Source organism: Macaca mulatta, chromosome 1 (genome assembly GCF_049350105.2).
Source record: "Macaca mulatta isolate MMU2019108-1 chromosome 1, T2T-MMU8v2.0, whole genome shotgun sequence".
Lineage (NCBI taxonomy): Eukaryota > Metazoa > Chordata > Mammalia > Primates > Cercopithecidae > Macaca > Macaca mulatta.
In genome coordinates this window covers 118,652,518-118,724,606 of record NC_133406.1, presented here as the reverse complement: position 1 = coordinate 118,724,606, position 72,089 = coordinate 118,652,518, and the positions used below count along the sequence as shown (strand labels likewise).

The following is a 72,089-nucleotide window of genomic DNA, read 5'->3' as shown; positions in this document are numbered from 1 at the left end:
AAAAACCAAAAAGTAACAAATGCTGGTGAGGCTGTGGAGAAAAGAGAACGCTTATACACTGTTGGTGGGAATGTAAATTAGTTCATCCTCTGTGAAAAGCAGTTTGAAGATTTCTCAAAAAACTTAAAAAAACAAAAATTACCACTTAACCCAGCAGTCCCATTACTGGGTATATACCCAAAAGAAAATAAATCATTCTACAAAAAAAAGACACATGCACTCAGATGTTCGTCATATCACTTTATGATAGCAAAGGCATGGAATCAACCTAGGTACCCATCAATGGAGGATTGGATAAAGAAAATATGGTACATACACACCACGGAATACTACACAGCCATAAAAAAGAATGAAATCCTGTCCTTAGCAGCAACATGGATGAAGTTGTAGGTCATCATGCTAAGCAAATTAACACTGACACAGAAGACCAAATACTGCATGTTCTCACTTACAAGTGAGCACTAAACATTGGGATACATGGACATAAAGATGGGAATAATAGACACTGGAGACTACTATAGTGGGGAGGTAAGAAGGGAGGCAAGAGTTGAAAAACTAACTATTGGATACCATGGTCACTACCTGAGTGATGAGCACAATCACACACCAAACCTCAGCATCATGGAATATGCCCATGTAACAAACCTGCACATGTACCCCTTGAATCTACATTAAATGCTGAAATCTTTTAAAAAATAAAAATAAATAAACCCTTTAAATTCGTTATTGCTTTGTGGCCCAGTATGTGATTATCCTGGAGAATATTCCACATGTGCTTGAAAAGAATGTGTATTCTACTGTTGGATGGAGTATTTGATAGAGGTCTGTTATATCTAGTTAATAGTGTCTTGAAGTCTTTTCTATCCTTGCTGGTTTTCTGTCTATATTCTTATCCATTACTGACAGTGGAGTATTGAAACATCCAATTATTATTGTATTATCTATTTCACTTTTCAATTTTGTCAGTTTTTGTTTCATATCTTTGGATCTCTGCTCTTAAATGCGTATGTGTTTGTAATAATTAAAGCCTCCTTCTGAATTGACCTTTATGCCATTGCAAAATCTCCCTCTTTGTCTGAAGTAAGCTTGTTTGTCTCAAAGTCTATTTTTTCTGATATTAATATGGTCATTCCAGCTCCTTTACAGCTTGCACAGTGTATATTTTCCATCCTTTTACTTTCAATGTATTTGTATTTTTGAATTGAAAGTATATATCTTGAAGAAACACATATCATATAATTGGATCCTGCCTTTTTTTTTTTTTTTTTTTTTTTGAGGTGAAGTCTCACTCTGTTACCCAGGCTGGAGTGCAGTGGCATGATCTTGGCTCACTGCAGCCTCAGCCTCCTGGGTTCAACTGATTTCTCCTGCCTCAGCCTTCCAAGTAGCTGAGATTACAGCACCCATTACCATGCCCGGCTAATTTTTGTATTTTTGGTAGAGATGGGGTTTCACCATGTTGGCCAGGCTGGTCTCAAACTCCTCACCTTAGGTGATCTGCCCGCCTTGGCCTCCCAAAGTGCTGGGATTATAGGTGTGAGCCACTGTGCCTGGCCTGGATCCTGCTTTTTAATCCAATCTGAATCCCTGCCTTTTATTTGTAGTGTTTAATCCACCTACATTTAACGTAGTTATTGAAATAATAGGAGTTACATCTGCTGTTTTGCAATTTGTTTTCTATATATTTTATGTATTTTTGTTCCTCTACTACTGCTACCTTTTGTGTTTATAGAGATTTTCAAATGTAGCATTTAAACTCCTTTGTTAGTTTTTTATTGTTTTGGTGACTAAACATAGACTTTCAGCTAGCTGTGGTGGCTCACGCCTGTAATCCCAGCACTTTGGGAGGCCGAGGCAGGCAGATCTCTTGAGGCCAGGAGTTTGAGACCAGCTTGGCCAACATGGTGAAATTCTGTCTCTACTAAAAATATAAAAGTTAGCCAGGTACGGTGGCACATGCCTGTAATGCCAACTGCTCAGGAAGCTGAGGAAGGAGAATCACTTGAACCGGGGAAGCAGAGATTGCAGTGAGCCGAGATCATGCCACTGCACTCCAGCCTGGGTGACAGAATGAGACTCCATCTTGAAATAAATAAATAGGCCAGGCGTGGTGGCTCACGCCTGTAATCCCAGCACTTTGGGAGGCCGAGGCGGGCGGATCACAAGGTCAGGAGATCAAGACCACGGTGAAACCCCATCTCTACTAAAAATACAAAAAATTAGCTGAGCGTGGTGGCGGGCGCCTGTAGTTCCAGCTACTCAGGAGGCTGAGGCAGGAGAATGGCGTGAACCTGGGAGGCGGAGCTTGCAGTGAGCCGAGATCACGCCACTGCACTCCAGCCTGGGCAACAGAGCAAGATTCTGTCTCAAAAAAATAATAATAATAAAAATAAATAAATAAATAAATAAATAAATAAATAAAAATAGACTTTATTTTTTAGAGCATTTTTAGGTTTACAGCAAAATCGTGCAGAAGGTACAGAGATTTCCCATATACTGAAGTTTTTTTTACTATATATTTTAAAAGTTTTTTAAGTGTTTGCTATGAGTATTGCATGAAATCTGTGTCTTAATCTAAACCTAAAAAGTTATGATTAATATTAACTTAAGTCCAGTAGTTTATAAAAACTTTGCTTCTATATAACTCCCGTCCCATTATAAGCTCATTAACACAAATTTGTAAGTATTATTTTATTTAAAAAAAATTTTTTATTTGATGTATTTATTTATTTATTTTTTTGGGCAGTGGGGGTGGAGGCTTACTTTGTCACCCAGGCTAGAGTGCAGTGACACAATCTCTGCTCACTGCAACCTCCACCTCCTGGGTTCAAGTGATTCTTCCACCTCAGCCTCCCAAGTAGGTGGGATTACAGGCGCACGCCCTTGTGCCTGGCTAATTTTTGTATTTTTAGTACAGACAGGGTTTCACCATGTTGGCCAGGCTGGTCTTGAACTCCTGACCTCAGGTGATCCATCTGCCTTGGCCTCCCAAAGTGCTGGGATTACAGATGTGAGCCACCATGCCCAGCCATAAGTATTATTTAAACAGTAGTCTTTAAAATCAGTTAAGAGAAGAAAAAATTTTAAATATAAGTTTATAATGACTTTTATATTTACTCCACTTAATTACTTTTACTGGTGTTCTTTAATGTTTCGTGAACATTTGGATTACTCTCTAGTGTTCTTTCTTTCTTTTTTTTTTTTTTCTGAGACGGAGTCTCACTCTGTCCCCCAGGCTGGAGGGCAGTGGCTGGATCTCAGCTCACTGCAAGCTCCGCCTCCCGGGTTCACGCCATTCTCCTGCCGCAGCCTCCCGAGTAGCTGGGACTACAGAGGCCCGCCACCTCGCCCGGCTAGTTTTTTGTATTTTTTAGTAGAGACGGGGTTTCACCGTGTTAGCCAGGATGGTCTTGATCTCCTGACCTCGTGATCTGCCCGTCTCGGCCTCCCAAAGTGCTGGGATTACAGGCTTGAGCCACCGCGCCCGGCCTGTTCTTTCCTTCAAGCCTGAGGTAACACCCTTTAGTATTTCTTATAGGGCAGGACTGCTGGTAGTTCATTATTTGTTATTGCTGAGTAGTATTCCATGATGGAAGTACCACAGTTTGTTTAACTATTCATTAACTAGAGGACATACTGAATGTTTCCAGTTTGGGGCTATACAATGAAATGTTATATATATATAGTTATATAAATATAGCTTATACACCACTATACAATTTATTATATATAAAAATGCTCATCTGAACAATCATGTACAAGCTTTAGTATGGACGTCAACATTCATTTCTCAGGGATAAATGGCCTGGTGAAAAGCTGATGGACTGTATAGCAAATGCACATTTAGTTTGTAAAGAAACTATCAAACTATTTCCCAGAGTGCTTGTATTATTTTATATTCCCATTAGCATTGTGAGAGAGATCCAGTTTCTCCATGTCCTTGCCAATATTTGGTACTATTTTTTTATTTGAGCTATTCTAATGGGTATGCTGTAACTCTTCATGGTCTTCTGTTGCTTTTCCCTAATGGCTGGTGACATTGAATATCATTGTTATCTACATAACTTATTTTATGAAATGCCTCCTTGTGTATTTTGCCAATTTTCTAATTTGATTTTTTATTGTGAAGTTTGAGACTTCTTTATAATTCTAGATGAGCCCTCTGTCAGATATATAGTTTGAAAATATTTTCTCCAGATCTGTAGCTTTTTTTTTGTCCTCTGATCTTCCAGAGAGAAAAAATTTTAAATTTTGATGATGTCAATTTACCATTTTTTTTCTTTTATGGATCAAGCCTTTGGTATTATGTCTAAAATGTGTTCACCAAATCATTGGTCCACAAAATTTTCTCCTATGCTTTTCCCTAAAAGTTTTATAGTTTTATGGTTTAAGTTTAAATATATGATGCATTTTGAGTTAATTTTAGTATAAAGTGTAAGGTTGAGGTTTAGTTTTTTTAAACATGGATATCTAAATGTTTCATCACCATTTACTTGAAAGACTGAATTGATTTTACACTTTCATCTTAAATCAGTTACCCATACCACATTAAGTCTGCTTCTAGGTTGTTTATTCTGTTCCATTGATCCATGTGTCTTATCCTTACACTAATACTACACAGCCTTGTTGTAAGGTACAGTACTTTTTCCCATTTAATTCTTTTTAAAACATAATTGCTTTAGCTATTCTAGTTCCTTTACCTTTTCATTTAAATTTTGGAATAATTTTGTCTATATCTGTTAAAAATCTCACTGGGATTTTGATGGAAAATGTATTAAACCTGTAAATACCAATTTGGAGAGAATTGACATGACTATATTGATCAATCCATGAACACATATGCTCTTCCACTTATTTTTAGATCTTCTTTGATTTCTTTCATGAGCATTTGGTTGTTTTCAGCATACAGGTTGTGTGTATGTTTCATTACATTTATGCCTAAGCATTTTTTTTTAACAATTGTAAATGGTATTGTATTTAAAATTTTTGGTTTCCACATCATGCAAGACAGCTGAGCCCCACAACTGGGGCTTAGCCTGGGAGGGTTCTTAATCTAACCCTGGAAATAATCCAAGGGTAAGTTGGTGGTGTCAGGCAGCAATTTTTATTGAAGCGGCAGTGTACAGCAGCAGTGGAGGTACTACTCCTTGCAGAGCAGGGCTGCCCAACAGGCAGTGAGCCCAGAGTAGTAGCTCAGGGCAGTTCTGCCATCGTATTTATATCCACTTTTAATTATATGCAAATTAAGAGACAGATTACGAAAAATTTTAAGAAAAATGGTGGTAACTTCCAGGTCTTGCCATGCCACTGGTAAACAGGTGGCACACTGGTGGGCATGTCTTAGGGGAAGGTGCTCCCACCCCATCCCTGTTTTAGCTAGTGCTCAATTTGGTCTGGTATCTGAGCCCCACTTCCAGAGTTGAGTCCCACCTCCGAAGTCAAGTCCTGTCTCCTACTTCACACATTCTCATTAATAGAATATAGATGTACAGTTGATATTTTGTTTGCTAATCTGTGACCTTGCTGTACTCATTTATTGGTTCTAGGATTTTTTTGTAGGTATCTTAGGATTTTCCACATAGACCATTATATCATCTGCAAATAAGAACAGTTTTATTTCTTTTTTCCTGATCTACCTGCCTTTAAAAAAATTTTTTGCCTTATTGCACTGCCTAGAACTTCCAGCACTACAGTGAATTGAGAGTAGTCAGAGCAGACATCCTTGTCTTGTTCCTGATCTTTGACCACTAACTGCAATGTTAGATGTGGGTTTTTCTTGTATATTCCCTTTATCAACTTGAGAACAACCCCCTCTATTCCTATTTTTCGGAGAGTTTTTGCCAAGGTTGTGTATTAGATTTTGTCAAATGCTTTTTCTGCACTGATAATACCATTTGGATGTTTGGTCCCTCCAAATCTTATGGTGAAATGTAATCCCCAGTGTTGGAGGTGGGCCCTGCTGGGAGGTGTTTGGGTCATGGGGGCATATCCATCATGAATGGCTTGGGCTGTCCTCATGATAGTGAGTGAGTTCACAAGAGATCTGGTTGTTTAAAAGTGTGTGGCACCACCCTCTCTCTCTTTTGCTCCCACTCTCATCACGTGATGTGCTGGCTCCCCCTTTTTCTTTCACTGTGACTGAAAGCTTCCTGAAGCCCTCACCAGAAGCAGATGCCAGCACTATGCTTCAGGTAGAGCCTACAGAGATATGAGCCAATTAAACCTCTTTTCTTTATAAATTACCCAGCCTCAGGCATTTATTTACATTAACACAAAAAATGATGTAATACAATTAATATTATCATGTGACTTTTCTTCTTTAGCCTATTAATATGCTGAATCACGTTGATTAGTTTTTAATATTGAACCAGTCTTGCATTCCTGGAATAAATCCCATGTGGTAATGGTGTATAATTCTTATTACATATTGCTGAATTCTATATGCTGGTAGGTTAAGAATTTTTGTACCTATATTTATGAAGAATATTGATCTATAGTTTTCCTTCCTTTTGATGTCTTTGTCTAATTTTAGAATTGGAGTAATATTCACTTCATAAAATGATTTGGGAAGTTTTCCTTTTTCTTGTGTTTTTTGGAAGAGATTACGTAAAATTGATGTTAATCCTTTAAAAGTTTGGTGGAATTCTCCAGTGGACCCATCTGGGCTTGGAAGTTTCTTATACTGTATTTTTAAAATGAAAAAGTTAATTTTTTTTAATAGTTATGGATAGGGCTATTCAAATTATCTATTTTATATTAAGTAAGTTGTGACAGTTTGTGCTTTTCAAGAAATTGGTCCATTTCATCTAACTTGTCAAGTTTATATGTGTAGAATTATTTATCATATTTTCTTACTATTCATTTGATATTGGCAGGGTCTCTGATGATATCCCCTGTTTTGTTCTGTTATCAGTATTTGTGTCATCTCTCTTTCTCAGTCTTACTAGATGTCTATCAATCTTACTGATATTTTCAAAGAACGAGATTTTTTCATAAATTTTCTCTATTATTTCCTGTTTTCAATTTCATTGATTTCTGCATCATTTCCTTCCTCTCTCCTTGCTTATTTTTCTCTCTTTTTTCCGTGTGTGTGTGTGTGTGTGTGTGTGTGTGTGTGTGTGTGGTGAGAGTTTAGACTAAGAATTCTAAACTTTTCCTCTTTTCTAATGTAATTATTTAGTGCTTTAAATTTTCCTTTCAGCACTGGGTTAGCTATATTCCAAAATTTTTGATATGCTGTATTTTTATTTTCATCCCATTCAAAGTATTTATCAATTTCCCTTAAGGCTCTTTCTTTTACTCATGGACTATTTAAAAGTTGTTTGGTTTCCAAGTGTTTGGAGACTTAACTGTTACATTCCTGTTACTGATTTCTAGTGTGATTCTATTATAATCAGATAATATACTCTGATAATTTTAATTATTATATAATTTTTGATTTGTCAAGTTCTCCTTTTAGCTCTCTCAACTTTTATTTAACATGTTTCAAAGCTCTGTTTTTTGGTGTATATACATTTAGAATTACCTGGTCTTCTTGGTGGATTGACTCTTACGATATAAAGTTCCCCTTAATCCTTTGTTTTGAAATATGATATTAATGTACCCACTGCTGCTGTATTTTTTATCCAGCCTTTTACTTTCAGTATATCTTTATTGTTTTATTTAATATAAGTTTCTTGTAGAGATATATAGTTAGTGGGCCATTTTGTGGTTTTTGGTGGTGCTGGTGGAGGTTTGTTTTTTAAAATCTACCAATCTCTGTCTTCTACCTGACATGCTTAGACCATTTAAACGTAATATACTTATTGATATATTAGGGTTTAAGTCTGCTGTTTTATTTTTGTTGTCTATTTGCTCTTTCTGTTGTTCACTTCTCTGTAGTATTTTTTCCCTACCTTCCTGGGGGTTATCTGAACACTAAATAAATTCTACTTTGACTTATTTATAGTCTTTTGAGTTTATCTCTTAATGGAATATTTTTGGTGACTGTTCTAGGTATTATATATGTATAACTTAGGACAGTCTACCTGTATAAACATTTTTTCAATTCTAGAGATGTGTAGAAAATTTACCTCTTTTTACATCTTTTTACCCTCTCCCATTAAATCATTTATTAAATATTTGCTCTACATACACTGAGTAATACATGAGACAGTGTTATAATTTTGCTTCAATCATAAAACTTAGAAAACTTCATGGGAAAAGGGAAGTCTATTGTATTTACCCATATTTATACTCTTTTCATTGCTCTTTCTTACTTCCTGATGTTTCAACATTTCTTCTTTCATCATTTCCTTTCTCTTCAGAGAAGTTTCATTTTAAAAGTTTTTTAATAGTAGATCTTCTGGTGACAGTCTTTTGGTGTTCCTTCATCTGAGAATATCTTAATTTTTTCTTCATTCCTAAAGGGTTATTTTTGCTGGATATATTCACTGGAGTTAGAATTACAGTTCTTTTCTTTCAGAACTTGAAAAATGTTGTACCACTTCCTTCTGGCCTCCATGGTTTCTGACGAGAAATCCACTATCAGTGGAGTTTGTTTCTTCCCTCTCATCAAGATGTCGTTTTCTTTCACTGCTTTCAAGACTTTTTTTCCCTTCAGTTTTCCGTAGTTTGTCTGTTGACTCTTCACATGGATTTCAATGAGCTTATTCTATTTTGGCTTTGCACATCTTGATTGGTAGGTTTATGTCTTTTGCCAGATTTGAGAGGTTTTCAGCTACTATTTCTTTGAACATTGTTAGCCCCACCCTCTCTCTCCTTTCCTGAGATTACAATATGAATGCTAGACCTTTTGTTATAATTCCACAGGTCCCTGAGGCTCTGTTCATTTGTTTTCAATCTGTTTTCTCTCTGGTGTTCAGATTGTTTAATTTCTATTGTTTTATTTGCATGTCCTCTGATTCTTTCCTCTGTACCATTTATTCAGCTTTTTAACTCATCCACTGATTTTTTTCATTTTGGTTATTATATTTTTTTAAATTTCCACTTTTTTTTAAAGTCTTCTCTTTCTCTGCTGAGACATTATTATTTTCTTTTCATTTGTTTTGAGCATTTTGTCATTGTTTGTTGAAGCAGTTACATGGTGGCTGCTTTAAAATCCTTGCCATAAAATTTTAGCATATATGTCATGTTGGTTTTGTTTTTTATTGACTGCCTTTTATCATTAAAATTGAAATCTTCCTATATTTTGGTATAAGTGAACTTTTTATTAAAATCTGCACATTTGAGTATTATGTTATAAACTCTAGATCTTTTTTAAACCTTCTGTTTCTACAAGCCTCCTCTTACACCACCCCTGCAAAGGATGGGGGATGGTGCTCCCTTATTACTGCAAAGTAGGGGTGGAAGTCCAGATTTTTCACTTGACGTCCACTAACACCTGGTTATGGAGAGGAGACTCTTCATTACTGTTGGTGGGAATGGAATATCTGGCTCCCTACTAGACTTCTGTTGATACCACCCTGGCTGGGAAAGGCAGGCATGCCCCAGAACTGCTCTTGACATGAACTTCCTGGCATGGTGGTGGGTGACCTTGTTACTGCTGGGTGACTGTGATAGTCCTGACTTGGCCTTCCCTAACACGACCCCAACAAGAATGGGAAAGTCTCCTCATTACCACTGAGTGGAGGTGGATGTCCAAGCTCCTCATGTGGTCTTCACTGAAACTGCAGGGAATATGGTGAGGAATAGTCTCACTTGGGGATATCTATTCTCCCCACTAGGTCTTTGTTAACAAGTGTGGGGGTGGAGCTTCAGTTTTTTTCTGTGGTGTTTGGCTAAAGTAGAGCAGTTTTTGTCTAAATTTTTTCTGTCTTGCTGTGCTGCCACCTTTCTGATCCTGTGACTGAAGACAGCAGGCTTTTCCCCACTTTGTCTGTACCCATTGGTATTTCTGGGTTGCCAGCATGTAGATATATAAGACAAAATTAAAACAGCTAACTCACTACCATGTTTTTCCATGCATCCAAAGTTCCAAGGTCCCTGACTAGTCTGCCTTCTTCACCACCTTTCAGAGTTTTCTCATGTTTTCCGATATAGCATGTCCAGAGTTTTGAGCTTTAGTTAGAGGAAGGCATAGAGAAAAGCACTCTACTCCATCTTTCAGAAGAAGAAATACCTCTCTCTTTCATTTAGAAGATGGAATTCTTATTGTTTTATATAGAATTCTTCATTGACATTCTTTTTCTTTCAGCACATTGACTATGTTATCCCACTGCCTTCTGACCTCCATAGTTTCTGATGAAAAGTCAACTGTAAATCTTTTTTATAAGACCTTGTATGTGATGAGTCATTTTCTCTTGCTGCTTTTATGATTTTCTCTTTGTCTTTGGCTTTTTACCAGAGTCTGACAATGACATATTGAGGTATGGATCTTTTAAATTTTCTTTTAATTGGGGTTTTTTGAGGTTTTTGGATATGTAGGTGTTAATTTCCTACTGCTGCCATAGTAAATTACTACAAATAGTGATTTAGAATAGCTCTGGAGGTCAGAAGTCTAACATGAGTTCACTGGGCTAAAATCAAGGTGTCAAAAGGGCCACATTCCTTCTAGAGGCTTTAGAAAAGAATTATTTTCTTGCCTTTTCAAGTTTTAAAAGATTGATTATATTTCTTGGCTTGTGGCCTCTTCCTACATTTTCAAGTCTATCAATTGCCTCTCAAGTCTTAATCACACAGCACTTCCCTGATACTCCTTCCTCTGTCTTATAAAGACCTTTGTGATTACACTGGGTTCATGCAGAGAATCTAGGATAACCTTCTCATCTCAACATCTCTAACAATTATATCTGCAGTTTCTTCTGGTAACATATTCACAAATTTTGATGATTAGAATATGAACATCTTTGAAGGGTCATTGTTCTGCCCACCACAGTATCAAATGTGTTTTAAAATCAGATTTGGGAAGTTTTAAAATATGTATTTGAAGGTGGAAAAATCAACTCAAGGCAGGTTAGTAAGAGAAAAAGCATATAACTCTATTAACATGTGCACAGAGAGAGCCACAGAATGTCTTCCCACCTCCAAGGGTGTGCAGAAGTTTATATACCATCTGGAGGTTACAGAAAGAATGGGGGCTCAGAGTATGGCCAAAATCAGGTTTTGGTGGTAAATCAGGTTATAGCAGCATCTGGTTATGGGAGGAAAAGAAGATACTTGGCTAGCAAAGATGATCTCATTATATAAGTGAAATCTCACAAGTAGCAGCCCTCAGAGAGACTAGATGGTAAATGTTACTTTCAGACCTTTAAAATGTGTCAGACTGTCAGTTAATCTTTTCTAGCTCCAGACAAGAGAAGGCCTGGCTGCGTCAATGCAGATTCTCTACAGATACAAATTTTCTCCACAAAAGACAGCTTTGCTGGACTACGTATGTTTGCTGGCTTTTTGACAGCCATCTCAGCCATCTCAAAATATGTTAAATAAATATATTTTGGGTTAAAATATTTTTATGTCTTTCAACGGGGTGGAGGGATAAGGAGAAGTTAGTTAAAGGGTACAAAAATAGTTATTATAGATGAAGGAACATGTTCTAATATTCGATAGTACAACAGGGAAATTATAGTTAACAATAACTGACTATATATTTCAAAATAGATAGAACAGAACAGTTGTAATGTTACCAATGCAAAGAAAAGGTGGTCAGAGATGATAGATACACCAGTTACCCTGATTTGATCATTACACATAGTATACAGGTATCAAATATCACATGTACTCAAAATATGTACAACTATTGTATATCAATAAAAATATTTTTATGTAGGCAAGTAATTTTTACATCCCTTTCTACATACTCTCTTTTTAGTACTCTCATTATGCAAATGTGTTATTTTGATAGTGTTCCACAGGTCTCTGAGGCTCTGTTCATTTTTTCTTATTCTTTATTCTTTCTATCCTCAGACTGCATAATATCTATTGGCCTAGTTTCAAGTTTCCTGAACATTCTTCTGAAATTATCTTTACAAAAATTGTTCACAGTGAGAGAAATCTAAGCTGACTCCATCTTGCTTCTAACCTCACAAGCTAATTGCCTCTGTTAACTTTTAAACAAAGATGTTAACAGTCCCTTCTTGAAACTAACCCCTTCCTTGCTAAGGGACAAAAACCACCTTTGTAAGACTAATGAAAGGCCACAAAATTAGGATTATAGGAGGAGCCTGAATTCTGCTAAAATATACACATAGTTAATGATAACAAGCCATTGTTCCCTACCTCACCTTTCTATAGTTGTTTACTGCTCTGGAGATCACAAGATTTGTAACTTCTCCAATTGCTCCTGTAGATAACATGACTATTGTCAAAACCTAAAATTGGTGTTTGAAATATTTTTCAGACTTGTGTATTCTGGTGACAAACTGATTCCACCCAGACCCATGACTTACAACAAGGAACTGGCTCAACCAGTCCTGTGAGCCCCCTGCCAGAAACTGATTCAGCATGTGAAGATAGTTTGTACACTCCTATGATTTCATCTGCAACCAATCAGCAGTACCCATTCCCTAGAACCCTGCCTGCCAAATTATCTTTAAAAACCCTAGCCTCTGAGCTTTTAGGGAGGCAGATTTAAGATTATCTCCTGTCTTCTCACTTGGCTGGTCCTGTGATAATTACATTTTTACTGCTGCAATACCACCGCTTCAGTGAGTTGGCTTTTCTGTTTAGCAGGCCAGAAGAACTCATTGGGCAGTTACACTTTTCTCTGCTAAAACTACCGGTTTAACTCATATAGAGAATTTTTCATTTCTGTTATTGTACTTTTCAACTCCAAAAATTCTATTTGTTGATTTTTACAACTTTTATCTCTTTATAGACACTCTCTATTTGGCGAGACATAGTTTTTATACTTTCCTTTAACTATTTTAACATAGTATTCTTTTTTAAACTTATTTTTAATAGCTGCTTTAAAGTCATTGTCTACTAAATCCAACAGCTTGTCCCTCTCAAGAATGTTTCCGATCAAATGCAGTTTTTTTCCTATGTGTGGGCCATACTTTCTCATTTCTTTGCATGTCTGATTTTTTGTTTTTGTTAAAACTGGACATTTTAGAGGAGAAGACATTGTAGCAATATTAGATTCAGATCCTCCTTCTATCCTCCAATTTTGTTATTGCTTTGGGGTTTTTAAATTGACAGATAAAGAGTATATATATTTATCATGTACAATATGATGTTTTGAAACATGTGTATGTCATGAAATGACTCAATCAAGCTAATTAAAAAAAAAAAATCCTGCTTGATACTTTTTTTTTTCCCCATGACTTTTCTAAACCAATTCTGTAGATTTTGTATTCCTGGCGTGTGCAGCCACTGAGTTTCCTGATTACTTTTTTAAAATTCTCATTTTTACTTTCAAGCCTGTCTTCTTAGGGGTCACCTCTAGGTCAACATAGGTTGGTAATTATCCAATGATTGGTTGGAAGATTTTCTTAATGCCTTGATCCAGTGTCTTCAATGTTTTGCCAAGGAGATTTGTATGCGAAGGCACATCTTCAAATCTAAAGTGGTTTATAAGTCAGCATTAACATTTACTTCTTGCTTGCACAGGGCTACAAGTTTGCCCAAATGTAAGTTACTGGATCCTTCTCTAGTTTTCCCTGACCATGCACTTGGCCCTGTGCAGCACGTGTAGCCTTCTGGATCTCCAGGAATATGTCAGAGCTTTACAAAGTCCTCTGTTATCATATGACTTGTTCTCCAAGTCACCCTTTTAGATTTTTGGCCAGGCTCTTTTTTGTTATGGGCTGAATTGTGTTCCCCTCAAAATGGTGAAGTCCTCACCCCACTGTCTTAAAACATGGCTGTTTTTGGAAACAGGGGTTTAAAAAAGGTAATTAAGTTAAAATGAAGTCATTACGGTGAATTCTAATCAATGTGACTGGTGTCCTCATAGGAAAAGGAAATTTGTACACAGATATGCGCACAGGGAGGACAATGTGAAGACAGGGAGAGAATGGCCACCTACAAGTCAAGGAGAAATGTTATAAAAATATTGACAGTGCTCTGAGGTTGGGGGTTTTTACAAAGCTTGAAACAGGTCAAACTTCTTCACTGGCTGCCAGCTCTTCACAGCTACCACCCCAGTACTAGGGATTGGGTATTACAGACATGAACCGATGTGCCCAATCTCTTATTTCATTTTGGATATTTTCTATTAGTATGCCTTCACATTCACTAGCCTTTTTCTATATTTAATTTGCTGTTAATCTCATCCTGTGTATATTTTATCTCAGATATATCTTTACTTTAGAAATAAAGTATTTTAATATCTTCCATGTCTCGTTATCATATACATAATTTCCCCTACCTTCTTGAACATATAAATGTATTTATAATAGCTATTTTAACATCATTGGTTTATAAGTCTATAATGTGTGTCATTACTAAGTCTTTTAAATTATGTTTTCTTTTTAATATAGGTTGAATTTCCTGCTTCTTTGTATGCCTGCTGGTTTTGGATTGATGCCAGACACTGTGAATTTTACATAGATAAATGAAGACGTTTTAGTATTCCTTTAAGTATTTTTGGACTTTGTTCTTGGACACAGTTAAATTACTCAGAAATAATTTGATCCTTTAAGACTAGCTTTTAAGTTTGTTAGGTGAGTTTAGAATAGCCTTTTGTCTACTGTCAATTTTGCCTGTCTACTGAGGTATCTAATGAGTCTACTTTGTGTGTGTTAGGATTTCTTTGCACACTGATTGGTGCAAAGACGAACTATTCCCAGCCCTGTATGAGCTCTCCAGATTATTCCAACTGATTCTCTCTAATCTTTTCCTTGGTTCTCATGTGCTGATTAGCATTCTGCTGAAGAGGGAACTCTGTGGATCTCTGAGACTCTCATTTTATGTGCATCTCCTCTCCAGGGCTCTGCCATGCAAATTCTAGGTACCTTGATCTCCCCCAAACTCTGAATTTTCTCTTATTAATAAAGGGAGACCACTGGGCTCCACTTACGTACCCCCTCCTTGTGCTGTGGCCTGGACATCCTCTCCACGCAGTGAGCTGATGCATTCACAGGGTTTACCTCCTTTGTTTCCCCTGTCTCAGTATTCTCTGTCCCATTCCACTCATTGTTTAATATCTGAAAACACATTTTCTTTTATTTTTTCCCCCAAGTTTTTAATTGTTAAGACAGAAGGGAAAATCTGGTTGCTTTCATTCCATTATGGCTGGAAGAAGTTCCAAAACCTGAGGGTTTTTTTTGTTTTTTTTTGTTTTGTTGTGTTTCGAGAAGGTATCTCACTCTGTCACCCAGGCAGGAGTGCAATGGTGTGATCTTGGCTCACTGTAACCTCTGCCTCCCAGGTTCAAGAAATTCTCTTGCCTCAGCCCCCTAAGTAGCTGGGATTACAGCCACATGCCACGACGCCCAGCTAATTTTTATATTTTTAGTAGAAATGGGGTTTCACCATGTTGGCTAGGCTGGCCTTGAACTCCTGGCCTCAAGTGATCTGCCTGCCTCAGCCTCCCAAAGTGCTGGAATTACAGGTGTGAGCCACTGCACCCGGCAAAAACCTAATTCTTAAAATGGACAGTTGAACACTTGGGATTGGCATTTAAGGGGCTTCAATTACAGGGAAGTAAAGAAGGGCCAGGAACATTGTTTGTAGCTCTTTATATCAAATGAGAATTTAAGATTCAGCCATCCATCCAGATATAATGTTCAGAAGTCTGAACAGCAGGGAATATAGATGGAACTCAAACATGTCTAATGTATGATAGAGACTAAATATGTCCTGAGTACACCAACTGAGAAACCATTAACAAATTATCACAAATTTAGCAGCTTTAAACACCACAAATTTTATTATCTCACAGTTCTCCAGGTCAGAAATCCAAGTACAGCATGGCTTGACTTATTCCTTGGCTTGGGTTTCTCAAAAGACTACAGTTAAGGTGTTAGCAGGGTTGTGTTTCCTTCTGAAGGTTCTAGGAGAGAATCTTTTTCTAAGCTCATTCAGGTTGTCAGCAGAATTTAGTTCTAGGTAGCAGAAGGATATAAGCCCTACTTGGTTTTCCGGCTGTCAATCATAGGTCATTCTCAGCTTCTAGAGGCTGCCAGTGTTCCCTAGCTCGTGGCTCCCTTCAAAGACAGCAATGGCACGTTGTGTCTTTCGTGTTTTGGATCTCTCTGACTCTGCTTCTTCTGCTTCATCTCTTTTGCTGTATGTCTTCTCACTCTAGTTGGGAAAACGTGTCACTTTTAAGTGCTCAAGTGATTAGATTTGGCTGACCCACATAACCCAGAATAATCTCCCTATATCAAGGTCCACAGTCTTGAGTACATTTGCAAAGTCCATTTAACATAACACATTCTCAGGATCCAGGCATTGGGGCATAGACCCCTCTCTGGGCATTGGAGGAAGTGGTGGTAGAATTATTTTGTCCACCACATCAGTGTACAGGCTAAAATCCCCATCTTATCCTTGACTTTTATATCCCATGAAGACAAATGAATAAACAACCACGGTATCCCTGGGAGACCTTTGACTTTGTTACCCTTGCTCGGTTATATGGTTTCATTTTGGAGGCTGGAAAATATGTAGATATCAAATATCATCCCAGAATATCAGAGGTGGAAGGAATGTTGTCAATCTTCTAGTCTAGCTCTGTTTTACAGATGAAGAAATTCATGTCCAGAGACAGAAAGGTTCTTTGACGAGTTAATAGAGCTGAACATTTATTCTGGATCTCCAAATCTTTGCCAATATATGGTTTTATTAATTATACAACTATGGGCATTTACCTACCCTCCCTAAACTTGTTTACTCATATACAATTACGAATAATAACAGTACTTCTTAAAGGTGTTTTAAGAATTAAAGGAAATAAATATATGTAAAGAAAGCACTGGCATTTAGTAAGTACTGAAAATACTAGCTATTATTATCGTTGTTATTATTATATTCTTATTCTAAAGGTCAAGGTTGCATCAACAGATAGGCTCCTCCTTTTGACTGAATTGATTGGTTAACTTAATAATTTAGTCACAGCAATTGTGAATTTGAGGTTTTATGTTATATCACCACCTTTTCCAACATGATGCTTTCTGCTTGACCGATCTGAACATTTAGATGGGTGAGAAAATCTATGCTACCATGACTGAACTTTTATTTTAAGGTGATAAAATACATATTATAATATTTATTTTCCATTTTAATAAATCTGGTAATTAATTCATTCATAAAATGTTTTATGAGTGTCAATTATTGGTCAGGCAGTAAACAGTCATGATTCTTGCTCACTCAGAGCTTATTCACCAGGGAGAAACTGGTAGTCAATGATAAACAAACACAAAAACAAATATTACTTTAAATTCTTTGAAGGTAAATAATAGGGTGCTACTTCTTTTAATTAAAGAGATTTAATTAAAAAGCACCTATACTAGATTAGTGGTCAGAAGGCTTCAAGATATAATATTCAAGCTGAGACACAAAGAATGAGAAGGAATAAGTCATGTAGAGAATGTTCATGTGTTTGGCGATGGAGAGGGAAATAAATACATACATTTGAAATATACTTGAGACAGAGAATCAACAGGATTCGCTGAAAAATTTGATATGGGCAGGGGATGAAGGAAGGAAGGACTTAAAGATGACTCCCGAGTTTCTGACCAGGAGTTAGGGAATATTGTGAGAAGGAAGTTTAGAGGCAGTAGTTAATTTTATCAACCACTTGTAGTGTTATTTGCATCCTCATGATATTCAGCTATTTTAATTTTTAGTTTCAGAGGAAATTTTATCTAAAAGTATGGATAAAATCTACTTCCTTAGAGAATTCCTGTAAAAATGTTTAAAAAATGTAATTATAAAACAAAAAAAAAAGCAGATACAACTGTAGGGATAGACCATAGTACTTATTTTATGAGAAATATGTGAATTTAATTATATACTAGTTGCTTAAAAGTGGATCTGGTAAAGTTGGTGAAAAAGAATCAGAGAAGGCAAGTCCATAAATAGAAAATAACGTCATATTCTTATCATAAATAGCATTTGAGTCAATCTGAAGAAATATGCAGGGGAAATAACATTTTTAAAGGGAAACTTGAAATGGGAGCAGTGGCATAATGGGGAGAATATATGTTGTAGATTAACCATGTTCACTGCTCTCTTGCATATTACTTATGTAATCCAAACAAAACCTCTGTAATCCAAACATTCCATATTACACATGGTCAAACTGAGGCATATAGAAGCTAAATGACTTGCTCCAGATCAAAGTTGACAAGTGACAAAGGCATGATTTAAACCTAGGTCTGTCAAACTCCCAAACCCAATTGCTTACACCAGGGGTTGGTAAACTTTTTCTGTAAAAGAACATAAAGTAAATACTTTAGGCTTTTGGGGGTCATATGTTCTCTTTATCAGCTACTCGATTTGGCCATTGTGGTATGAAAGCAGTTATAGACGATACATAAATGAAAGGGTGTGGCTGTGTTCCAATAAAACTTTGTTTATAAAAATAGGTGGAGTGCTGGATTTTACTGCTGACCACTGGTTTACACTAAGGAAAAAAGACAGCTTAGCGACCACTGGTTTACACTAAGGAAAAAAGACGGCTTAGCAGTTTCTAAAGAAAATTGGAAAGCCAAGATACACAAAGCTTCATTTAAGGACAATCCACCAAGAAAATAATTTCAGATGCAGTTGAATGAGCTCTCAAGATTCCTAGAATTTGGGATTGTTATGTCACAGTCTAGCACATGTTTGTTGTTTCTGGTAAAGAGGGGGAAGAGATGAGTTAAATTTTTAAAATAATCCAGAAATATCATTCTACTCAGTTCCAAATTTGTCTTTCTCCCAACCTCTACTGAGCTACTTACTGGGAAACTGAATAGTGTAAGCTTGATGTTTTCCTCTGTATTCTCTTTATTTGTTCTCTGAGAGAGAGAACTAGCCACTGGCAGCACAAAGGAAAAGAGAGCAAAGACGAAGAGACGGATGCTCAAAGATTTTAGAGTGTATAGGATGAAGTCACTTCTGATGCTTCTAGAGTGGTGTTCTGTCATAATTAACCCAAAAGATCAGAAGTTTCTTACACAAAATGGGATGCTCGGTGCATTTGTTTTCTATTGCTACCATAACCAATTACCACAAACTTAGCAGTTTAAACAACCATTAATTATCTCAACATTCTGTGGGTCAGAAGGTCAGGTGTGGCATGGCTCAGCTGGGTGCTCTGCTGAAAACAAGGTGTCAGCTGGGTAGGATAGAGGGAGACTTTGCAGAAGATTCTACTTCCAAGTTTATTCAAGTTCCTGACAAAATTTAGTTTCTTCTGACTATAGGGCCATGGTTACCTTTTCTTTAACAGTGGCCCCCTTCATCTTCAAGTCAACAATGACATGCCAAATCCTACTTGTGATTTGAATCTCTGACTTTATCTTCAGCCCAAGAGAGATTTCTGCTTTTAAGGGCTCATGTGATTATCCCTTAAAAGGGCCAGTCACGGAGTTCAAGACCAGCCTGGCCAACATGGTGAAACCTCGTCTCTACTAAAAATACAAAAATCAGCCAGCTCTGGTGGCACATGCCTGTAATCCCAGCTACTCGGTAGGCTGAGGCAGGAGAATTGCTTGAACCTGGGAGGCAGAGGTTGCAGTGAGCCTAGATTTTGCCATTGCACTCCAGCTTGGGCAACAGAGCGAGACTCCATCTCAAAAAAAAAAAGTCAGTGAAATAAGCCAAGATAATCTCTGTATTTTAAAGTCATGTGAGTAGTAACTTGAGTTACATCTGCAATTTCTTTCTGTCATGTAATGCCATTTATTTATTTGAATAACACGAGGGTAAAGATCATTGACGCTACCACACACTTGGTAAGGTAGAATTTTGTATTGTGACTTTTCTCACGGAAGAGAGAAGCTGGGAGAAAAAGTTTGGGGCTCTGGTATAATCCACCAACTGTTGTTTTTGCAACATGAGTGCTGACTAGATTTCCTTCCTTACATCGGAAAAAAAGTTTTCTAGAGAGCATATGGACTAAGGAGAGAGAAAAATTCCTTGGCTAAGAGACTTTATATACTGGTGGGGGTAAAGAGCGGGCAAACAAGCTAATAGACAATAGTGATATGCATGACAAGAAGACGGGGCAGAGAATCAAGGGAATGAGGGGGAATACAAAACCCTATTCTTAGAGTCAAGCTACACAGTCCAGAAGACATATCATCTAATCTGAGAACTAAAGGATGAGTAAAAAGTTAATCAGCTCTCCTGATGTCTGTCATCATATCACATTATTATTTTATTTATCTCCCAATATTCATTTCAATTGAGAAAGAATTCAAAGAAGTAAAAAATCAAATAGTTGTCACTGAATTCATCTTTTTAAATTTTTCCAAGCACCCTGCATTACAAAGGCTTTTCTTCTTGTTCTCCTTGGTCATTTAGCTGATATCTCTTCTGGGAAATGCAGTCAGGGTCAGTCCTGCCTTCTATATTCCAATGGGTTATTTTCTTAGCCACTTGAGCTTCCTGGATATCTGCTACATGTCTACCACTATCTTGGTCATGCTGGTGAACTTCTTCCAGGAGAATAAGACCATCTCCTATGAGGGCTGCTTTCCCAGATCTTCCTCCTTGCATCATGAGCCAGCACTGAGGGGGTTTTGCTGGCTGCCGTAGCTCATGACCACTGTGTGGCTATTTGCTACCCTCTTCAATATAAGCTCCTAATGAGTGGAAAGTTCTGTGTGTGTTTGGTGACTGGGTTTTGGATGCATGGGCTGGTCAATTCTGGGACACACACACAACACTGACAGCCACACTCACTGTGTGAACTAAACCCCATCAGCCACTTTCTCTGTGCCATCCCATTGCTCCTGAAGCTCTCCTGCTCAGACACCTCTGTCAGTGAGTCTGTGCTCCACGTGGCAAGGGCTGTCACTGACCTGAGCCCCCGCCTGTTTACTGCAATGTCCCTACGTACTCATCATCTCTACCATCATTAGGATTCCCTCTGCTCAGGGCAGGAGCAAGGCCTGCTCTACCTGTGCCTCCCACATCACCATGGTGGTGGTCTTCTTTGGAACAGACCACTTCAACTATGACAGGCCCAGAGAAGGGTGCTCCCTGGACAAAGACATCCTGGTCTTTGTGCTCTTTTGTGTTGTGACCCCAGCGTTGAACTCCAGCGCCTACAGCCTGAGAAACAAGGAGGTCAAGGGTGCAGTGAGGAGGTTGACAGGAAAACATGAATTCTCTAGTGAGGTCGGTGACTAGATAATGTTTCCCATTCTGGAAAATTTCTTAATTAGAGAAAAATATGAACATTCCAGTGACTATTATAAGAGGTTGCACTCCGTATAGCATCTTTTGACAATCTGATGCCCATCCCACCAGGACAAACAATAGCATCTGTGCTGAGAATTTCACACATTGCGATCTCATGTGCATTGTGTTCTCGCCAACGAACTGATATTTTAGAACATTTCATCATCCCCAAAAGAAGCCCCATACCCATTAGCAACCACTAATCATTTTCCCTAAAAACCTCCAACTTCAGGAGACTGTATTTCTTAAGAAGAGTCAAGTGAAGCAGTGGGAGTGGAGAAGGAACAGAGAAATCTCTAACTGGTTGTGATCAATTAGTTATAAACACCACTGCAATTGGAACAGCCATTAGGCAACTATTAATCTACATGTCTCATGGATTTGCCAGTTCTGAACATTTAACATAAATGGAAATATACAATGTGGTGTCTTTTTTAAGACTGGCTTGTTTCACTTAGCATAGTGTTTTCAAGTTTCACCCATGTGGCAGCATGTTATCAGTACTTCATTCCTTTTCATGCCAAATAGGATTTCATTGTATGAGTATACCAAATTTTATTTGTCTGTTCATCAGTTAATGGGCAAATAAAAACATGTACAATATGTTACCAAACAATTTTTTTTTTTTTGAGATAGAGTCTCGCTCTGTCGCCAGGCTGGAGTGCAGTGGTATGATCTTGGCTCACTGAAACCTCTGCCTCCAAGATTCAAGTGATTCTCCTGCCTCAGCCTCCCGAGTAGCTGGGACTACAGGCACACACCACCACACCTGGCTAATTTTTTGTATTTTTAGTAGAGACGGGTTTCACCATGTTGGCCAGGAAGGCCTCGAACTCCTGGCCTCAGGTGTTCCATCTACCTTGGCCTCCCAAAGTGCTGGAATGACAGCTATGAGCCACTGTGCCCGGCCATCTTATGCTTTTAAGGGGTAGATATATCCTGACACTGGGCACAGTTCTTCTCAATTGTGAGAAATAAATAAACTACTGGTAAATAAAGTTACCATACATTTATTTATGGTAAATAAATAAACTTCTTACCACGAAGTCTCACTGAAAGGCTTGGATTTCTGGTTTTGGGGGTGGGGCTTGTGCTCCCCACACTACTGTGGAAAGAATACTCTTTGGTACAACTGGCTGTTGACCTCCATGCATCATGAGGGGGACCTGCCATTCCAGGAGCTGCCTACAGCACAGTCATTGCCTAATGCAAAAATCACTCCACAATTCATTCTTTTAGGGCCATGTATAAACACTTGTGGACTGTCCTTTTGGGAGTTGGTGTTTCCACTTTTTGGATATTATGAATAATGTTGCTAAGAACAATTGTGTATAAGTTGTTAGTGAACTTATATTATCATTTCTTTGGGGTATGTACCTGGGAGTTGAATTGCTGGGTCATATGGCAACTTACAATTTTTTCACATCCTCATCAACATTTGGTATCTGTCTCTTTCATGATAGTTATCCTAGTGAGGAAAGTGGTATCTCGTTGGTTTGATTTGTATTTCCTGGATAGCTGATGATTCTAAGGCTTTCAATAGGCACCATCTTTGGGCTTCTTCACATCTGGAAAAACCCATGTTGCTAAAGGATTTTTGAGCTTTAGACACATAACTCTTAACATTGTGTAATGTTTTTAATTTTGGTGCAGGAAAATACTGCAAGATTTTCAGACTTACACTTTCTCCACATCTGGGCCCTACAGAGCTGTTTGATGGCTCTGCCTTTTTCCCCTTCAGAACTCCACAGCAAGCAGTGCCATCAGCAGGTCATGAGCAATGGAGGACCAGAAATCAGGGGCCACGAATGTCTAAGGGGTGCTGGTGGGAAAGAAGGGAAGCACTGCATGCAGGGGGCAGCCCTAACTAGGAACCACTTGGAGATGAGACAGCAGACATGTTGCAGTACTGTGGCTCCAGATACACGTTCCTCCGGTGGGGCATGTGGCATGAAGAGGCTAGGTCCAAGCAAAGCCCATGGCCATGGCCACCAGAACAAACAGAGAAAACTCCCTTATGTGTTGTAAAATCCAACCAAATAAACCCACATCCCTGCATACCCCTTCACTCACTAACAAGGAGGAAAACAAGGCTGTCCTTCAGGCTTTAACTTCCACAACTCCTGACAACAAATCCAGTGCCAAACTCCATTCACAAATGTCCCCAAAGAGACAGAAAGCTGATCTCCTCACTGTGTGCTGGGAAAAGATGATTGCCACGACCTTAATGAATCCAAGAGAAAACTAATTGCTCTTCATTTCTACACTTTCTAATCAAGCTGTTGCCCTTGAGTTGTGTTTGTACTTGGAGGAGTCCCAGAACATTTGCTTAGAGAGAGATTAGATGGATACTCCCCAAGGCCAGTCCACAGGCATTTATACATGGCCATCCTAGAATAAGGAATCATGGAGTGATCAGAGAGGATTTTTGGTTCCTGCGTTAGGCAATGACTATGCTGTACGCAGCTCCTGGAATGGCAGGTCCCTTCATGATGCATGGAGTTCAACAGCCAGCTGTATCAATTTTCTTTCTCATAGCAGTGTGGGGAGCACAAGCCCCACCCCCAAAGACAGAAATCAAAGCCTTTCAGTGAGGCTCAGTGGTAATAGTTTATTACCATAAATAAATGTATGGTAGCTTCATTTACCAATCATTTATTTATTTCTCACAATTGAGAAAAACGGTATCCAGTATCAGAATATAGCTACCCCTTAAATGCATAAGATATTGTATATATTTTTATTACCATTTTCATGACATTTATGCAATGACATAGGCTTAACATCATTTCTTGCATTATTCATGTCTGAAGTAGTAATAATAAAACCAGAGTTGAAATGACCTTAGAGATTATCTACTTGAAAGCCTGGTGGGTGCCTGAATTCCTAAAGCAATATGAATGGAAAATATGTTTATGGTTCATAATATGCAGTATAATATAAAGTATTACTCCTACTCTAATTTTGACAAGCAGGATAGTAGCAATAACTTTCAGGGAAAAAGCACAGGGTTACATTTCTCCTCTGATACACTGTAGTATGACAGCAGGGGCACACAAAAATTTGTTTTAAGAAAATGTAATTAGATTTTCCTAACACTTTTGTTTGGACACTTTTGTTCACTCTACTAGGAGTTCCTATCTTCATGTTGTAACACCCCAGTGCTTGCCAGGTGTGTTACAAGCCACTTTGCAATAATCAAGCTCTGAAGTTTGTGAATGATTTACTTCTCTCACAATTCCATAGATATATATAGATATATAAAGTATATATCTATATCTATATATATCTATATATACTTTAAGTTCTAGGGTATATCTCCTAATGCTATCCGTCCTCCCTCCCCCCACCCCATGACAGGCCCCGGTGTGTGATGTTCCCCAACCTGAGTCCGAGTGATCTCATTGTTCAATTCCCACCTATGAGTGAGAACATGCGGTGTTTGGTTTTCCATTCTTGTGATAGTTTGCTGAGAATGATGGTTTCCAGCTGCATCCATGTCCCTACAAAGGACATGAACTCATCCTTTTTATGGCTGCATAGTATTCCCTGGTGTATATGTCTCACAATCTATTTTAAAAGAAGCCTTGAGGTTATTCCTAAATAATTTTATTCCCAATCATTTGCCTTAGAGATTACTGATTGATTGGGAAAGAAGCAGGGTTGCTGCTCTCTGGTTGGGAACGGAGCAGAATGTGCCACGTGGTCTCCATCAGAACCATTGTTCTTACAGGGCCATGGTGCCACACATACGCCCCAACAGGCTCATCTTTTCCTCAGGTCTCTAAGATGTTTGCACCAGAACTGCTGAACAGAAATGCCTTCAGAGGTCAGCTGAGATGTTCCTTCTTAATCTTCTTTCTCTGTAGGTCTGACTAAAGTGGTGGATTATTTTATATCTTTCCTGTTCCCCTGACTTCCATCTGATTGTTCGTGAACAGTGTTTGTGCCTCAAACTTTGGGTCTCTATTCAGCTTCAGTAGACAGGGAGTTTGGATGCCATTAGGAGTATCAGGCTCTGTGATGCCAGGGTCAAGGCCCTGAGGCACCTCTCATAGGTAGGGCATTGGAGGCCAGTCCTTCTTCACTCTGACATACATGTTCATGAGAGGGGGCTCAGAATTTGACAGTGGCTCTATGCTGTCAAGGTCATAGGCTGGGGAAGAAGTGCAATTTTCTATGAGACCCCTATAGAGTTACCCTCTTCTCCAAGCTGAGACTAAGTACACAGGTTAAGAAATGCCAATCTATGTCATGGTTGAGGCAGAGGCAGATGTTGAGAAATCCGTGCCTGATAAACACTACATACTATGATGCTGGGGTTCCCTTGGGGTAGGGGCAATTGGTGGAAAAATAAAATAGCTGATCATTTAAATCATTTTTATAATTATAAATCCAAGAACTTGGTTTAACTGATCTTATGAGTAACTTCTTCTCATAGTTTGTGACTTTTTTGTTGCTGATTTGTTTAACTTTTACGAAATTAAAAAGTTGTAGATATTTCCCTGATTTGCTCCTCTTTTATTTCTTATTCCACAAAACATTTTTTGCAGGACAGTGAACTGGAAAAATTATGTTCTAAATGTCAGACGGACAGGATTAAATTCTCGCCTGTTGTAATTGTAGTTGTACAGCCTTAAGCATCAAATTCCTCACTTGCTAACCCTAATAAAATCTATAAGATTATGACAGATATATGAGATAATGTGTTCAAAGCAGCCAGCATAGTGTCTGGTATATCATATTACTCAATAAACAGTAGCTACCGTTATACTTGGGCTATTGTTATCATCAGTCACAGTGCTTTTGAAGAGGGCTATGAAAGGATGGAAAGAATGTTGGAAGTGATGGTGAAGCTGGCTTTTTTTATTTGCTTAGTCATAAATGCATGTAAACGAAGTACTGAATGGACATACACCAAACCGTGAATAGTGGTGCTGGGCAGATTTTGGTATGATGGTGAAGATGTTTCATTTTCATTTGATATGTCTTTGACTCTGATAAATTTTTCAGTGAGTATGTGCTATTTAAAAATGTTTAAACCCCACAATAATTTTCATTTTAAAAATATGAGGGAACTTCCCTATATATTTCTTTATGACTTTCTGTGAATCTATAAGTATTTCAAAATTAATTTTCTAAAATGTAAATGATAAATAAAATGTTGAATCTATCTATCTGTGACAGACCAAGTAGGCTTGTGTGTGTGTGTGTGTGTGTGTGTCAGAGTCTCACTTTGTCACCCTGGCATGATCTTGGCTCACTGCAGCTTCAGCCTCTCCAGTTCAAGAAATTCTCATGCCTCAGCCTCCTGAGTAGCTGGGATGACAGACGCCCAACACCATGCTCGGGTGATTTTTGTATTTTTAGTAGAGATGGTGTTTCACCATATTGACCAGGCTCGTCTTGAACTTCTGGCCTCAAGTAATCTGCCCACCTCGACCTCCCAAAGCCAAGTAGGCTTTTAGTCAAGTGAAATATTTACCATTCCAGAAGATGTTCATAGATACCAAAAGGGGATTTTCTCAAGTTGGATGAATACTAAGGAATGTATTTATATGTTAGGTTTGATCCAATCATGAAATTTTCATGATCTTAATAATGCCAAGTTTTTGCCTGTGTAATGACATGGATAGAACAATGGAATCTCAGGGCTGAAAAAAAAATGGTAAGAATTAACTCACTTGAGACTTGAGTCAGTCTTTTTTTATAGGTGATCTAGCTAACATTTGAACATCTGCAGTAATGGAATCCCATTACTCTCTCAATATTGTACAATGCTTGCTTATCTAGCTTACATTCAGTTAGTGAACCAGAAGTTTCAAGGCTAAAAAAGACAAAGGAAGAATAGATACCAGGCCAATTAAGCCCAAGGGAAATTTCAGTTCAAGTTGATTTTTGACAAATTGGCCAAGTGAATTTCCAAGAAATACTTGGAATGAAACAAGCATGTAGAGTGGTGAGCAGGTAACCTGATATTCATACATCAGGAAGGGGGAGGTGGTATTGCTCAGTGGTCAAAATCAAGGCTCTGAATTTAGGCTACCAGTGCATCCTCTTGAAGCCTCAGTTTTCTTAGGTCTAATAACAGTATTTACTCTATCAAGTTGCTTTGAGAATGAATGGGGCAATCCATGAAGAGTTCCTGGCACATACATCATTTTCAACAGGTATTAAATAGGAGGCACAGTGATGGCGTTAGCAACATGCGCAGGTGGACAGGAGAACACAGTGCCCTACTTTTAGGCAGCCTTGACTGTGTAATCACAAATTTTGTAGGAAGTTTTCCAAAGCTGAATGGGTGAGAACAAGGTAAACCTTAACATCATTACTATAGACTGTTTGAGATGAAAGGGACCTCCATCCATCTCACCTCATGGAAATGCTCTTGATTTGCACACACATCAATGTTTGAGAAATACACATCTATTTGATGACCTCTGAATATTTCATGTGGTCCCTCATGCCCATATGATGTGGAAGTGTACAAATAGTAACCTGGGGCAAAGTGAAAATAGCTTATATTCCATAGCCACAAGTTAACTTTGCCACAAACACCTCAAATCTTCTGGACTTGCTATTAGAAAAATTCTCCTGAATGCTATTATTAATTGTTGAGAGAGACAGAGAGAGAGAGAGAAAGTGTTTGTGTGTATGTGTGTCTGTGTGTGTGTGTCCATGTTTTAAGTGTATAGGCAATTTACTAGGCAACATGAAAATTAGATTTAAAAATTTTAATTATTGCTTTGTATTATTGAAATCAAATAAGAATAGGTATGCTGTTTTTCTTATGTGTTCCCAGGATTTTCATAATTACATCAACTACCCTGGTTTATTTTATGTCCATCCTGTTTCCTTTAAGAGAATAAATTACTAAGATTGGTCAACAAAACATTCCATAAGTGTTAGCTTTTATTATATAATGTGTATTTCTATTTATTATTTAGTTTGAAAAATCCTGATTGAATTGAGGTATGTAACAATGTTGTTTCTTTTTAAAGTAACTCATTGAGTTTTGTTTTATTTTTTGATTGGATGGGTTATAATAAACTTATCTTCATCTTTAAAGAAAAACACTTCCTTTAAACTAACTTCAGCAAGATTTCCTTCAAGCTAGACAATTTTGTGCATAGAATTAACCAAAGAAAACTTATTCTCCAATCTATTTTTTTCTATGAAATCTATCCTCACTTATCAGTGGGAAAAAAAGATCATTACTATAAAGCAGAGGGTTTGAGATTGAGGTTGCCTATTCATATACAGTATGTATAAATCCCAAGGGGCGAATATCTAGAGTATCACATAAGCTATTATGTATAAGTGGTGCTTGTTAATGATGGATTTTGATGATGATGATGATGGTGATAATTCACCATTGTTGTCCTATGCAAACAGTATAAGCATGAAAAATATGGAAAATAAAATAGACATTGCTCCTCACTTCATCCTTCTGGCCCACAAAAAGACTAGCCAATCAGAAGAAAAAAGTTTATTACAGTTCTGTTTCTACATAATATATATATTATATCCTATGAGTATGTTTCTCAGGAATGGGCTTCAAGTCATATTTGAAAACATGTAAAATAAGTAGTGTGTGCAGCTTCAGAAACCATTAGTTTTAAAAACCCTTGAACATTTAAAAATCACTTTTACAATTTGGTTATACACAGATCAGACCTTGTTTTTTTTTTTTTTTTTTTTTTTTGTGGGGCTACCTTTCATTAAGAATTTTATTTCTTTCTATGAATAAACGTAGACATCTGCCTATAAAAGAGATTGTTGTGTCTACCTTTTCCATATCGTGAGTTTAATGCATGTCACCGTGTAATTGACAGAAAAAATAAACAATAGTACACACATTACATACAAATTTTCTGAGAAGACATGCAGATTCCCAGCCCAAATAGAATGTTGCTTTACTATAAAGCAATGCCTACAGCTAACCTAGAGAAGTGCTGAGTATCAGTAAACCTACTTCTTGGATACATCTTACACCATACTTCCTATAAATTTTAGAGATCACAAGTCCCACCTTAGCCTTCTCTTCTTACTCCATTCTCCTTGGTGGATTCCATGTACATCTATGGCTTCAACAGACACCTTTAAGGCAATGACTCTCAAATCTTACCTAGAATAGGTATATCCTGTCTCCTGAGGACAAGTCCTGTATTTTAGACTGCCTATTGAGACTCTCCACATGGATATCCCATAGGTACCTAACACTCAACATTACTTAAATCTCCACTATCTTCTCTCCCAAAACTGCTGCACCTCATTTATTTCCTGTTTTAATTAATGACCCCACCATCCACTCAGGCTGCCCAAACTGATTTGGTGTCCTCACCACCCATAGACTTGAATGTGCGTCAAACTTAGCCCCTTTTTCACAAACTATTGCTTTAGTAGTTTTCTCCAAGCTCCAAAACCATCTTTACGTCTGCACATCTTCAATTACAGACCATTTTACTTGATGTGGTTTTAGCTCTCAAACTACTCTCTTGAACTAAACAAAGATGTTTTAACCTGAGGAACATGGACTATAAAGGACTCATTATATGACCCCTTTGAAATCACAGATACTCCTCGACTTACAATGGGGTTGCATCCCAACAAACCCATCAAAAGCAGTAACTACCGTTAAGTCAAAGATGCATTCAATATACCTAACCTACTGAACATCATAGCTTAGCCTAGCCTACTTTAAACATGCTCGGAACACTTATATTAGCCTACAGTTGAGTAAAATCATCTAACACAAAGCTTATTCTATAATAAACTGTTGAATATCTCATGTAATTTATTGAACACTGTACTGAAAGTGAAAAATAGAATGGCTGTATGTATGGGTACACAAAGTATGGCTTCTACTGAATGCATATGGCTTGTGCGCCATCACAAAGTCAAAAAATCCTAAATCAAGCCATTATACGTCAGGCACCGTCTGCATATTGAAGATTCTGTGCATGGGTACACATGCATTCCTGGATCTGTAGATTCTTATCAGTTTCTCAGAGCTGCTGATTTTCTAAAACCCAGGCATCTACCTCCATATACTCCCTGCTTCTAATCTGCCCTTACCTAAAATGTGGTTTACGGGCCATTGTTGATACTCTGCAGTCATCCTGATCCATTCTCACACCAAAGCATGGCTTCCTGCTGCCCCATGAGGGGAGGGATTATTTTCTGAAGCCCCTATTGAAGGACTACTCAGCTGGATTTTTCTAAGGACTTTGCTCAGAGGCCAAGCCTGACATAGTCCTCACATCTCAGTCTTATTCCCCAAAGGCAGCTGATTCTCTGCTACCTCTTCTGGGGTAGCTAATGAGCTTGTGCTTGAAGTGAAAATAATTGGGTTCTTTAGGATTAGTCATGGAGTTTGGTGGAACCACCCAGAGTTGACCTACCAGCTCTCTGCAACTAGCAGAAATCTCCAGGGACTAGGGACACAGCTGTAGGTGACGGGGTTGCCAGCAAAACTCAGAACTCTGCAGTCTTCCTTCTTCTAATAGAAACACAGCTCTCAGCGAAATTCACTAGGATCTTGAGACCTACTAGATGCTTTCTCCTATAAACATGAGAACAATATGAGTCTTTTGAGTTTTCTTGCCCTTGGCTGGACAGACTCATGCTGCCTATTTGATTTGAAATTTCTGCCACCAATATTGCCTGGGATGCTGACCTGCTATCTTTTTGCTTATGGCAAAGAGTTTTCACACATGCTAACCTCCACAATAAAACACACACCCCCACACACACACACATTGTGAGCATGGCTTTTCATCTGTGTTCCAGGGTTCATACGACCACCAACCAGGCTGACTCCCCCAAATTAATCATTATGAGGAGAATGAATTGTATTTACATATGCATGAAGGGGCAAGGCTGTAGGCAGGGAAACAATTTAAAGGCAGTTGCAATAACTCAGATAAAAGGTAATAAAGTACTGAACTATAATTCTGGTAGAGAGGAATTAGAAAGATGAGAAAAATGGAAAAATATTTAAGAGGTATCATAATTTATCGGACTTAGGTCTGACCAATTCTAAAATAAACATTGTGTGAAAAATGCCTCTTGCTTTTATCTTCCTCATTTTATTTTTAAAAAATGAATTCTACTTAACATACAGTAAAATGCAAAAATCTTAAGTGTACAAGCTGTTGAATTTTTACCTATATATGCAACAATGTAACCACTACCCAAATGAAGATATAGAACATTTCTATCAGCTCAGAAAATTTCTTCAGGCTCCTTTTCAATAAATGTCATTCAGAAAGGTAATTACTATAAACCAAAAATAAAATCCTAAGTACCCAACCAACTGAACAGACACCCTCTGGGCCAAGAGGACCCCATAGAACCTGAAAAACTGAATTCCCAGCCATTAAAGGAAGGGAGATTGATTGGACACATCTCATTATACTCCCTCCTTTTTGGAGTTTAGGCACAACTGACCAGCATTAACATTAAGATGGAGATCACAAGACCGACAAACTAGACTCTTTATTGCAATAAGATACCAAATTGCAACTTGACTCTGGGACAGCATCATGTGACAGATAACAGACCCTGAAGGAAATCAAAATATTTTATTCCAAAATACATTTCTTTGAAATATTTTGAAATGACCCTGCAAAGCCATTTCCCATGTGGGGAAAAAAAAATGCATTCTTAGAGAATCTCCATTACTGCAGCCAGGTCTTTCATGGATCTAGGAAAGATTAATTAAGAGTCTGACACCTTTTAAGGTCTGAAGAAAGACATTTGCCATCTATTCTCTCTGAATGCTGCTATCTGGAGGCTTCACCTATATAACAAGAACCTTGGTCTTTACAAACCCCCTCCCCCTTATCTTAACTCAAGCATTTCTTTCTACTGTCTTCAAGTCTTTAGACAAAACTTACCTCTTTCAACCAATTACCAATCAGAAACTCTTTGAATCCACCTATTATGTATAAGCCCCAACTTCAAGATATCCTGCCTCTTTAGGCTGAACCCGTATACCTTTCATGTATTGATTTATGATTTTACCTACAATCCCTGGCCCGTGGTCACTCATATGGGCTCAGAATAAACCTCAAGTATTTTACAGAGATTGGTTTTCGTGTTAACACTACTATGCTTGCTTTATCACCAGAGATTAGTTTTGCCTATTTTTAAACTTCTTTTAAATAGAAACTACAGTACAAATTTTTTTTTTATGTCTAACTTCTTTCATTTAAAAGAATATATTTTAGGTTTGCTATCCAAAACACCACCAGGATGACTAAACAGTAGAAAGGAGAGCTTTATTGGTAATAATTGTTTCCAAGCTGGGAAGAGAAAGTCTCCATCATGGACTGAAGGTCTCTCTCTTCAAAGAGGGTACGGACAGGTTGGGTTTTATGCCTTTCCAGGGCCTCTATCATAGATATTCAGCAGGTTTGGAAGAAAAGTTATACATATTTATGAGGGGAGTTGAGTGCATGCATAATGGATAAATATACATTTAACATACATCCCATGTTCACTTTGGGGGCAGAGCTTTAGCATTAAAATGAGATGAAATTTGACTCTACATCAAAAGGTAAACTGTAGGCCATGAAGGTGGTTGGTGTGTAGCCTCTATAAGCTGGGTGAAACTGGCTTTGGGCCTGCAATTGCTTATCAGAGAAGAATGTTTGTAAGGCCAGTCTTCTGCCCAATCGGAGCTGTAGTGGTCTGGGCTGTAAATCAGAGCTAATTGCTCTGATTTGTTAGAGAGTTTAGTCATAAAAATTTAGAAATTTCTGAGGCCAGCCAGGCCCAGAGCTTGACTAGTAAGGAAACTAACTTTGTTTTCCTAATCCTTGGGTCATCCTAATTGATAAAGGGGCATCTATTTTGGGGTCTTAGATCACAGATTTATCAATATGTATCAATATTTTAATTTACCATATGGTATTCCCATATGTATATACTATACTTTTGTATCCATTCTCCTATTGATAAGCATACCATTGATTTCTAGTTTGTGCTATATGAAGAAATTTGTTTTGAACAGTTTTATACAAGTCATTTTCTATGCACATACACTTACTTTTCTTGGGTGTATACCTAGAAGTGGAATTTCTGAATCATAAAGTAACTATGTTTGACTGTTAGAAACTGCCAAATAATTTTCAAGAGAGGCTGAATTGATTTCCAGTTTTGACTCGTAGGTTTAGACAGCTGGAAGAATGTTGCTCCCGGCATTATAACAACAAAGCTGGACATAATGTGAATTCATGATTTTTCTTGAACCCATCAGGGAAGTGAGGTTGCAAGGCAAATGACTAAATAGAAAACTGGGGAGATTAGAAGCATGCAGGGAGAAACAGGACCTAAACATTTTTTAACCTGAGGCAGTAGCCATCAGATGCCATAAAATTGGTAAGAAGACTCGCAGCTTTTTGGTGAATTTAATTAATCGCTAAGGAGTAAGCAAAGTCCCTGGGGGCCATAGACATAACGTTTGCACCTTTTTGCTTTTCCACCATGAACTCCACTAGACGCTCACAGTGAAGACCAAGAAGTATTCTGAGAAAGCTTCCCTAATGTTGCAGTGTGGGGAGGGTGGGGGAGGAGCAGTCAGTGCCAAAACTTCTCCATGACCCATTTCCCATATTTTTCCTACAGAACAAAAGCCACAATCTGCAAAGCAAAACTAGAAAGCTGTCACCTCAGGGCACTGTGGAAACTCACTGTAGCTGAGAAAGGGACAGGGACCAAAAAGTCTGACCCATCAGGGAGGGGCAGAAACGTGTGTTAGGCCCAGCACTACAGCTGGACGAAAGGCAGGATCACTGTGAAACTCATGCCCCAAGGCCCAGTCACAGTACCTAAGACTGGAGCTTACCCAGAACATGACAGGGCACCTTCCCCCTTCTCCCTGGTAGCCAGGCTAACAAGCAATGAGTAAAATCAATAGTGGAATACATCTCAAAATATTCAGGAAAAGGGTTATTTCTGGGGTTAGTCATGTAAAGGGAAGACCCAAAGGCAAGCAGGGAGTAGAAACTAAAACAAACAAACAAACAAACAAACAAACAAAAACCTTTGGCAAACTTTCCTACGGCCCAAGCACAAGATACCACTGGAGAAATTTGAAGCCTATAGCGCACTGAGGGTAAACACCTCAACACAAACTCCAAATTCAGCCCAACCCCTAACTAGATTAGCACATGCTCCAACATTAGAGGTCTAGAGGTCTAGCAGAAGAAGAGACATACTCATGTCCAAGCCAAAAAAGTGCTTTTACCTCATTCTCTACTGTCCTATATAACATTCCTAATTTCAGCAAAAAGTTATGAAGCATACAAAAAGGTAAGAAAATAACAGTCTGAAGAGACAAAGCAAACATTAGACCAGACTAAGATATCAAAGAGATATGAAAACTATCAGACAGGGAATTTTAAACTACTATGATTAACAGGTTCAGGAATTTGGAGGAAAATGTAGGCAACATGCAAGATCAGACAGATAATTTCAGCAGACAGATGGAAACAATGAGAAAGATCAAATGAAAATGCTAAAATAAAAAGGAATGAAGAACACCTTTTATGGGTTCATCAGCCGAAAAAAGAATCAGTTAACTTGAATATATGTTAAAGAAATCATCAGACCCAAACACAAAGAGAAATAATAGTAAAAAAACAAAAAGAAAATCTCAGAGTATCAGACAACTATTGTACAATATCTAACATATACACAAGTTGAGTCCCAGAAGTAGGATTATAAGAAAATACATCTCAAAAGATCCAGAAAAATCACTTAACAAAATTTAACACCTATTCATGATAAAAACTCTTAGTAAAGAAGAGATAGACAGTAACTTCTTTAACTTTTAAGGAACATCTAGATCTTTGAGGAATCGCCACGCTGTCTTCCACAATGGTTTAATTAATTTACACTCTCACCAATAGTGTTTGTTTTTCTCTACAACCTCAACAGCATCTGTTATTTTTTGACTTTTTAATAATAGCCATTCTGACTAGTGTGAGATGGTATCTCATTGTGGTTTTGGTTTGCATTTCTCTAATGATTAGTGATGTTGAGCCTTTTTTTCACGATTGTTGGCCACATATAAAACAGAAATACCATTTAACCCAGCAATCCCATTACTGGGTATATACCCAAAGGAATATAAATCATTCTATTATAAAGACACACGCATGCATATGTTCATTGCAGCACTATTCACAATAGCAAAGACGTAAAATCAACCTAAATGCCCATCAATAATAGACCGTGTAAAGACAACGTGGCCCATATTCACCATGGAATACTACGCAACCATAAAAAGAATGAGATCATGTTCTTTGCAGGAACATGGATGGAGCTGGAGGCCATTATCCTTAGCAAACTAACACGGGAACAGAAAACCAAATACGACATGTTTTCACTTCTAAATGGGAGCTAAATGATAAGAACACATGGACACATAGAGGGGAACAACAGACACTGGAGCCTACTGGAGAGTGGAGGGTGGGAAGAAAAAGAAGATCAGGAAAAAGGAGGATCCATACTAAAGGATGCTAAGCTTAATACCTGGGTGACAAATAATCTCTACAACAAGCCCCCATGACACAAGTTTACCTATGTGTAAGTTTACCTACAGGTGGCTCGTGCCTGTAATCCCAGCACTTTAGGAAGCCAAGGCGGGCGGATCACCTAATGTCAGGAGTTCGAACCAGCCTGGCCAACATGGTGAAACCTCGTCTCTACTAAGTATATAAAAAATTAGCTGGGCACGGTGGTGTGTGCCTGTAATCCCAGCTACTCGGGAGGCTGAGGCAGGAGAATCGCTTGAACCCAGAAGGCAGAGGTTGCAGTGAGCCAAGATTGTGCCACTGTACTCCAGCCTGGGTGACAGAGCGCGACTCCATCTCAAAATAAATAAATAAATAAATAAATAAATAAATAAATAAATAAATAAAATAAAAGTTAAACTTAAAAGATAAAATAAAGAACATCTAAACAAAACTCTACAGCTAGTAAAATGGTAAAATATTGAATGCTTTCCCCCTAAGATCAGGAATGAGGTAAGGATGTGCTAACTGCTCCTATTTCACATTGTTTGTATTTGCATTTACCTGATGTTGATGCATCTTTCCTAAGTTATTGGCATTTAAATATATTATTTTGTAAAGTGCTTGCTCATGTCTGCTGCAGGAGTCTGGGCAAGACAAAATGGTGACTTGGACTGGGGTATCACTAGTGATGGTGGTGAGAAATGACAGCATTTGTAAAATTTGAAAGGCAGAGTCGAAGAAAATATTTTATCCTGAAATATTTTACATGGACTACAAAATAATAGCATTGACAGCTTCAGTTGATTGAACACCTCTTAAGTACAAGGCACATTATTTTATCTCATATTACTTCTTCCAGCAACTCTGATATAGGCCTGAATAAGATCAGAATATAATGAGCAAACTGAGGAACCAAGAAGTCAGCTAACTCATCCACCATCTACACCTAGTAACCAGTAGAAATAGGATTTTACAATCCACGTCTATCTGATTCAAGAGCCCACTTTTTCCAACATATCACCTCCTAAGATTGAAAAAGATGAGAAAATTACAGTTCATAAAAATGATTGTAAGCCTATGATAGCTTAATAGAAAGTGGGTAATTCTATCAACTTTTTTTCAAGAAATATGTAATGTTGGGCTGAGGATAAATCTTGGATTAATACAATTTAATAAGGTAACATATCCAAATACATGTTTAATTTAAAATTTTTATACCTTTTAATCTCTGAAAAGATAAATGACCCAAGTGATTTTTTAAAATTAGTATATTTCAAAACAGAGACTTAAAATTTTATTCTGAAGAGATAATCGGAGATGCTCACATTTATGTGTGAAATTACAGCATTCATAGGGAATGGAGACAATCTGAATGTTTAATCAAAAAGGAGATGCAATTTATTTCATATGATGAATCACAATGCATCCCTAAGAAATGAAGCTCATAATTTTTTGTCATTTATTTTTAATTGTGGTAAAATATATATATTTATTAGTTGACCATTCATAAGTATACAATTTTATGGCATGAAATACATTCACAATATTGTATAACCATCACTGTTATCTATAACCAAAAGTCTTTCGTCATCCTCAACATAAACTCTGTACCTATTAAACGGTAACTCCCCATTTCAACTCACCTTGAAGCCCCTGGTAACCTCTATTCTATTTTCTGTCTCCATTAACTAGCGTGTTCTAGGTATTTCATATAAGTGGAGTACCAGTACAATATATATCTTTCCACATCTGGCTTATTTTACTTAGCATAATGTCTTCCAGGTCTATCCATGTTGTAGTATACATCAAAATTTCATTCCTTTTTATGGCTAAATAACAATTTGTTGTATGTATACCACATTTTGTATCTGCTGATGGACACTGGGGTTATTTCTGGCATTTGTGAACAAGGATGCTATGAACTTGGATGTACAAATATCTGTTTGAGTACCTGCTTTCAATTCTTTCAGACGTATTCCTACGAGCAGAATTGCTGGATCATATGGTAGTTCTATGTTTAACTTTTTGAAGAACTGTCAAAATGTTTTCTAAAGCAGATGCACCATCTTATATTAACACCAGCAATTCATGAGGGTTAAAATTTCTCCACGTTGTCGCCAAAATTTGTTATTTTCCATTTTCTTTATTATAGCCATTTCAGTAAGTAAAAACTGGTATCTCATTGTAGTGTTGATTTGCATTTTCCTAATTACTAATGGTGTTGAGCATCTTTTCATGCTCTTATTTGTGTATCTTCTTTGGAGAAATGTCTATTCAAGTCCTGTGTCCACGTTTGAATTGGTTGGTTTTTTATAATTGTTGTTGAGTTGTAGGAGTTCCTTATATTATGAATATTAATGCATTACTAGATTTCTGATTTGCATATATTTTCTTCCATTCTACAGATTGCCTTTTTACTTTATTGATGGCATCCTTTGGATGACACTTTCTTAATTTCAATGAAGTAAATGTTACCTACTTTTTCTTTTGTTGTCTGTACTTTTGGTGTTATTTCTATGAAATAATAATCCAAATCCAAATCCAATGACAAGAAGATTGTTCCCAATTTTTTTCTGAGACTTTTATAGTTTTAGCTCTTATGTTTAGGTCTTTGATCAATTTTGAGTTAATTTTGTTTACAGTGTAAGTTAAGGGCCCCACTTCATTCTTTTGCATGTGGATATATAGTTTTCTTAGGACCATTTTCTGGAAAAACTGTTCTTTCCCCCACTGAATAGACTTGACATGCAAGTCTGAAAATCAATTAACCATATATGTGGAGGTTGATTTCTGAGCTCTCTGGTCTATCCCATCAGTCTATGACTGTTCTTATTACAGTACCATACTGTTTCAGTTTAGTGTATCATTATAGTAAGTTTCAAAGCCAGGAAGTATGAATCCTCCAACTTTATTCTTCCTTTTCTAGGTTATTTTGGCTATCCAGGGTCCCTTGCAATTCCATAACATTTGAGGATGGGCTTTTACATTTCTGTGAAAATGGCTGCTGGAATATGATATGGATTTCATTGAATCTGTAGATCACTTTGGGTAGTATTGATATCTTAACAATGTTAAGTCTTTCTATCAATGAACGTAACATATATTTCATTTAGGTTTTTCTTTAATTTATTTCAACAATGTTTTGTAGTTTTCAGTGTACAAGTTCTTCATCTCCTTAGTAAGATTTATTCTAACTACTTAATTCTTTTAGATATACTGTAAGTAGAATTAACGTCTTAATTTCCTTTTTGAATTGCCATTGCTAGTATACAAACACGCAACTGATTGTGGTGTGAGCAACTTTGCTGAATTTGCTTATTAGCACTAGTAGTTTTCCAGAAGATGGTTTGACATTTTCTCTATATATGATCATGCCATACTTATAGAGAGGTAGTTTCAGTTCTTCTTTTCCAATTTGGAAAAACTGTTAATATTTTAAAGCTACAGCAATCAAGATGTATGTAAAATGAAAAAAACTACAATGAAATACACTGAAAGGTAGTACTGACTGATTCTGCAGATGATTAAATTATTTATAGCTTTCTGCACGTTCTTAAATTTTTGTAATGAAATTTGTTTTATTACTTGCCAGGCGCAGTGGCTCATGCCTGTAATCCCAGCACTTTGGGAGGCCGAGGCGGGCAGATCACAAGGTCAGGAGATCAAGACCATCCTGGCCAACATGGTGAAGCCTCATCTCTACTAAAAATACAAAAATTAGTCAGGCATGGTGGCACGTGCCTGTAGTCCCAGCTACTCAAGAGGCTGAGGCAGGAATCGCTTGAACCCGGGAGGCGCAGGTTGCAGTGAGCCAAGATTGCGCCACTGCACTCCAGCCTGGCGACAGAGCAAGACGGCGAAAAAAAAAAAAAAAAAATTAGCTGACAACATCACTAATCATCAGGGAAATGCAAATTAAAACCTCAATGAGATACCACTTTACCCCTGCAAGAATGACCATAATGAAAAAGTCGAAAAACAATAGCTGTTGGAGTGGATGTGGTGAAAAGGGAATACTTACACTGCTGATGGGAATGTAAATTACTACAACCACTATGGAAAACAGATGGAGATTCCTTAAAGTACTAAAAGTAGATCTACCATTCGATCCAGCAATCCCACTATGAGTATTTATCAAAGAAAAAGAAGTCATTATATGAAACAGACACATGAACATGCATGTTTATAGCAGCACAATTCACAACTGCAAAGATATGGAACCAACCTAAGTGCCCATCAACCAACGAGTGGATGAAGAAAATGTGGTATATATACAGCATGAAATACTACTCAGCCATAAAAAGGAATAAACTAACGTCTTTTGAAGCAACTTGGATGGAGCGCAGGCTATTATTCTAAGTGAAGTAATTTGAGAATGGAAAACCAAATACTGTATGTTTTCATTTATAAGTGTGAGCTAAGCCATGAGGATGCAAAAACATACAGAGTAATATAGTGGACACTGGGGACTCAGTGGGGAGGTTGGGAAGTGGGTAAGGGATGAAGGACTACACACTGGGTACAGTGTACACTGCTCAGGTGATGGGTGCTCTAAAATCTCAGAATTCACTGCTAAAGAACTAATCTATGTAACCAAAACCACCTGTACCCCCAAAACCATAAACATTAAAAATAATAAAAAGAAAAAATGAGCTGACGTGTGTAGTGTGTAGTGTTGGTTCCCTGAGGTCAACCCTACATGTCATCCCTACCCAGGCTGATCTATGTCCAACATTATTTGACATGGCCATGCACATTTACAAACCCATTTGAGGTTGTTCTCAGTATATTCTCACTATGGTTTCTTTTTTCTTTGTTTTGTAGCTGTGACAGCAGTTGAAATGAGCGATCAAACATATGTCACCAAATTCATCTTTTGGGTATTTTCCAATCTCTCCAACCTACAAGGCTTGTTCTTCCTGGGCCTTCTGGTCATTTACCTGACACTCTGTGGGAGAACATGCCCATAGTGGTGGCTGCCAGAGTTAGCCCTCCACACTACACTGTCTCATCTCCTCAGCAACCTGAGTTTCCTGGATATCTGCTACAGGTCTACCACCATCCCGGTCATGCTGGTGTACTTCTTCCAGGAGAAGAAGATCAACTCCTATGAGGGCTGCCTTTCCCAGATCTTCTTCCTTGCGTCATGAGCCAGCACTGAGGGTGTCTTGCTGGCTGCCATGGCTTATGACCACTGTGTGGACATTTGTCATCCTCTTCAATATAAGCTCCGAATGAGTAGAAAGGTCTGTCTGTTTGGTAACTGGGTTTTGGATGTGTGGGCTGGTCAATTCTGGGACACACACAGCACTGACAGCCACATTCATTCTGTGTAAACCCAACCCAATCAGCCACTTTCTGTGTGTCATCCCATTGCTCCTGGAGCTCTCGTGCTCAGACATCTGTGTCAGTGAGTCTGTGCTCCACGTGGTAAGGGCCACCACCGGCCGGAGTCCCTGCCTGTTTATAGCAATGTCCTACATATTCATCATGTCTACCATCATTAGGATTCCCTCTGCTCAGGGCAGGAGCAAGGCCTGCTCTACCTGTGCCTCCCACATCACCATGGTGGTGGTCTTCTTTGCAACACACCACTTCAACTATGACAGGCCCAGAGAAGGGTGCTCCCTGGACAAAGACATCCTGGTCTCTGTGCTTTTCTGTGTTGTGACCCCAGCGTTGAACTCCAGCGCCTACAGCCTGAGAAACAGGAGGTCAAGAGTGCAGTGAGGAGGTTGACAGGAAAACACAGATTCTCTAGTGAGGTCAGCAACTAGATCACATTCTGGATTAGAGAAAAACATGAACATTCTAGTTTCAATTATAATTGTGCTCACTCCACATAGCATCTTTCGACAACTCTGATGCCCATCCCACCAGGACAAACAGCTATACCTGTGTTGAGCACTTAACACACTGTGATGTTGCATGCTTTCTGTTCTCTAATCCACTGATATTTTGGAACATCTTAATCATGCAACTCCCAAAAACTAGCAGTCACTCCCTATTTGCCCCCAGTTTTGTAGCTCTAAACAACCACTAACCTGTTTCTGTGGTTTTGGATATTGCTATTCTGGATGTTTCATATAAAGGAAATCATATAATATGTGCCTGGTATGTCTAGCATCTCTCACTTGAGATAATGTTTTCAAGTTTCATCAATATGACAGCATGTATCAGTACTTCGGTCCTTCCTACTGCTAAATAATTTCCATCATATAGATACACCACATTTTATTAACCCATTTATCACTGGATAGACATTTTGGTTATTTTAACTTTTTATGAATAATGCTCCTATGAAAATTTATGTACAAATTTTTGGTAGACAAATATTTTTATATATCCTGGGTGTATAGCTAGGAAAGGAAGTGTTGGATCATATGGTAAATCTATGTTTAACTTTTTAAAGAACTTCCAGACTGTTTTCAAAGCAGTGGCACTAAGAACAGTGAGTGGAGTTTCTAATTTCTCTACATCCTCACCAACACTTATTGTTATGTCTGCCTTTTATTATAAGCATCCTGGCATATATGAAGCCCTATGTCAAATGCGATTTTGATTTACATTTCCCTGAAGGCTAATGACCCTAAGGGTTTTAATAATCTCCATTTCTGTGCTACTTCTTCGCACATGGAAAAACCCGTTGCTAGGGGATTTTTGAGCTTTAGTGACTTAACACTGTCTAATGTTTTTATCTTAGTTCAGTGCAGGAAAATACTGCAAGATTTTCAGACTTATACCTTCTCCACATGTAGGCCCTACAGAACTATTTGATGGCTCTGCCATTTTCCCCTTCAGAACTCCACAACAAGCAGTGCCATCACCAGGTTATGAGCAATGGCAGGACCAGAAATCAGGGGCCACAAAGGTCTAAGTGGTGCCAGCAGGAAAGAAGGGAAGCACTGCATGCAGGGGGCAGCCCTAACTAGGAGCCGCTTGAAGCTGAGACAGCAGACATGTTGCAGTACTGTGGCTCCAGATACACGTTCCTCCGGTGGGGCATGTGGCATGAAGAGGCTAGGTCCAAGCAAAGCCCATGGCCATGGCCACCAGAACAAACAGAAAACACTCCCTCATGTACTGTAAAACCCAATCAAATAAACCCACATCCATGCATATGCCTTCACTCACTAACTAGGAGGAGGACAAGGCTGTCTTTCAGGCTTTAGCCACCACAACTCCTGACAACAAATCCAGTACCAAACTCTATTCACAGTGTCTCCAAAGAGCTAGAAAGCTGATCTCCTCACTGTGTGCTGGGAAAAGATGATAGCCACAACCTTAATGAATCCAAGAGAGAACTAATTGCTCTTCATTTCTACACTTTCTAATCAAGCTGTTGCCCTTGAGTTATGTTTGTACTTGGAGGAGTCCCAGAACATTTGCTTAGAGAGAGATTAGATGGATACTCCCTAAAGGACAGTCCACAGGCATTTATACATGGCCATCCTAGAAGAATGAATCATAGAGTGATCAGAGAGGATTTTTGGTTCCTGCATAGGCAATGACTATGCCGTTGGCAGCTCCTGGAATGGCAGGTCCCTTCATGTTGCATGGAGTTCAATAGCCAGCTGTATCGAAGAGTATTCTTTCCATAGCAGTGTTGGGAGCACAAGCCCCACCCCCAAAGCCAGAAATCAAAGCCTTTCAGTGAGGCTCAGTGGTACATAATTTATTTATTTATCATCACGATTAAGAAAAACTGCCCAATGTCAGGATATACCTACCCCTTAGTAACATACTGTATATTATGCATATTTTTATTACCATTTTGGTAACATTTATGTAATGACATATATTAACAAATTTTCTGTGTGTATACATTTCAACAGTACAACTTATAGAATTAGAGTAGAACTTACTTTAGAAATTATCTACTCCAGAACCTAAGGAATGTCTGAGTTATTTAAGTGAGATAATATAAGTGAAAAAATTTTCATGGCATAATACAAAATGCAAAGTATTAGTATTCTATTTTTGACAAGCAGGACAGAAAGGAATAATTTTTCAGGAGAAAGCACAGGGATATATTTCCACTATTACACATTACAGTGCAACAATAGGTGCAGACAAAATAATTGTCTAAAGAAATTTGATTAAATTCATACAAAACATATATTTGGAAACATTTATTCGCTAACCAGGGGTTCCCATCTTTATGTGGCAACACATTGATGTTTCGGAGAGGTGTGTTGCAAGCAATTTATTGACTATAATAAAGGCTTGAAGCTTGTGAATGATTTACTTTACCTATTATTCTTTTTATTAGAAATAAATATTTAAAGCTATTTGTAAATCATTTCATCCCCAATCATTTGCCTTAGAGATTACTGATTGGGAAAGAAAGAAGCAGAGTTGCTGCTCTCTGGCTGGGAACTGAACAGAACGTGCCACATGGTCTCCATTGGAACCATTGCTCTTACAGGGCCATGGTGCCACATTTATGCCCCAACAAGCTGTTCTTTTCCTCAGGTCTCTAAGATGTTTGCACCAGAACCATTGAACAGAAATGTTCTCCAGTGCTCAGCTGAGATGTCCCTTCTTAACCTTTCTCTGTAGGTCTGACTAAAGTGCTGGATTTTATATCTTTCCTGTTCCCCTGACTTCCACCTGAGTTGTTCGTGAACAGTCTTTGAGCCCCAAGCTTTGGGTCCCTGTTTAGCTTGGATGCCACTGGGAGTATCAGACTCTGTGATGCCAGGGTCAAGGACCTAAGACACCTTCTCATAGGCAGGGCATTGCAGACCAGTCCTTCTCCACTCTGACATACATGTTCATGAGGGGTGCTCAGAATTTGCCAGTGGCTCTATGCTACCTCTGGCATAGGCTTGGGAGGAGTGCAATTTTCTGTAAGACCTCTATACAGTTACCCTCTTGTCAAAGTTAACACAGGTTAAGAAATGCAAATTTATGTCATGTTTCAGGCAGAGACAGATGTTGAGAAATATGTGCCCAATAAATCCTATATAGTCTCATCATGAGGCTGATACAGTAAATATAATTAGTGGAAAAATAAGTCAATAATTTCATCCTTTTTTAATTCCAAGAAATTCATTTAATCAGTGTTAGTATTAACTTTTGTTTTGACTTGTTTTGTTTTGTTGTTGCTACTGATTGAACTGATTCTCAGGAGATTGAAAAGAGGTAGGCATTTTTCTTATTTGGTCCTTTCTGTCTCTCTTTATTTTACGGAATTATGGAATGCAGAACAGGGAATTGGAAAGAGTATAGCCTTTAGAGTCAGATGGGCATGGGTTAAATCCCAGCCACTAATATAGTAGCCAGGTAATTTGAAGCATCAGTTTCCCCACCATCAGAGTAAACAGGCAACCTACAGAATGGGAGAAAATTTTTGCAATCGACCCATCTGACAAAGGGCTAATATCCAGAATCTATAAAGAACTCAAACAAATTTACAAGAAAAAAATCAAATCACCCCATCAAAAAGTGGGCAAAGGATATGAACAGACACTTCTCAAAAGAAGACATTTATGCAGCCAACAGACACATGAAAAAATGCTCATCATCACTGCTCATCAGAGAAATGCAAATCAAAACCACAAAGAGATACCATCTCACGCCAGTTAGAATAGCAATCATTAAAAAGTCGGGAAACAACAGGTGCTGGAGAGGTTGTGGAGAAATGGAACACTTTTACACTGTTGGTGGGACTGTAAACTAGTTCAACCATTGTGAAAGACAGTGAGGCTATTCCTCAAGAATCTAGAACTAGAAATACCATTTGACTCAGTCATCCTATTACTGGGTATATACCCAAAGGTATTATAAATCATGCTGCTATAAAGACACATGCACACGTATGTTTATTATGGCACTATTCACAATAGCAAAGGGTTGGAACCAACCCAAATGTCCATCAATGATAGACTGGATTAAGAAAATGTGGCACATATACACTATGGAATACTATGCAGCCACAAAAAAGGATGAGTTCATGTCCTTTGTAGGGACATGGATGCAGCTGGAAACCATCATTCTCAGCAAACTATCCCAAGGACAGAAAACCAAACACCGCATGTTCTCACTCATAGGTGGGAACTGAAAAATGAGATCACTTGGACACAGGGTGAGGAACATCACACACCAGGGCCTGTCGTGGGGTGGCGGGAGGAGGGAGGGATAGCATTAGGAGATATACCTAATGTAAATGACAAGTTAATGGGTGCAGCACACCAACATGGCACATGTATACATATGTAACAAACCTGCACGTTGTGCACATGTACCCTAGAACTTAAAGTATAATAATAAAAAAAGCATCAGTTTCCTTACTTGCAAATCTTAATCAATTCCTACTATATAAGGTTGTTGTGATACATACATGAGACTGTGTGTGCAAAGCACCCAGTGTAGCTCCTGGTACCTTGTAAGTACTTAAGAAGCAGTAGCCACCATTATAATTGGGGCTATCGTTACTGTCCATCACAGGGCTATGTAGGGATGGAAGGGAAACTGGGATTGTTTGTTTCTGTTATTCGGTCAATCATATACAAATAACACACTGTGAACAGTGGTGCAGAGCAGAGTGTTCTGTGAAAGGGAAGATACTCCATTTACATTTTATGTATTTTTCACTTATGTGAAATTTTTCAGTGAGCACATGCTACTTTTGAAATTTAAAATTCCTATATAGTTTTTATTTTAAAAATGAAATGTTAAGGACAAGACTCCCTATATAGTTCCTTAACTTTTCCTGTGAATCTATAATTGCTCCAAAATAAAACATTTTAAAATCTCTATTTGATAAATAACATAAAATAAGGGATATATATATATATAGATAACATAACATTGGAGCCAAGGAGGCTTTTGGACATGTGAAATGTTTACCTTCCTGGAAGATGTTCATAAACACCAAAAGTGGATTTCCACAAGGTAGGTGAATACTAAGAGATGACTGATATTCTTGGTCTGATCTGATCTTATGAAATATGACATTTTCATGGTCATAAAAATGCTATGTTTTCACATTGAAAGAACAGTGGAATTTGGAGCTAAAAAGGACTATAAGAATCAACTCAAATGATCTTCACTTGAGACATGAGTTAATCTTTGCAGGAGATGCAGCTATCCAGCCTCTATTTGAATATCTCCAGTACTGTCATCTCATTACTCTATGTATTATAAAATGCTTGCGTAAGTAGTCTAAATGCAATTAATGAAATAAGAAGTTGCAATGTTAAAAAAAAAAGAAAGAATAGTTATCAGGTCTCTATACTTATATTTACACACTTCAATTAAGTAAAAAGGTGGAGATTTCAATTCATATGCCAAGTGGATTACCGAGAAATTCTTGGAATGAAGCAAATAGAGTTGTGAGCATGTAACTGAGTATTCATACATTGTTATGAAAAGGGGGTGTTGCTCAGTAGTCAAAAATGAGACTCTGAATTCAGAATAGCAGGATAAACTCTTAAAGTCTCAGTTTTCTTATCTGCAAAATGGGGTTAATAGCAGTATTTACACTTTTTAGTTGTTTTGAGAATAAATGGGATAATTCATGAAGATTGCCTGGCACACAGCACGTGCTCGACAAGTATTAATAAGATGAACAGTGTTGGTATTAGTAATACATACAAGAGGATAGGAAAACACAGTGCCTTACTTTGAGGTGGCCTTGACTGGCTAATCACATATTTTCCAGGAAGGTGTCCAGTGCTGAATAGGTGAGAACAACAAGGTCATCTTTTTTATCATCACTATAGGCTGTTGAGACAGAAGGGACCTCAGAGGTCAACCAGTCTGGATCTTTGTTTAGGAAGCAATGAAACAGAAGCCTAAATCATACTCTAACAGAAGTAAATCTCTAGGTTACTCCCTTCATAATTTTTAAAGAATATGTGATTCGAGACAAATAGGAGGTAGACAAAAGTTGGAGCAACTCAGAAGGAAGGAGCCAATTCTGGGTACCAGCCTCCATGGCTTTGCTTCTCTGCTCCCTTTACCTCAAATGATTATCCCCATATTTCTGCCTGTTTAAATCCTTTAAGGTCCACCATAGTGCTATGTCTTTAAAAAGCTTTTGATATCTCTAATCCTACAGACGTTCTTTACGGTGCTTCTATATTCATCAAACATTTATTGAATCCGTGCTTGTACATGAGGCTCCAGGCTACGTTTTCATACAGAATTGAAAGGCTCAGACTGTAACTTCAAGGTATTTGTATTTAAGATGGAAATGGGGGCTTTGAGCAAGCACTGAGTGTCCTCTTCCTACAACTGTTTAGCCAGGGGCTATCTGACCAAAGATTAATAAAGAAAATAATAATAATAATTTAAAAAGTAAACAAAATGTCACAAAGCTTTCTGTCTCATATTGTAGTTTATCTTCCCATTAGATTGTTTGCTTATTGAAGACAGGAATAAGGTCTTACTCCCCTTTGGGTCTCTTTATAATACCTATTATAGAGCTGTATTAGACCCTATGGAGGAACTAAATTGGTTTGAATTGAAAACTAGCCACTACCAAAGAAAGATTATTGGAAAATGCTGAAAGAAAATAAGAATTTCATAGCTTGAAGAATTTTATAGCTAGAAGGCACTTACATGTCATAAGAGGTAGCAATTTGTCTTTCCTTTTTCCTTTACACTAGGAGAAATGCAGGTGAGATATAAAGGAATGAAAGAAATATTAAATGCTGTAATAAATTTCTGAGATGCAATGGAGAATTTTTCTTAACAAATTTATTAAGAAAAGACTTAGCCTACTAATTTTAGGGGTAAGCGTAGCTCTGTTAGGTGGAAATAGCTTACACTTGCTGCTCAAGTGTGGTCCCTGGGTCAGCAGCATTGGTGTTGCCTGGGAACTTACTGGAACTGCAGGTTATTTAATGCACATTCAAGTTTGGGAATGCACTGGCCTGCACGATGACCTCCGAATATGCCATCTGGTTCCAGGCACTCATATTATGGGGGAGAATACAAATAGAAATCGAGGCCAGGTGAAAATAATTCATAAATTCATGGCAATAAATTAACTTTACCACAAGCACCTGAAATAATTTGGGTTTTCTTTTAGAGAAATTGTCCTGCATACTGGTATTCTGCGCGTGTGTGAGAGCGCGCATGCGTGCGTGTGTGCGTGTGCGTGTGCGTGTGCACGTGTGCGTGTGTGCGTACGTGTGTGTGTGCGCGCGCGTGTGGTTTAAGTAGATCAGCAATTTACCGGGCAATATGAAAATTCAATTTAAAAAGTTTAATGATTGCTTTGTGTTACCGAAATTAAGTATAAGTAGATGTTACCCTGATGTGCTATAAGGATTTTCAAAATCACATCAGTTACTCTAGTTAATGTATGCCTCATTTTGTTTCTTTTGAGGAAATAAACCCCTTAAGGTTAGTCAACAAAACATTTCATTTATTGCCAAAGCAAAAAAAAAAAAAAAAAAAAATCCTCTTTTAAGACCTCCACGCTTGTTTATTTTCCACAGTTTATATTTAGATTTAAAAATTATTTATGCTTAACTTCAGTACCAACTTTCTATTGAAATTTAAATACTTTAAGCTCCTGAAGCCCCCGAGATTTGGAATTTTTAATGAAAGCTGTACTGGCATATGAATCACGTGCCTTGAATTCTCAGAATCAAAGAATGCATGGGCTTTCAAGACTATAGAGCAGTTTGCAAATATAAGATATTATCAGTATCACTACTAATAATTACTATATGACTTAAACCCTCTGTGCCTCAGTTTATTTATCTCCAAAACGGGTATGGTAGGTTGTCTTATAGGTTATTATGTGAATCAAATAAGTTAATACATGTAAAAAGCTGAGATGTAATACACGTAAAAAGTTAGCACATAATAGAGATTTAACTAGTGTTAGCTATTATTATATAATGTTTGTTTCTATCCATTACTCAGTTTGAAAAATACTGTTTGAATTCAGGTATGTAAAAATGTTGCATCTTTTCAAAGAAACTCATTGGGTTTTCGTTGGATGCATTATACTAAAATCAATTTAATCATTAAAGAAAAGCATACTTTGAAACTATTAAGAAAGATATATATTTTTGTTGTTGTTGTTGTTGTTTGTTGTGTTTTCTGAGATAGAGTCTTACTCTGTTGCCCAGGCTGGTTTGCAGTGGCATGATCTCGGCTCACTGCAACCTCCGCCTCCCAGGTTCAAGCAATTCTCCTGCCTCAGCCTCCTGCGTAGCTAGGATTACAGGTGTGCGCCACCACACCCAGTTAATTTTTGTATTTTTAGTAGAGACAGGGTTTCACCATGTTGTCCAGGCTGGTCTCAAACTCCTGACCTTGTGATCCGCCCTCCTCGGCCTCCCAAAGTGCTGGGATTACAGGTGTGAGCCACCAAGCCCAGCCTAAGCAAGATTTTTTTAAAAGCCAATTTTTTGGTACAGAACCAGTCTAAGAAAAATCACCCTCAAATTATTTTTTTCTATGAAATCTATCTATCTCCATGTGATCATGGAGAATAAAGTCATTATTATACGGGAGAGGGTTTTCAATGAGGCTGCCTATTCCTAGGAATAAGAATTTAAATTCTAAGGGACAAGTGTATATTGTATTACAGAAAGTGTCATGCATAGGTGGTGATTGCTAATAATAAATTTTAATGATGACGGTGGTGATCGTCTCAGTCCTTTTTGCATTGCTCTAAAAGAATACCTGATGCTGGGTAGTTCATAAAGAAAAGAATTTTATTTGGCTCACAGTTTTGGAGGCTGTACAAGAAGCATGGCACCAGCATCTTCTGGTGAGGGTCTCAGGAAGCTTCCAATCATGACAGAAAGGGAAGTGGAGCTGGCATGTAAAGTGGTGAGAGAGAAAGAACGAGAGAGAGGAGGAGATGCCAGGCTTTTTGACAATCAGTCATGATGTGAACTAATAGAATGAGAACTCACTCATTGCTGCAAGGATGGCACCAAGCTGTTCATGAGAGATTTGCCCCCATGAGCCGAACCTCCCACTAGACCTCACTTCCAACATCTGGGATCAAATTTCAGCATGAAATTTGGAGGGCATGAAATATCCAAACTACATCAGGGATGATGAGTAATAAGAAAAAATAAGGCCAGGCACAGTGGCTCACCCTGTAATCCCAACACTTTGGGAGGTTGAGGTTGGCAGATCACTTGAATCCAGGAGTTTGCGATCAGCCTGGGCAACATGTCCAAACCTCGTCTCTGCTAATAATACAAAAAATTAGCCAGGTGGGGTGGTGCGTGCCTGTGATCCCAGCTACTCAGAAGGCTGAAGTGGGAGGATTGACAGCCTGGGAGGTTGAAGCTGCAGAGAGCCAAGATTGCACCACTGCACTCCAGCCTCGGCAACAGAGCCGACAGAGCAAAACCCTCTCTCAAAAAAAAAAAAAAAAAAAAAAAAAAGAGTAAGAAAAAATTCACATTACTACTTACCCACCTTATCCCCCGGCCCACAAGAAATTAGATTAGTCAGTTAAACTAAAGACAAAAAGTTACATGTAGACATATATATACAGATTTTTTTTAATGCCCTATAAATATGTTCCTCAGGCACTGACTTGAACTAATATGAAGTCACATTTCAAGACCTTTATAATAAGCAGTGTGTGCAACCTCAGAAACCATATTTTAGAAAATCCCTGAAAATTTATATTCAGTTTTCTAATTTAGATATCCATAGACTGGGTGATGTTTGGATCAGTTTCCCAAAGTAAACTCTTACAGAACCACCTTCCATGAGGAATTTCATTTCTTCCTGTGAATACATCTAGACATCTACCTATAAAAGAGATTTTCATATCTACCTTTTTGATATGAGGAGTGAAAAAAAAGTCCCTGATTTTCGAATGACTCAAAGTTTATGCAGTTAACAGAGAAAACAGAATAAAACACACACATAACATCAGAAATTTCCAGGAGTACATGCAGATTCCCAGCTCAGTTCCAATGGTGATTTACCGTAAATCATTGCTAATAAGGGATTAATAAGAGAAATGCTTATTATTTAGGGAAATTACTTAGGAAAAGCAATGCCTATAGCTGAGGTAGGTAGGGTTCTGAGTATTTTCAAGTCCTTTCTGGATACCTCTTCACCACATTTTCTGTAAACACTGAGGAGCGCAAGATTCCCACCTTAGCCTTCCTCTCCTCTTACTCTATCTATTCTTCTTGATTGAATTTATGTACACCTGTTGCTGCAACAGTTGTCTTCAGGATGACTCCCAAATTAGTATCTGCAGTTCTAGCCTGTCTCCTGAGACCAAATCCTGTATTTTGAACAGCCTATTAGGAATTTCTGCATGGAGATCCCACAATTACCTAACATTCAACATTATTTGAATCTAATCTACTATCTCCTCCCCCTAAATCTGCTCTACCTCATGTATTTCCTGCTTTAATTAATGATCCCACCATCCAGCCAGCCTGCCCAAACTGATTCCATGTCCTCACACATCCTCACCACCCATGGATTTAAAGTGCTTCAACCATGGCTTCCTCTCTGTGAACCAACGCTTCAGGGATTTTCTCCAAGCTCCAAAACATCTTTAGCTATAGACCATTTCATTTTAATCTGTTTTTAGCACTCAAACCACTCTTTGGGACCAAACGAAGGTGTTTTAACCTGAGGCACACGCACTATCAACAATAGGCAGACTCTGTAACTCTTCTTGCCCATTCTTACACCAAAGCCTGGCTTCCAAGCAGACACAAAGTGAGACCCACATCTCTGAAAAATATTTTTTTAATGGCCCAGCATAGTGGTGTATGCCTATAGTCCCAGCTACTTACGAGACTGTGGCATGAGGATTGCTTGAGCCCAGGAGTTTGAGGCTGCAGTGAGCCATGATCACGCCACTGCACTCCAGCCTAGGTGACAGAGTGAGACTTCATCTCAAAAATTTAAAAAAAAAAAGAAAGAAAAAAGAAAATAAGTCAACAGAAATTACACAAACCAAACACAAGGAGAAAAAAAAGAGTTAAAAGCAATTTTTAAGCCAGAGTATCCAAGAGATATGGTACAGTACCAAACTGTCTAAAAATTGGAATTTGAGAAGGAAGAGACAAGTAGTAGGAGGAAAGAAACAACCAACAGAGCATCACAAATAAGAAATACAGCAGATTTCACATCAGAAACTACACAACCAGTGCTAAATGAAATGATGTGACATCTTTAAAGTGCTAAATGGGAAAAAAGAAAAAAAATAACCTGTTAACCTGAAGACATCCTTCAATTATTGAGAGAAATAAGGATTTTCTCAGACAAATAAAAACAGGGAATGTGTTGCCAACAAATATACTCTAAATAAATGTTAATGAAAGTTTTTCGGGTATAAGAAATATACTGTAAGTCAGAAACTTGGATCTATACAAACAAATGGAGAGTGTTTGAAATGAATTAAATCAAGATAAATGTATTGGGTTGAATAGTGTTCCCCTAACATTCATGTCTCACCAGAATGTGATCTTATTTGGAAATAGGGCCTTTGAAGGTGTAATTATTTAAGTTAATAGGAGATTATACTGGATTAAGGTGGGACCTAAACACAGTTAGTGGCATCATTATAAGAAAAGGAGAGGACAAATAAAGACACACACAAACGAGAGCGCCATGCAAAAATAGAGGCAAAGACTGGAGTCATGCAGCTACAAGCTGAGGAACAACAGGGATTGTCAGGAACCACTAGCTGCTAGGGAGAAACAGAAAGGTTTTCTTCCCTAGAGCCTTCAAATTGGGTTTTAAAAGGCAGTATCCAACTATATACTGTCTAAAAGAAACCCACTGTAAATATAAGGAGAGGGGAGAGTTGAAAGTAAAAGAAGAGAGAAAGATATACTATGCAAATGTTGCATGGTAAAAGTGGGCAAAGGATATATTAATTTTAGACAAAATAGACTTCAGAATGAAGGAAGATCACCAGGGATTAAAAGGAATATTGCATAATGATAAATCAAATCTCCACGAAGACATTATCCTTTATGTGTAAGCACCTGAAAAAGAACTTCAAATTACATGAGGCCAAACCTGACAGATCTGAAAGGAAAAATAGACAAATGCACAATTATAGTTGGAAACTTCTACACGCCTTTCTCATTAACAATAAATATCAAGCAGAGCATATCTTTGGCCATATAGAATAATAATATTAGAAAGATACCTAGAATATTCCTAAATATTGGCTATTAAACAATACATTTTAAGATAACTTATGAAGCAAAGAAAGTCTCAAAGGAAATTTTTAAATATTTTGAACTAAATGAAAATAAAAACAATAAATCAAAAATTCTGAAATACAGCTAAAGCAGGGTTTAGACAGAAATATATACCACTTAATGTGTATATTAGAAAAGCCTGTATCTATAATCATTAACCTAAACTTCTGTCTTAGAGAAAGAAGAAGATATCAAACCCAAAGCAAACAAAAGTAAAGAAACAACAAAGATTTGAGAAAAAAATCAATGAAATTGAAACAATAGAGAAAAATCTGTGAAAATAAACTAGTTCTTTAAAAAGAGCAATAAGATTGATAAACATCTAGGCAGGTTGACTAAGAAAAAAAGACAGAAGACACAAATTATAAATGTCAGGAATAAGACAAGAGCAATCAATACTGACCCTACGTTAAAAGGATAATTATGGACTACTACTACTTGACAGCATAGATGAAACATAACACTTTCTTGAAGACATCAGAAGGTCCCAAAACTCACTCAAGAAGAAATGGATAACCTGAATAGTTCTATGTATGTTAAAGGAATTGAATGTTTAGTTTAAAACATTCCAAAACAGAAAAGTCCAGGCCCATATGACTTGGGGTTTTTTTTTTTCTTTTTTTTTCTTTTCTTTTCTTTTTTCTTTTTTTTTTTTGAAACTTGGTAGATTTTTATTCAAACAATAAATCACTAAAACAAAAAAAAGGAAAGGAAAGGAAAGGAAAAAAGGACAGGATAATTGGAAAAACTTAAACATACTGACTTGATAATGCCTTAGTAGACATTATTTTCTTTTTTTATTTTAATTTTTTAAGTTCTGAGGTACATGTGCAGGATGTGCGTGTTTGTTACATAGGTAAATGTGTGCCATGGTGGTTTGCTGCACCTAACAACCCATCACCTAGGTATTAAGCCCAGCATGCAAACGACCCCCATTAAAAAGTGGGCAAAGGATATAAACAGACACTTCTCAAAAAAAAGACATACTTGCAGCCAACAAACATATGAAAAAAGCTCAGCATCACTGATTATTAGAGAAATGCAAATCAAAACCACAATGAGATACCCTCTCACACCAGTCAGAATGGTGTTTATTAAATAGTCAAGAAACAACAGATGCTGGTGAGATTGTGGAGAAATAGGAACATTTTTACACTGTTGGTAGAAATGTAAATTAGTTCAACCATTGCGGAAGACAGTGTGGTGATTCCCCAAAGATTTAGAACTGGAAATACCACTTAACCCAGCAAACCCATTAACTGAGTATGAATCCAAAGGAATATAAATCATTCTTTCTTTTTATTTTATTTTATTTTTTTGGAGACAGAGTCTCACTCTGTCACCCAGGCTGGAGTGCAGTGGCGTGATCTTGGCTCACTGCAACCTCTGCCTCCCAGGTTCAAGCGATTCTCTTGTCTCAGCCTCCCGGGTAGCTGGAACTACAGGCACATGCCACCACACCCAGCTAATTGTTTTTGTTTTTTGTTTGTTTGTTTGTTTTGTATTTTTAGAAGGGACAGGGTTTCACCATGTTAGCCAGGATGATCTCTATTTCCTGAGCGCATGATTCACCCACCTCAGCCTCCCAAAGTGCTGAGATTACAGGCGTGAGCCACTGTGGCCAGCCTAACTCATTCTATTATAAAGATACATGCACGCATATGATCTCTACAGCATTATTCACAATACCAAAGACATGGAATCAACTCAAATGCCCATCAATGACAGACTGGATAAAGAAAATGTGGTATATATACATCATGGAATACTATGCAGCCATAAAAAGTAATGAGATCATATCCCTTTGCAGGGACATGGATGAACCTGGAAGCCATTATCCTCAACAAACTAACACAGAAACAGAAAATAAAAAGGTGCATGTTCTCACTTATAAGTGAAAGCTGAACAATGAGATCACATGGACACAGGGAGGGGAACAACACTCACTGGGGCCTGTTGGGGAAGGGCAAAGAGAGTGGGGAGAACATCAGGCTTATATGATTTCACTGTTGAATTTGACCAGGCATTTAAGGAACACATTACACCAATTATAAACAATTTCTCGCAGAAAATATAAGGGGAGAGAAACTTCTGCACATATTTCATATGGCCAGCATGAGCCTGATAACAAAACTAGACAAAGATATTACAAGAAAACTAAAGATCATAAATATAGATGTAAAAGTCGTCAACAAAATATTAGCAAATTGAATCCAGAAGTATATAAAAAGAATAATACATTGCAATTAATTGAGATTGATTCTAGGAATGCAAAGTTAGTTTATCATTGAAAAAGTCAATCCATATAATTTACCATATTAACAGACTAAATAAGAAAACACGTATATTATCTCAGTAGATGCAGAAAAATCATCTAAGAAAATTCAACATCCATTCATGATAAAACCTATCAATAAAGTAGGGACAAACAGGAACTTTTTAACCTAATAAAGAGTATTGAGCACATATAATGCAGCAGGCATATAACATATTATCTCATATTAGTTTTCTCAACAATTGTTAAGATAGACACCATTAATATCAGAATACAATGAGCAAACGAAGAACAGAGATCAACTAACTTTTCCACTGTCTACATCTAGTAAATGGCAGACGTAGAATTTCAAACCACATCTTTTAGGCTCAAGAGCCCGCTGTATCTACTATATCATCTTCCCTTCAAGACAGAAAAAGAAATAAAAATTGCAGTTCACAATAATGTTTCAGAGATTAGAAAGCATAGCTTAATACAAATTTGGCAATTGTATCAATTATCTTTTCAGGATGCACATAGTTTCTGAGCTTAAATCTAGGGCTACTAAAATTTAATAAGGAAAAAAGAAAAATATATAAGTAAAATATATATTATTGGTTGAAATTTCTTATATCTTATAAACCCTGAAAAACATGTTTTAACTCTTATTGAGAAAAAGTTATCTAAAACCAGGCTGACTTAAAATTTAATTCTGAGAAATAATCAGAAATGTTCACAGATACTCATGTCTGAAAATTTTCATTCCAGTATTTATAATAGCAAAAGGAAGAGAAGCCATCTAAATGTTCAATCAAAAGAGAGATACTAAATTTATTTTGTGTGATGGAATAATACAGTGTAATTTTGGGAATTTGTGCTCCTAATATTTTAAACTCATAAGCAGAGATCAGGATTCATATATAGAGAAAAAGACTGGAATGGATAATACTGAAAGGTAGCATTAATTCCGTGGATGGTTTTATCCTTCTTTATATCTTTCTGCATTTTCTCAATTTTTCATAATAAAAATGTGTTACTTAAAAAATAAGATATTTAGAAAAAGGAATTTAACACAGTGGAGTGCAATTTTAGAAAGGAGCTAATGCAGAGCCAGTGAGAAATGAGCTTACTTTAACATGGGGGTTAACAGCTTGTTGCTGATTTTAAAACGTCTCCATTTATTCTTACCAGCCAGCAGCCATACAAAACCCTGTGCGAAGTTGTGATCTTCCTAAAGGTACTCCTGCATACCTCTTCAGGCTGCTGTGTATACATTATTTGACATGGCTCTGCAAGTTCAGAAACCCAATAGTGGTGCTTTCAGTAGTTCTCATTATAGTTTCTTTTTTCTTATCATTTTGTAGCTGTGACATCATTTGAAATAAATAAACAAATGTCACTGGATTTGTCTTCCTGGGATTTTTCAACCATCCAACTGACAGGGCTTGTTCTTTCTGGTTTCATGATCATTTACCTGACAACCTGACAACTCTCCTAGGGAACATGCTCATAATGCAGGCCACCAGGGTCAGTCCTGCCCTCCAAACTCCAATGGGTTATTTCCTCAGCAATCTGAGCTTCCTGGATATCTGCTACGTGTCTACCACCATCTTGGTCATGCCAGTGAACTTCTTCCAGGAGAAGAAGACCATCTCCTATGAGGGCTGCCCTTCTCAGATCTTCTTCCTTGTGACATGAGCTGGCATTAAGGGTGTCTTTTTGGCTACTATGGCTTATGACCACTATGTGGCTATTTGCCACCCTCTTCAATATGGGATCCTCATGAGTGTGAAGGTCTGTGTTTGTTTAATGACTTGGTCCTGGATGTGTGGGCTGGTGAATTCTGGGACACACACAGTGCTGGACAGCTACAGTTACTCTGTATGAACTCAAACCAGACCCACTACTTGCTCTGTGGCATCCCATTGCTCCTGAGGCTCTCCTTCTCAGACACTTCTGTCAGTGAGTCTGTGCTCCATGGGGCCAGTGCCACTGTTGGCCTGAGCTCCTGCCTGTTTACTGCAGCATCTGACATACTCATCATTTCTGCTATCCTTCAGATTCCCTCTCCTCAGGGCCAGAGAAAGATCTTTTCTACCTGGGCGTCCCACCTCACCGTGGTAGTGGTCTTCTTTGGGATATCCCCCTTCAACTATGACACGCCTAAGTAACTCCTAGCTACTTATCTAGGAACTTTGCTTTCAACAAAATTGAAGGAGGACCTAGTTCAGTACTCAGATGGTACATCACTTTTTATATTTACTTAGACATTTACCATTTCTGATGATTTTCATCATTTCATAAAGATTCTAGATTCATTCTGATCTTATTTCTCTTCAGCCAGAAGAATGTTGTTTAGCATGTTCTATTATACAGCTCTTCCAGCAACATAATCTCTTAGTTTTCTTTCATCTGAGATTGTCATTATTTTACCTTAATTCTAGAAGAATACTTTCTCTAACTACAGAATTCTGGGTTGAAAGTTTTTTCCTTTGACTACTTTAAAAATTGTGTTCCACTGTCTTCTGACTTGCATTGTTTATGATGAAAGGTCAATGAAAATTTAAATTTCTCTTGGTCCTCTGGCTATAATGTATCATTCTTTTCTAGTTGCTTTCAAGGTATTTTCTTTGTCTCTGCTTTTTGGCAGTTCAATAAGAACCTTAAAAATAAACAGATCAAACTCTTCTCTTAAAAAGTTAGAATGGCTGAATGGATAAAATCAACATGATCCAACTATATGCTGCTTGTGTGAAACTCATCTTGCCAGCAAAAATGCATATAGACTAAGAAGAAAAGAATGGAAAAAGATATTCCACACAAACAGAAACCAAAAGTGAGCAAGAGTTGCTATACTTATAACAAATAAAACAAACTTTAAGTCAAGAGAGTAAAAAGGACAAAGAAGGTCATGGTACAATGACAAAGGTATCAATCCAGCAAGAGGATATAATATTCTAAATATATATGCACCTAACACTAGAGCACCCAGATTCATAAAACAAATATTACTAGATCAAAAGAGAGAGAGATAGACTACAATACAATAATAATGGGAGACTTGAGTACCCCACTCTCAGCATTAGACAGATCATCTAAACAGAAAATCAAAACAGAAACATGAGATTTAAACTGGACTTTAGACCAAATGGAGCTAACAGACATTAACAGAACATGCTGTCCAAAAACTGCAGAATACACATTCTTTTCATCAGCACATGAAACATTCTCCAGTGTAGACCATATGTTAGGTCAGAAAACAAATCTCAACAAATTTTTAAAATCAAAATAATATAAAGTACCTTCTCAGACCACAATGTGGTGAAATGAGAAATCAATACCAACAGGAACTCTGGAAACTATACAAATACATGGAAAGTGAACAACATGTTTCTTAATGATTATTGAGTCAATGAAGAAATTAAGATGGAAATTTAAAAATTCCAATAAACAAGCATACCCAAAATGAAACACAGCATACCCCAAACTGTGGGATAAAGCAATAGCAATTGTAAGAGGAAAGATTATAGCAGTAAATGCCAACATTGAAAAAGCAGAAACGTTACAAGCTAACAATCTAACAATGCACCTCAAAGAACTAGAAAAGCAAGAACAAACCATACCCAAAATTAGCAGAAGAAAAGAAATGATAAAGATCAGAACAAAACTAAATGAAATAGAGACTAAAAGATACAAAGCATAGGCGAAATAAAAAGTTAGTTTTTCTAAAAGATAAACAAAATTGATAAACCACTAGCTAGACTAACCAAGAAAAGAGCCAAATAAGCAAATTCAAAAATGAAAAGGGACACATTGTAACTGATGCTACAGAAAAACAAAAGATCATTAGAGACTATTATGAACAATTATGTGCTGACAAACTGGAAAACATAGAGGAAATAGATAAGTTTCTGGAAACACACAGCCTGCCAAGACTGAATCACGAAGAAAGAGAAAATCTGAATAGGTCAATAAGAGTAACAAGACTGAATCAGTAATAAAAAGCCTCACAACAGGAAAAACCCAGAACTAGATGGACTCATAGCTGAATTCTGCCAGATATACAAAAAAGAATGAATATCATTCCTCCTGAAACTACTCCAAGAATTAAAGAGAAAGGAATCCCCTCTAACTCATTCTATGAAGTCAGCATTGCCCTGGTATCAAAACCAGACAAAGACACAACAATAAAAGAAAACTACAGGCCAATATCCCTGATGAACATAGATGCAAAAATCCTCAAATACTAGCAAATTGAGTCCAACAGCATATCAAAAAGATAATCCACCACAATCAGGTAGGATTTATATCAAGGATGCATGGACGGTTCAACATACACAAATCAATAAATGCAATACATTACATCAACAGAATGAAGGGGAAAAAACACGTGATAATCTCAACAGACTCAGAAAAAGCATTTGATAAAATTCAACGTCCCTTCAGGATTAAAAAAAAAAACTCTTGGAGCACACCCAAGATGGCCAAACAGGAACAGCTCCAGCCTCCAGCTCCCAGCGTGAGTGACACAGAAGATGGGTGATTTCTGCATTTTCAACTGAGGTACCAGGCTCATCTCACTGGGGAGTGCCGGACAAACAGTGCTGGTCAGCTGGTGCAGCCCAACCAGCGAGAGCTGAAGCAGGGCAAGGCATCGCCTCACGTAGGAAGTACAAGGGGGAAGGGAATCCCTTTTCCTAGCCAAGGGAAACTGAGACACACAACACCTGGAAAATCAGGTAACTCTCACCCTAATACTGCGCTTTACCAAGGGTCTTAGCAAATGGCACACCAGGAGATTATATCCCACACCTGGCCTGGAGGGTTCCACGCCCATGGAGCCTCCCTCATTGCTAGCACAGCAGTCTGAGACCTAACTGCAAGGTGGCAGCGAGGCTGGGGGATGGGCGCCCGCCATTGCTGAGGCTTACATAAGTAAACAAAGCCGCTGGGAAGCTCAAACTGGGTGGAGCCCACTGCAGCTCAAGGAGGCCAGCCTGCCTCTGTAGACTCCTCCTCTGGGGACAGGGCATAGCTAAACAAAAAGCAGCAGAAGCCTCGGCAGAAGTAAATGCCCCTGTCTGATAGCTTTGAAGAGAGCAGTGGATCTCCCAGCACGGAGGTTGAGATCTGAGAACAGACAGACTGCCTATTCAAGTGGGTCCCTGACCCCTGAGTAGCTTAACTAGGAGACATCCCCCACTAGGTGCAGACCGACACCTCACACCCCACACGGCAGGGTACACCTCTGAGATGAAGCTTCCAGAGCAAGAATCAGACAGCAACACTCACTGTGCAGCAACATTCTATCTTCTGCAGCCTCCGCTGCTGATACCCTGGCAAAGAGGATCTGGAGTGGACCTCAAGCAAATTCCAACAGACCTACAGCTGAGGGTCCTGACTGTTAGAAGGAAAACTATCAAACAGAAAGGACACCCACACCAAAACCCCATCAGTACATCACCATCATCAAAGACCAAAGGCAGATAAAACCACAAAGATGGGGGAAAAGCAGGGCAGAAAAGCTGGAAATTCAAAAAATCTGAGCGCATTTCCCCCTCCAAAGGAACACAGCTCATGACCAGCAACAGAACAAAGCTGGACGGAGATCAGTTTGATGAGTTGACAGAAGAAGGCTTCAGTCGATCAAACTTCTCAGAGCTAAAGGAGGAACTATGCAACCAGCACAAAGAAACTAAAAACCTTGAAAAAAGAATGGATGAATAGATAACTAGAATAATGAATGCAGAAAAGACCTTAAAAGAACTGATAGAGAAGAAAAACATAACACGAGAACTACGTGACAAATGCACAAGCTTCAGTAACCGACTCGATCAACTGGAAGAAAGAGTATCAGCGATTAAAGATCAAATGAATGAAATACAAACTACCATCAGAGAATACTAAAAACACCTCTACGCAAAGAAACTAGAAAACCTAGAAATGGATAATTTCCTAGACACTTACACTCCCCCAAGACTAAACTAGGAAGAAGTTGAATCCCTGAATAGACCAATAGCAGCCTCTGAAATTGAGGCAATAATGAATAGCCTACCAACCAAAAAAGTCCAGGACCAGACGGATTCACAGTCGAATTCTACCAGAGGTACAAAGAGGAGTTGGTACCACTCCTTCTGAAACTATTCCAATCAATAGAAAAAGAGGGAATCCTTCCTAACTCATTTTACGAGGCCAACATCATCCTGATACCAAAGCCTGGCAGAGATACAACAAAAAAAGAGAATTTTAGACCAATATCCCTGATGAATATCAATGCAAAAGTCCTCAATAAAATACTGGCAAACCGAATCCAGCAGCACATCAAAAAGCTTACCCACCATTATCAAGTGGGCTTCATCCCTGGGATGCAAGGCTGGTTCAACACATGCAAATCAATAAATGTAATCCAGCATATAAACAGAACCAAAGACAAGAACCACATGATTATCTCAAAAGATGCAGAAAAGGCCTTCGACAAAATTCAACAGCCCTTCATGCTAAAAACTCTCAATAAAGTTGGTATTGATGGAACGTATCTCAAAATAATAAGAGCTATTTAGGACAAACCCACAGCCAATATCATACTGAATGGGCAAAAACTGGAAAAATTCCCTTTGAAAACTGGCACAAGAGAGGGATGCCCTCTCTCACCACTCCTATTCAACATAGTGTTGGAAGTTCTGGCTAGGGCAATCAGGCAAGAGAAAGAAATCAAGGGTATTCAGTTAGGAAAAGAAGTCAAATTGTCCCTGTTTGCAGATGACATGATTGTGTATTTAGAAAACCCCATCATCTCAGCCCAGAATCTCCTTAAGCTGATAAGCAACTTCAGCAAAGTCTCAGGATACAAAATTAATGTGCAAAAATCACAAGCATTCTTATACACCAGTAACAGACAAACAGAGAGCCAAATCATGAATGAACTTCCATTCACAATTGCTTCAAAGAGAATAAAATACCTAGGAATCCAACTTACAAGGGATGTAAAGGACCTCTTCAAGGAGAACTACAAACCACTGCTCAGTGAAATAAAAGAGGACACAAACAAATGGAAGAACATACCATGCTCATGGATAGGAAGAATCAATATCGTGAAAATGGCCATACTGCCCAAGGTTATTTATAGATTCAATGCCATCCCCATCAAGCTACCAATGAGTTTCTTCACAGAATTGGAAAAAAACTGCTTTAAAGTTCATATGGAACCAGAAAAGATCCCACACTGCCAAGACAATCCTAAGTCAAAAGAACAAAGCTGGAGGCATCACGCTACCTGACTTCAAATTATACTACAAGAATATAGTAACCAAAACAGCATGGTACTGGTACCAAAACAGAGATATAGACCAATGGAACAGAACAGAGCCCTCAGAAATAATACCACACATCTACAGCCATCTGATCTTTGATAAACCTGACAAAAACAAGAAATGGGGAAAGGATTCCCTATTTAATAAATGGTGCTGGGAAAATTGGCTAGCCATAAGTAGAAAGCTGAAACTGGATCTTTTCCTTACTCCTTACACGAAAATTAATTCAAGGTGCATTAGAGACTTAAATGTTAGACCTAAAGCCATAAAAACCCTAGAAGAAAACCTAGGTAATAGCATTCAGGACATAGGCATGGGCAAGGACTTCATGTCTAAAACACCAAAAGCAACAGCAACAAAGGCCAAAATTGACAAATGGGATCTAATTAAACTAAAGAGCTTCTGCACAGCAAAAGAAACTACCATCAGAGTGAACAGGCAACCTACAGAATGGGAGAAAATTTTTGCAATTTACTCATCTGACAAAGGGCTAATATCCAGAACCTATAAAGAACTCAATCAAATTAACAAGAAAAAAACAACCCCATCAAAAAGTGGGCAAAGGATATGAACAGAAACTTCTCAAAAGAAGACATTCATGCAGCCAACAGACATGTGAAAAAATGCTCATCATAACTCACCATCAGAGAAATGCAAATCAAAACCACAATGAGATACCATCTCACACCAGTTAGAATGGCAATCATTAAAAAATCAGGAAACAACAGATGCTGGAGAGGACGTGGAGAAACAGGAAAACTTTTACACTGTTGGTAGGACTGTAAACTAGTTCAACCATTGTGGAAAAGAGTGTGGCGATTCCTCAAGGATCTAGAACTAGAAATACCATTTGACCCAGCCATCCCATTACTGGGGATATACCCAAAGGATCATAAGTCATGCTGCGATAAAGACACATGCACACGTATGTTTATTGTGGCACTACTCACAATAGCAAAGAGTTGGAATCAACCCAAATGTCCATCAGTGACAGACTGGATTAAGAAAATGTGGCACATATACACCATGGAAATACTATGCAGCCATAAAAAAGGATGAGTTCGTGTCCTTTGTAAGGACATGGATGCAGCTGGAAACCATCATTCTCAGCAAACTATCACAAGAACAGAAAACCAAATACCGCATATTCTCACTCATAGGTGGGAACTGAACAATGAGATCACTTCGACACAGGAAGGGGAACATCACACACCGGGCCCTATTGTGGGGAGGGGTGAGGGGGGAGGGATAGCATTAGAAGATATACCTAATGTAAATGATGAGTAAATGGGTGCAGCACACCAATATGGCACATGTATACATATGTACCATATCTGCACGTTCTGCACATGTACCCTAGAACTTAAAGTATAATAAAATAAAATAAACTCTCCGTAGACATAGAAGTAACATACCTCAAAATAATAAAGAGGATATAAAACAAACCCACAGCTAACATTATACCAAATGAGGAAAAGTGAAAGACTTTCCTCTAAGAACTAGAACAAGATAAGGATGCCTACTTTCACCATTCCTATTCAACATAGTACTGGAAGTCCCAGCCACAATCAGACAAGAGAAAGAAATAAAAGACATCCAAATTGGCAAAGAGGAAGTCAAATTGTTTCTCTTTGCTGATTATATAATCTTATAACTTTAAAAACCTAAAGACTCCACAAAAATCTCTTAGATTTGTTAAAGGAATTCAGTAAAGCTGCAGGATACAAAATCAATGTGCAAAAATCAGTAGCATTTCTATATACTAATAATGATCTGGCCAGGAAAAAAATCTCGAAGGCAATGTCATTTACAATCAGTACAAAAAAAGGATGAAATATCTAGGAAAAATTTTAACAAAGGACGTGAAAGACCTCCACAAGGAAAACTACAAAACGCTGGTAAAAGAAATTGAAGATAACACAAATGAATGGAAAAACTTCCCATGCACATGGATCAAAAGCATTAATATTATTAAAATGACTGTATTGTCCAAAGCAATCTACAGATTCAATGCAATCCTGATAAAAATACCAACATCGTTCTTCACAGAGTTACAAAAAACAAGCCTAAAATTCATATGGAATCAAAGAAGAACCTGAATAGCCAAATAAACTCTGAGCAAAAAAAAAAAAAAAAAAGAGAGAGAGAGCTGTGGGCATTATACTACCTTACTTTAAAATATATTACAGCATGGTATTGGTATAAATATAGATACATAGAACAATGGAACAAAATAGAGAACCCAGAAATAAAGCCACATATTTACAGCCAAGTGATCTTTGACAAAGCCAACAAGAATCTAACATTGATTGGTGAAAAGACACCCTCCTCAATAAATGGTAATGGAAAAAGTGCATAGCCACATGCAGAACAATGAAAATGTACCCCTATACCTCACCATATTAAAAACTCAACTTGAAATGGATTAAAGATTTAAACATAACACTTGCAACTACAAAAATACTAGAAGAAAATCTAAGAATAACTCCTACATTTTGCCATCACCAAAGGCAAAGACCTAGATTTTGGTCAAGGCAAAGGATTTATCACCAAGATTTTGAAAGCACAGGCAACAAAAACAAAAAACAGACAAATGGGACTTAATTAAACTAAAAAGCTGATACATAGCAAAAAAGAAAAAGAAAAAAGAAATCAAGAGTGAAAAGATAACCTGTTGAAAAGAAGAAAATATTTTCAAACTATTCATCCAACAAGGGACTAAGATCTAGAATGTATAAGGAACTCAACTCAACAGAAAAAAGAAAAATCCCATTAAAAAGTGGACAAAGTACACAAGCAGACATTTCTCAAAGGAAGACATACAAATGGCCAACAGGTATATGAAAAAAAAGTTCAATATTACTAATCACCAGAGAAAGGAAGGGAAATCAAAACCACAATGAGATAACACTTTGCCCTAGTCAGAATAACAATTATTAAAAACACAAAAAATATCAGATGTTGGTGAGGATGCAAAGGAAAGTCTTATACACTGTTGGTGGGAATTTAAACTAGTACAGCCACTTTGGAAAACAGTATGGAGATTTCTCAAAAAACTAAAACTAGAATCACTCTTCAATCCAGCAATTGTACTACTGGGTATCTACCCAAAGGAAAAGAAATCAATATATCAAAGGGATACCTGCACTCACATGTTTATTGCAGTACTATTTACAATAACAAATATGTGGAATCAACGTAAGTGTCCATCGGTGGAGGAATGGATAAAGAAAATGTGGTATATACATGATGGAATACTATTCAGCCATAAAATAACAGAAGAAAATCATGTATTTTACAGCAACATGGATAGAACTGGAGGTCAATATCTTAAGTGAAATAAGCTAGGCACAAAAGGGACAAATACTACATTTTCTCACACATATGGGAGCTAAAAATTTTGACCACATGGAGATAGAGAGTGAAAAAATGGGTTACAGAGATGGAAAAGGGTGGCTGAGGTGAGGGAAAGCAATGAAAAAAAGTAAATTAAAGGCTACAAACATATAGTAAGATAGAAGGAATAAATTCAATGTTTGATGGCACAGTAGGATGACTGTACTTATTATAATGTATTATACTCAGGTGATGGACACCGTAAATACCCTGACTTGATCACTACACATTACATACATGTAAAATATCTCTTATATATTCCATAAATGTTCACAAATAAAACAATTATTTTCTAATACAATTATTTAAAACTATACATTTCTTTCTAAGCAATGTTTTAACTACAATGTTCTAATTCTACAACCTGTTGTATTTTCATTGTCATCTGCATATTATTCTATCCAAACTATTTTAAATTTCTCTTGTGATTTCTTTTTTGATCCTTGAGTTTTTAGAAGTATGTTGCTAATTTCATAATTTTTTATTTTTTATTTTTTATTATTTTTATTTATTATTATTATTATACTTTAAGTTCTAGGGTACATGTGCATAACATGCAGGTTTGTTACATATGTATACTTGTGCCATGTTGGTGTGCTGCACCCATCAACTCGTTAGCACCCATCAACTCGTCATTTACATCAGGTATAACTCCCAATGCAATCCCTCCCCCCTCCCCCCTCCCCATGATAGGCCCCGGTGTGTGATGTTCCCCTTCCCGAGTCCAGGTGATCTCATTGTTCAGTTCCCACCTATGAGTGAGAACATGTGGTGTTTGGTTTTCTGTTCTTGTGATAGTTTGCTAAGAATGATGGTTTCCAGATGCATCCATGTCCCTACAAAGGACACAAACTCATCCTTTTTTATGGCTGCATAGTATTTCCATGGTGTATATGTGCCACATTTTCTTAATCCAGTCTGTCACTGATGGACATTTGGGTTGATTCCAAGTCTTTGCTATTGTGAATAGTGCTGCAATAAACATACGTGTGCATGTGTCTTTATAGCAGCATGATTTATAATCCTTTGGGTATATCCCCAGTAATGGGATGGCTGGGTTATATGGTATTTCTAGTTCTAGATCCTTGAGGAATCGCCATACTGTTTTCCATAATGGTTGAACTAGTTTACAATCCCACCAACAGTGTAAAAGTTTTCCTATTTCTCCACATCCTCTCCAGCACTTGTTGTTTCCTGACTTTTTAATGATTGCCATTCTAACTGGTGTGAGATGGTATCTCATTGTGGTTTTGATTTGCATTTCTCTGATGGCCAGTGATGATGAGCATTTTTTCATGTGTCTGTTGGCTGTATGAATGTCTTCTTTTGAGAAATGTCTGTTCATATGCTTCTTTTGAGAAATGTCTGTTCATATACCCACATTTTGATGGGGTTGTTTGTTTTTTTCTTGTAAATTTGTTTGAGTTCTTTGCAGGTTCTGGATATTAGCCCTTTGTCAGATGAGTAGATTGCAAAAATTTTCTCCCATTCTGTAGGTTGCCTGTTCACTCTGATGGTAGTTTCTTTTGCTGCAGAAGCTCTTTAATTAGATCCCATATGTCAATTTTGGCTTTTGCTGCCATTGCTTTTGGTGTTTTAGACATGAAGTCTTTGCCCGTTCCTATGTCCTGAATGGTATTACCTAGGTTTTCTTCTAGGGTTTTTATGGTATTAGGTCTAACATTTAAGTCTCTAATCCATCTTGAATTAATTTTCGTATAAGGAGTAAGGAAAGGATCCAGTTTCAGCTTTCTACTTATGGCTAGCCAATTTTCCCAGCACCATTTATTAAATAGGGAATCCTTTCCCCATTTCTTGTTTCTCTCAGGTTTGTCAAAGATCAGATGGCTGTAGATGTATGGTATTATTTCTGAGGACTCTGTTCTGTTCCATTGGTCTATATCTCTGTTTTGGTACCAGTACCATGCTGTTTTGGTTACTGTAGCCTTGTAGTATAGTTTGAAGTCAGGTAGCGTGATGCCTCCAGCTTTGTTCTTTTGACTTAGGATTGTCTTGGCAATGCAGGATCTTTTTTGGTTCCATATGAACTTTAAAGCAGTTTTTTCCAATTCTGTGAAGAAACTCATTGGTAGCTTGATGGGGATGGCATTGAATCTATAAATAACCTTGGGCAGTATGGCCATTTTCATGATATTGATTCTTCCTATCCATGAGCATGGTATGTTCTTCCATTTGTTTGTGTCCTCTTTTATTTCACTGAGCAGTGGTTTGTAGTTCTCCTTGAAGAGGTCCTTTACATCCCTTGTAAGTTGGATTCCTAGGTATTTTATTCTCTTTGAAGCAATTGTGAATGGAAGTTCATTCCTGATTTGGCTCTCTGTTTGTCTGTTACTGGTGTATAAGAATGCTTGTGATTTTTGCACATTAATTTTGTATCCTGAGACTTTGCTGAAGTTGCTTATCAGCTTAAAGAGATTCTGGGCTGAGACGATGGGGTTTTCTAAATACACAATCATGTCATCTGCAAACAGGGACAATTTGACTTCTTCTTTTCCTAACTGAATACCCTTGATTTCTTTCTCTTGCCTGATTGCCCTAGCCAGAACTTCTAACACTATGTTGAATAGGAGTGGTGAGAGAGGGCATCCCTCTCTTGTGCCAGTTTTCAAAGGGAATTTTTCCAGTTTTTGCCCATTCAGTATGATATTGGCTGTGGGTTTGTCATAAATAGCTCTTATTATTTGAGGTACATTCCATCAATAACGAATTTATTGAGAGTTTTTAGCATGAAGGGCTGTTGAATTTTGTCAAAAGCCTTTTCTGCATCTATTGAGATAATCATGTGGTTCTTGTGTTTGGTTCTGTTTATATGCTGGATTACGTTTATTGATTTGCGAATGTTGAACCAGCCTTGCATCCCAGGGATGAAGCCCACTTGATCATGGTGGATAAGCTTTTTGATGTGCTGCTGAATCCGGTTTGCCAGTATTTTATTGAGGATTTTTGCATCGATGTTCATCAGGGATATTGGTCTAAAATTCTCCTTTTTTGTTGTGTCTCTGCCAGGCTTTGGTATCAGGATGATGTTGGCCTCATAAAATGAGTTAGGGAGGATTCCCTCTTTTTCTATTGATTGGAATAGTTTCAGAAGGAATGGTACCAGCTCCTCCTTGTACCTCTGGTAGAATTCAGCTGTGAATCCATCTGGTCCTGGACTTTTTTTCGTTGGTAGGCTATTAATTATTGCCTCAATTTCAGAGCCTGCTAGTGGTCTATTCAGGGAATCAACTTCTTCCTGGTTTAGTCTTGGAAGAGTGTAAGTGTCCAGGAAATTATCCATTTCTTCTAGATTTTCTAGTTTCTTTGCGTAGAGGTGTTTATAGTATTCTCTGATGGTAGTTTGTATTTCTGTGGGGTCGGTCGGTGGTGATATCCCCTTTATCATTTTTTATTGCGTCTATTTGATTCTTCTCTCTTTTCTTCTTTATTAGTCTTGCTAGCGGTCTGTCAATTTTGTTGATCTTTTCAAAAAACCAACTCCTGGATTCATTGATTTTTTGGAGGGTTTTTTGTGTCTCTATCTCCTTCAGTTCTGCTCTGATCTTAGTTATTTCTTGCCTTCTGCTAGCTTTCGAATGTGTTTGCTCTTGCTTCTCTAGTTCTTTTAATTGTGATGTTAGAGTTTCAATTTTAGATCTTTCCTGCTTTCTCTTGTGGGTATTTAGTGCTATAAATTTCCCTCTACACACTGCTTTAAATGTGTCCCAGAGATTCTGGTATGTTTTATCTTTGTTCTCATTGGTTTCAAAGAACATCTTTATTTCTGCCTTCATTTCGTTATGTACCCAGTAGTCATTTAGGAGCAGGTTGTTCAGTTTCCATGTAGTTGAGCGGTTTTGATTGAGTTTCTTAGTCCTGAGTTCTAGTTTGATTGCACTGTGGTCTGAGAGACAGTTTGTTATAATTTCTGTTCTTGTACATTTGCTGAGGAGTGCTTTACTCTCAATTATGTGGTCAATTTTGGAATAAGTGTGATGTGGTGCTGAGAAGAATGTATATTCTGCTGATTTGGGGTGGAGAGTTCTATAGATGTCTATTAGGTCTGCTTGCTGCAGAGATGAGTTCAATTCCTGGATATCCTTGTTAACTTTCTGTCTCGTTGATCTGTCTAATGTTGACAGTGGAGTGTTGAAGTCTCCCATTATTACTGTATGGGAGTCTAAGTCTCTTTGTAAGTCTCTAAGGACTTGCTTTATGAATCTGGGTGCTCCTGTATTGGGTGCATATATATTTAGGATAGTTAGCTCTTCCTGTTGAATTGATCCCTTTACCATTATGTAATGGCCTTCTTTGTCTCTTTTGAACTTTGATGGTTTAAAGTCTGTTTTATCAGAGACTAGTATTGCAACCCCTGCTTTTTTTTGTTCTCCATTTGCTTGGTAGATCTTCCTCCATCCCTTTATTTTGAGCCTATGTATGTCTCTGCATGTGAGATGGGTCTCCTGAATACAGCAGACTGATGGGTCTTGACTCTATCCAGTTTGCCAGTCTATGTCTTTTAATTGGAGCATTTAGTCCATTTCCATTTAAGGTTAATATTGTTATGCGTGAACTTGATCCTGCCATTATGATATTAACTGGTTATTTTGTTCGTTAGTTGATGCAGTTTCTTCCTAGCCTCGATGGTCTTTACATTTTGGCATGTTTTTGCAATGGCTTGTACCGGTTGTTCCTTTCCATGTTTAGTGCTTCCTTCAGGGTCTCTTGTAAGGCAGGCCTAGTGGTGACAAAATCTCTAAGCATTTGCTTATCTGTAAAGGATTTTATTTCTCCTTCACTTATGAAACTTAGTTTGGCTGGATATGAAATTCTGGGTTGAAAATTCTTTTCTTTAAGAATGTTGAATATTGGCCCTCACTCTCTTCTGGGTTGGAGAGTTTCTGCCGAGAGATCTGCTGTTAGTCTGATGGGCTTCCCTTTGTGGGTAACCCGACCTTCCTCTCTGGCTGCCCTTAAGATTTTTTCCTTCATTTCAACTTTGTTGAATCTGGCAATTATGTGTCTTGGAGTTGCTCTTCTCCAGGAGTATCTTTGTGGTGTTCTCTGTATTTCCTGGATTTGAATGTTGGCCTGCCCTACTAGGTTGGGGAAGTTCTTCTGGATGATATCCTGAAGAGTGTTT

The 72,089-nt window shown here is 37.8% G+C and overlaps 3 pseudogenes; all 3 read left to right on the top strand.

The window, feature by feature from the left end:
* Positions 1-20,220: 20,220 nt before the first annotated feature.
* Positions 20,221-23,304, top strand: LOC100425444 (olfactory receptor 5J3-like; annotated as a pseudogene).
* Positions 23,305-28,612: 5,308 nt separating this feature from the next.
* Positions 28,613-41,581, top strand: LOC100425529 (olfactory receptor 5V1-like; annotated as a pseudogene).
* Positions 41,582-42,644: 1,063 nt separating this feature from the next.
* On the top strand, positions 42,645-58,411 carry LOC100425603 (olfactory receptor 5V1-like; annotated as a pseudogene).
* The last annotated feature ends 13,678 nt before the right edge of the window (positions 58,412-72,089 follow it).